Here is a 72089-nt window from a genome sequence, read left to right as displayed (position 1 = left end):
GATGCCTCCTGCTTTGGTTTTCTTTTTCAAGATTGCTTTGGCTATTCAGGGTCTTTTCTGGTTCCATACACATTTTAGGATTATTTGTTCTAGCTCTGTGAAGAATGCTGGTGTTATTTTGATAGGGATTGCATTGAATATGTAGGTTGCTTTGGGTGGTATCAACATTTTAACAATATTTGTTCTTCCTATCCAAGAGCGTGGAATCTTTTTCTTTTTCTTTCTTGTGTGTGTGTGTGTGTGTGTGGTCTTCAATTTCTTTTATAAGGTTTCTATAGTTTTAAGCGTATAGATTTTTCACCTCTTGGTTAGATTTATTCCTAGGTATTTTATGGTTTTTTTGTGCAACTGTAAATGGGATCGATTCCTTGATTTCTCTTTCTGTCACTTCATTGTTGGTGTATAGGAATGCAACCAATTCCTGTGCATTGATTTTATATCCTGCAACTTTGCTGAATTCATGAATCAATTCTAGCAGTTTTTTGGTGGAATCTTTTGGGTTTTCCATATAGAGTATCATGTCATCTGCGAAGAGTGAAAGTTTGACCTCCTCCTGGCCGATTTGGATGCCTTTTATTTCTTTGTCTTGTCTGATTGCAGAGGCTAAGACTTCCAATACTATGTTGAATGACTGTGGTGAGAGTGGACATCCCTGTCTTGTTCCTGACCTTAGGGGGAAAGCTTTTTATCTTGATGAGGTTCCAGTAGTTCACTTCTGCTTTTCTTTCCTTTGCCTTCTCCCCATCAATGGTTTTGGGGAGCAGATTTCTTGTTAGTCCACTGTGAGTGTTTTCACTCTTTATCTTTCTCTCCAGCTACTTTAGAGAGGACTGCTTTTCTTACATGATCGCAGTACAACACACTCTTCCCCTTTCCCTTTCTCTCTCTGTCTTCTCTCTGTGAAAACGCCTCCCTGCCCTCCGCCGCTTTTCTCTTCCCCAGTTCACCTCTCCCTACCATGTACCTGCTGTGTTCTGTGGCTCAGGTAATGCAGATTGTTGTGTTAATCCTTAGATCAATTTCCTAGGTGTTCAAAATGATTTGGTGCTGATCTAGCTGCGCTTCAGGGATGAGATAAACTCAGGGTCTCCATGCTGCTCCATCATCTTTAATGTACTTTTGTTTCTGATTGAGTTAAAACACAGAATATTAAATCTTGGGATAACATCAAGGTCATGAAACAAATCTCCTTTTTTTAGAGGTGAGAAAGGAAAGTCCCAATTCCACAATGATAAAATGTTTACATGTGCTTATGGTCACTCAGAATAATTTCTGGGGCTCCTTGTAGCTAAGTTATGTGTCATATGACTCCAGTCTTTGGAAGGGATGAAAACTGAAGTATATTATGATAGCTTCCAAAAACTTTCCCAAAGAGACAGCTGGAATGTCTCCTTTGCCCTCTTCTTTATTTTTTCCTATTTTACTACAGGAGCTTATATGTCACTCACTTAGGCCAAAAGAATGAAGGTTGTATCTCAGAAAGAGAGGAGAAAAGGAAACAAACTTTACCTTACTTAAACTGCTGCTATTTTTCTATAACTCACAGAGACACCTAATTCTAACTAGTATGCAACTGCATTGTCAGGAAGTAATCATAAATCTCTTCATTGTATACTCTACCATATCTACATCTGTACACAGAAGAACATGGAAATAAAGGAGATACATTATCCTCAAGCCAGTACAATCTATGCCCTGTGAATAGATTAGTGAATTGGTGACAGTAAACAAGAATGTCTACAGCTTCACAACTGAAGAGTTTTTTAATTTTATTTTTAACAATTCCTTTGAGCTATACTTTATGTCAAATCAATGCATATATTTAAAGTATACAGTTTAATAGGTCTTGACACATGTATACATAAGGGCTGGTTGTATACTTAAATCTAGAGAGAGGTGAGTGAGGCACTCATCTTGGATGCATTATTTAAGGGAGCACCAAAACACACATTTATCAAGATAAATAATATTTAAAAAATCAGTTGACAATCTATGACCTATGGGCTATCCATTTTGTAAGTAACATTGTATTGAAACCAGAACTTGGAGTACGGTGAGTTGAGTGAGATAGGGTCCTGCAACTTCAGTTGGATCTTGTCTTCATTTAAAATTTTGATGTTTGTTTTTCACATTAAAAAATAATTTGAATTTTAAGAAATGTATTATTTATCTTAATTACTGAGTGTTTGCCTTCTCTCAGACCCTCTTCTGATATCTTGCCAAGTATTAGGTGCAATCTAAGGAGAGTTTGCATTGCCTTAATAGAATGCTTACACTGGGAATCAGGTAGACCAGCTGTATCTGACTGATCTTAGAGGAAGGTCACACTGCACAATAGTGTGCTAAACATTTTCCAGGGATGACATGCTATTTATCACCAGCAGAAATTGTTTTGTGCTATGATGTGTTGTAATATGGTTTCATTCTTATGTTGATGTTTATTAGGACTCAAGCAGAAAATTTACTGGAATTTGTACAAAACCACACATAGCCAAATCGTTAGTTAGAATTGCATCCTGGAGTTTTATAAAGTGTTAATTTTAAAATATGTTTGTGTAACAAGCATAAAACCAAGCTAAGTGAAGCAGATACAATGTAATCAGGAAATATCTGATTTAAGCTGCATATATAATAGACATAAATATGTATCAAAACCACACACAGATTTTCAGGCACTTCCTGACTTAGATTCATGAAGAATCATGTTTCTGAAATTCTTGGGCTGTTACTCATTTTAAAAAGAGTGTGTGTTGGAAAATGAGGGACATTAAGTTTGAATTACTGTTTTATATTAAGTGATATATTTGCTTTAAACATAATCATCTGAGAGTTAAACATTGATTTAAAGAGCTTAGTATCATGGGCTCTTCTGTTTCTGGAATAAATAGGGGTGTATTATGCTAACTGAAATAAATCAGACTCAGAAAGAAAAATACCATATGATTTCACTCATGTGGAATCTAAAAAACAAAAGAAATGAATAAACAAACACACAAAAAGCAGAATCAGACCTATAAATAGAACAAACTGATAGTTGCCAGAGGAGAAGAGAGTGGGGGATGCAGGCAAAAATGGGCAAAGGGAATGAGAGGTACAGGCTTCCAGTTATGGAATAAATAAGTCATGAGAATAAAAGCCATAGCATAAGGAACATAGTCAATGATATTGTAATAGGGTTGAATGCTGACAGGTAGTAGTCACACTTGTGGTGAGCATATCATAATGCATGGAGAAGTTGAACTATGTTGTACACCTGAAACTAATGAACATTGTGTGTCAACTATACTCAAATAAAAAAAATTAAATATAAATAGTAAATGCTAGGTTACATATTATTATATTAAGGTTCATTTTCTTCAAAAATAAAGTTCAACAATCTTCAAAGATTGTTGAGAAGAATGTAAAGATGAGATTATTCCATTAATGTCTTATTTACTTGGAAAAATACATCAGCTTTGCTTTATAGCTATAACCTGTGTAGTGAGCTCCTTTTTCATTATTTCACTTAATTTTTTCATTAATGTTTTTTAATAAATGAAAATGGGTGGTAGAGAGGGTGAATAATCAGTTATGTCAGTTCCAGGGTTTAGTCATTGGTCTGGTCTTTTTTCTACCCTTCCCTTCTCTCTTTCCCTACCTTTCTTCCTTCCCATTTCTACCATTTGGTAGAAGAAGGCATCCAAAACCAAGGATAGAGAATAGGACAAAAGACACTGTTGTAGTCTTGACGTTGGTGTCATCTCGTTTAGTTTTCTTTTGCTATTTTTTTGGAGCAAGAATTAATCTGCCAATAATCATCACTGAATCTGTATTGGTAAGATATATGTCACATGTGATCAATACTATGCAACCTACAGAACAATGAGGGAACAAATACTATTGCACCAGCCAAAATGAATCACTGCTTACTGACAGGTGAGCTGGACTTCCTCCCTAATCCTATACATGCCCTGAGCAGAGCGATCCAAGGTTAGTGACCCAGCAGTCAGAGGGTAGAGAGATGCCTGGAACAAACAGCACAACTGCCTTGCCTATAGATATCTCTCGCCATATTGCTTTTCCTCTCTCTACTCCAGATTGGACCTTATACAGAAGGGTGGTTGTGGTGAAGCATCATCCTGGAAGCATTCTTAACTACCTCTTGGTTGGCTCATTGCTCATCGAATTGCGTTTCTGTGTATTAATTGCATCTTACTCAGGTTATTTTTATTTCTCAAAGAAGGCTCTGCCCAGGCTATCCTTATCCCTTGAAGATTGAGATGAGTACAGATGAATACTCATAATAATTTGATAGTTTCTTCAGGACTCATGGGTCTCTGTAAAGGCAATGGCCCTGGCAAGGCAAAACAATATGAATACGTCTATAAATAGGTCTTCTTTTAGGCAGAGAATATCTGAAATCTTGGAAGAGAGAGGCATAGTAACTGCCTTGTATTTATAATTCAGCCCACTGTGCTTTCACAAGTGATATCAATCTTAGCTAGTGTTTTATGATTCTAGACCTATCATCTGGTACTGGATCCAGAAAAAGAAGTAATATACATTCTCGTGTCTACTAACACTATGCTTTCTGTGCTTATCTTCCAGAACACTCATTCAGATTATACCTCCCAATATCTACCAATGAAACTGTGAACTCAAACAATAAGTGAAGTAAGTACAATAGCAGAAAAAAAAGTTAACATACAAAATCAATAGGCCATGAATATACAATAATGAGAAGATATAATGGAAAAGAAAACCATATTTACAAAAGCTGCAAAATAAAAGATTTACTACTTATGAATAAACTTAAGAAATATATGAAACCTATATGAGGAAAACTTTAAAACCCTCATGAAAAACAAAAAGTAGCCTACATCAAATGAAAAAAAATCTGTTGTTCTAATTCAATATTATAAAGATGCCCTGCATAATTATCTGCTTTAGATAATTTATAATTTATAAATGTCTGATCTCGATAAAAATGCCACCAAGTTATTTTCTACCTAGAGCTAGACACGTTAACTCTACCGTACATTTGGATAATAAAGATACAATATTTATTTATAAAATCCTGAAGCAGAAGACCAATTGCAGTTGGTTAGATTTATAGTTATTTAAATGTACTACAATTTTCCCATACTTAAAACAGTGTGATACTGACCCATTAATAAACAGAAGACTAAAGGAAACGAATATCAAAGTTAGACATACACTCACATTACATGGAAATTTAGTATATGATAAATATGGAACTTTAGACAGTGTTAAAAAACTGTTGGGACAAATGATAGTCAGTGGGAAAAAGATTAAGCTTGAAACTCTACTTCACAGTGTTTAAAAAAATGAACTGCAAATAAACCAGAAAACTAATACAGATGTACTGGAAGAAAACATGCAAATGCCTTTATATTCTGGATATAAGGAATATCTTTGTATTATGCAAAATAAGAAGCAAAGGAAGAAAAGATAGGTAAATTCATCCACCTTTAAAAAAATACCTCTGCATGCCCTCTGCAACTCCAAACAACAACAAAAAAATTCAAAAGACAAATGATAAACTGGGAAGAAATATATGCAATACATGTCATAGAAAAGGACTAATATTATTAACAATAAACTTGAGAAAATTGATGCTAAAAAGGCTAAATATAAATGCTAGAAAAAGGGACAAAATACTCAAATAGATAATTTACAGAGATACAAAAGCCTAGAATACATACAATTGAACTCCTTGAAGTAAAGGGAGGACCTAAAATATTTTTAAAGGTAAAAATGGCCACAAATATTCTGAATTTTATAAAAATTACAAAACCACATATCCAAGAAGCACAATAAAGCCCAAGAAAGGCACAACACAAAGAAAACCACACCAAAGTCCATTATACAAATTTCTGAAAATTAACGATGAGGAGAAAACATAAAAGTAACCAGGGGATGGGCTGGGAGAGGGAGTACATTACACATTGTTATAGGAAGATTATGTACTCCCCCCACCCACCACCAAATTCATATGACAAAGATATAACCCCCAATGCCTAAGAATATGACTGTATTTGGAATTAGGGCCTTTAAAGAGGTAATTAAAATTAAATGAGGTCACATAGGTGGGCCCTAATGAAATCTGACTGGTGTCTTTGTAAGAAGAGGAAACTTGGACACAGAGAGACACCAAGGGCATGCACCTAGAGGAAAGACCATACAAGGACATAGCAAGAAGTTGGCCATCTGCAAGCCAAGGAGAGAGACCTCAAAAGAAATCAACCTGCCTACACCTTGATCTTGGACTTCTAACTTCTAGAACTATGAGAAATACATTACTTTTGTTTAAGTCATCCAGTCTGTGATATTTTGTTATGGCAGCCCTAGCAAACATAATACACACATTGTGAACAGAGAAACAAAGAAAGACTCCAGAACCAGCTCTTCATATTTACAAAGTATATAAAGGCACGTCTCAAACCTGTGTTGCTATTAATAGTATAGGACATTATGAGAACATGGAAAAAGATGAAAACAAATCATTGCTGGACCTTTTGGTATAAAAGAGATTTTTTAATCTTGCAACTGTAACTTGCCAGTATTTTCCACAGTATGATCCTCAGAATATTAATTCTATAGATCCCCATTCAGCTCTTGTTCTTTGTGAATAACTATTTGGAAATCAGATGGATTGATCATGAGTGATTGTCAGGACAGGATTTGAGCTCCCTATGTTGTTTAGAGTTAATACCATCAAATGGTATGAAAACATTACTTGATTTCTATGCTATTAACTTGCTTAATATTAATCAAGACTTTATTAAAGATTTGCAACAGAATGTGAATAGTTACATTTGTTTATCATCAGACTCTGGACCCCAGTTGAGTATGTAAAATATCTTAAAGTAGTTCTTGTGCTTGAGTATATGCATATTTTGAAGTGGCACAATGAGGGAATTCTTGATCATTTTCCATTCTCTTGCAGCTGTGCTTTACTTGTTAATTAATGCAAATCCAAAATATACCTCTTAATAAAAAAAAATGCTGTCTAATGCTCAGAGAGAAGGGTGCCTATTAGTGGCTCAAAGAACAGTTTATATGTAATGGGCCAGAGATATAGTAAATGCTAAGTGGAAAAGTAAACCAGGTAATTACAGCCTTTAGAGATTGGGACTTCTTGAATCTGCATGTAGAACCTGGGTTTCAAACGTTTTAGATTGTACACAATTAACCAGGCTATATTATCCTTAAAAAATGAAATATGCTACATTACTGAAACTAATGGCATAAAGTTGGTGTCCATTGGTCAAACACAACTGCAACACAACTGTAGTCAAATGTGGGTTTATTAATGTTTGCTACAGCACAGGAGACATACCATGGGAACCATGGGGTGCTTCAGTAAGAAAGTAATAGGAAGGACTTTTTATAGTATTTGGGCTTATGGTAGGTGATTTAGGGGAGGATTCAGACAGTCAGGAAGAAGTAATTCTATGATTGGATATCTTTTTTTTTTTGTTAACTTTCTAACATTTATTTAGAGAGAGAGAGAGCGTGCGCGCATGTGTGCGTTCATGAGCAGGGGAGGGGCAGAGAGAGAGAGAGAGGGAGTGAGACAGAATCTCAAGCAGACTCCACACTGTCAGCACAGAGCTGGATTCAGGGCTGGAACCCACAAACCATGAGATCATGACCTGAGCTGAAATCAAGAGTCTGACACTTAAAGGACTGAGCCACCCTGGTGCCCCCCCATATCACTGATATGTTAATGAATTTTATCTCAAAAGCCAAAAGAATGAGGCTAAAGCTGTAATTAGTTTCACATTCAAAAAGTCACAGTCACTCATGTTAGCTGAGAAAGGGAGGGTATTTGGTCATTTTTAGGTTTTCACAGTGACCTAGTATATATCTGTGCTCAAACATGATTATAAACTGGTTTGGCTGTGTCTTGCTTTGCTGTGGTCACAGAGTGGACTTGTTGGATGTTGGTCATCTGTGGGATTATGTTCAACAGGAGAACATTGTGGCCTCATAAGTAGCAGGTCAGCTTTGGATAGCCTTTTGCCTTAGTCAGCTCAGGCTGTTGTAACAAAAACCTGTACACTGGTAGCTTATACACAAGAGATTTTTTTTCATACTTCTTATGGCTTGAAGCTTGGGATCAGAGTGTCAGTGCTCAGGTGAGGGCCCTCGTCTGAGTTATAGACTGACAATTTAGTGTATCCTTACATGGCAGAGAGAGAGCTAGCTCTCAGACCTTCTCTTATAAGGGCTTTAATCTCATTCATGAGGGCTCCACCTTTATAACCTAGTTCCCTCCCACAGGCTCTATTTCCAAATACCATTATATTGGGATTAGGATTTTGTTGTTGTTGTTGTGTTTTATTTGAGAGACAGTGCAGGCACACATGGTGAGTGCATGAGTGGAGGTAGGGGCAGAGGGGGAGAGAGAGAATCTTAAGCAGGCTCCATGCTCAGCCCAGAGCATGATGAAGGGCTGATATCACCCACAACCTTGCGATCATGACCTGAACCAAAATCAAGAGGGGATGCTTAATCAACTAAGCCACCCAGGCAACCTGGGATTAGGATTCTAACATATGAATTTTGGAGGGACACAAACATTCAGTCCTTTGTACCTTCATTCAAAGGATAGAGTAGAACAGGAGTCCAAATAGGGATAACTACTATTTCCTTCTAAGAAAAATATACTGAAGTTTGCTGTTTCTCCAGCTCAAGTTACAGGAAAATAAATGTTCTCTTTCAAAGTGGGAAAAGAGCTGCCGTGAATTCAATTTAACCAGGTTCTCAATAGAAAAGGCTGTTTTCTGTGGAATCCCTCCTCTTTTTTGTGAAACTACCTTTATAATCACTTTTTTCTACTCCTTAGACCAGGCATTGTTCACAAACCATAAGATCATTGTCTAAGGAAAATAATGGATATAATAGAGGTCTTCTGAAACATGTAAAAATACTCCATCTCATTAAGGTACTGTGGACTCAGTAATGTAATACACTAATATTCCCAAATCTTAGTAGATTATTTTTGTAGTTTATTTTTAAATCTCTAAAACTGTAAGAATGAAATCAGTTTTGTCACATACAGTGTGTTTTACAATGCCTTCTGCTCTTTGTATTAGTTTGATACAAGCTCATGAATCCATGTAGATCAAGGTTTTATTTAGTTTAAGGACCAGTTTTTTCTGTCAAAATTCCATTTTTCAGGCTATTTGAAAAGTATTCTAAATATTTTTTTTGTTTTGTTTTTAAAACCTTTAGCTAGAAATTCAAGAATAATAAAAAAATAGGGGCACGTGGGTGGCTCAGTCGGTTACAAATCCAACTTCAGCTCAGGTCATGATTTCACAGTTCGTGGGTTCAAGCCCTGCATAGGGCTCTGTGCTGACAGCTCGGAGCCTGGAGCCTGCTTCTGATTCTGTGTCTCCCTCTCTCTCTCTGCCCCTTCCCTACTCATGATGTCTGTCTGTCTGCCTGTCTCTCTCTCTCTCTCTCTCTTTCTCTCAAAAATAAATAAAAACATTAAAAAAAAAAGACTAATACAAAATGAAATGGTATTTTCCTGTATTTGGTTGAGCTGAATAGTGGACTGTTCTTTGTGACTTCAGATTACTTTTTTTAAGGGGCTCCTGGGTGGTTCAGTCAGTTAAGCATCCGATTTTGCTCAGGTCATGATCTTGTGGTTTGTGGGTTCAAGCCCTGCATCAGGCTCTGTGCTGACAGCTCAGAGCCTGGAATCTGCCTCGGATTCTGTCTTCCTCTCTCTCTGCCCTTCCCCCGCTCGTGCTCTGTCTCTCTGTCTCTCAAAAATAAATAAACATTAAAAAAAATTAAGATTATTTTTTTTAAGATTTCCTTCACCCCAACCCCTTTATTTTAACAACTTAAAAAAAAATTTAATGTTCATTTTTGAGAAAAAGAGAGAGATATGAGTGGGGGAGGGTCAGAGAGAGAGACACACAGAATCTGATGCAGGCCCCAGGCTCTGAGCTTTCAGCACACAGCCTGACAAGGGGCTGGAAGACATGGGCTCCAATTCACAGACCGTGAGATTATGACCTGAGCTGAAGTCAGACACTTAACCAACTGAGCCAACCAGGAGCCCCTATTTTAACAACTTTTAAGCAAGGTTTCATTCAAGTTGGTCAATTCCATTGTAGTACACCAGAATACCTTGTTCTTCCACTGAAAATTTGTTTAGATATCCATCTCTGATACTAGTCCTTCAATCTAAAAAACAAAATATTCTTTGCCATTATTTATAAAAGTAATATAAATGGTTTCTTAGCAATAGTCTATTTCACAACATGATTTGGAAAACTCTGACTACTCTCATGTAATCATTTCACTGTGTTAAAATTTTTCTTCTAATTATAGTTAATCTCTTTGCATGGTAGTAGGTAGAATCATTATCTGATTCATGCTAACCTAGTGGATTTACAGAGTCCAGATTCTGCAGGTACAGAAAAACAAATAATTTGTGTAAGGAAATGAATTCTTCAGGTTCCTAGAGAGTCTGAGCTTTTTCTGAAACATTTCATTTTACTTTATGTTTGGTGTAATTTTTCACTTGATTATGTAGTATTTTTCCCCCAATAGGAACACTAAATACTTAATAAAACTATTGAGTTTTAAGTTGCCCAAAGGGAGAGAGTATACCTAATATCTGCTAATTTGCTAGTGGTCTGAAAACAGAACTATTCACTCACTGGTATATCATCAAAATGAATCTTTTAAGTTTCTTATAGGTAGTTTGTGCTATTCCTATTTCTATACTTGCATTTAACAAATTCAGATGATTGTGTGTGAAATTCAGCTTTAGTGAGCTTCAAGTATTTTCCAGACTTGGGAGTAATTTTATCTCATTCTATTCATGATTAACTGTGGAAAGTTTACATTTGGATACTTTCCAGTTTTTCCTTAGAACCATAATAGAATGATATGATCTTGATCACTTGCAGCTGCAATTATAAAGACATGCTGAGCTACTAGAGTCACAGATGACACAATTTTAAAAAAATTAAGAACCCTAAAATTCATCATAATTTATAGATATAACAACAGACCCAAGGAGAGAGTAAGCCATTTCTGTTAGGTTTTAGGATAGGATTTAGAATGTGATCTAATTATCTCAGTTAAATTACGTTGTTTATTGATACAATGATCTTTATTACCTTTGACCCGTTCTCCTTGAACAGGCAAAAAACATTATCTTTAAGGATTACTTGACATAATCAAGTAATTATTAATGAAAGATACATCTATAACATTAACATTACATTTTAACAATTAAAAGGATGTATTACAGGGACATAGTTTCTCATAAGTAATATTACCAGAGGCCAAAATGATAGTGGAAACAATGATATGCCGTACACACTGTAAAGGGCTTATGTAGTAAAATATAGACCGTAGTAATGAAAAAATAAAATGTATCAGAAAATATGTATGGAATATCAGAGATAGTGAAATATTCACAACCACAAGAAAGGATATATAAAGGGTAAGTAGAAAAGATAAAGAAGGTGAACTGGCAGGAATCTACAAGTTAGTCCTTTGCTAGAGCAGAACAGACTTTATATGTGAGTGATGGGTCATTAAATTCTACTCCTGAAACCAATGCTACACTATATGTTAACTAACTTGAATTTAAACAAGAACAACAAAAAAAGATATTCTATCACTATCAGTTACTTGAAGTAGACGTCTATTAGCTGTAGGCCGGCCAGTCTCTGATTTATATTTCTGGTGTAATAGGAAGGTGGCTTCCTACTTACACCATTCAGGTAAGCCTCCTCTGTACCTGGGGCTACTTAACCTCTACCTACAGGTTCAGTTCTAACCCAACCTATTAGATGATTTGAGCACATGGGCATAAAAAATATAAAGATCCATGGATTCATAGCTTGACAATTCAGTGTCAAATGGACTATATTGCTTTATTGCTAGAACCTAGCTCATTTTGCATCCCAGTTCTGTTCAGTATATCTCTTTGCCTTGCTCTTTGTGGCTTGGCTTAGCCTTGTAACCTTTGTTCATTGATTGGTTTTGGTCTTACTGTTCATGAAATTAGCTTTTGGCTAAAAGTAACAGAAAATCCAACTGACACTATTTAAGCAGTAATGGGGATTTATTTGTTCCTGTTACTGAAAGATTCAGGATAATTTGAGTTTCAGGAATTGTGTGCTTCAGCAGCTCAAAGATATCATCAGGGACCTAGTTGCTTTGCCATCTTTTCTATCTTCCTTGTGTCAGCTTAATTCCAAGGCAAGTAATTTAGTTAGCTGCTGCAGTAGATAAATCTTGACTTCTTAGTGGCTTTACACAATAAAAATTAACTTTCTGCTCACATCATCATCTAATGTGAGTGTTTCTGGTTGAGCTGCCTTCTATATTGCCATTTGGGGACCCAGAATGCTCCGAATTTTGTGGTTCCACTTTTTTCCAAATCCTCGGGGTTCTCTACAGTCAGTCAGAAGAAAACATGGGGGAGGCATACTTACTTCTTATGACTTTTCTCAGAAGCAACACAAACACTTCAGTATATATTGCAGTGACCAGAATGTAGTCACATGGATATGTGATATCCTTAAGTTAGAGGGTGTAGAAAATGTGTCATAGCTCCAGGGAGGAATAGGAAACAGATTTTGGTGATCATATAGCATTCTCTGCTAGAATCAATTTCCCAATGGAAAGAAAAAATTGGGTGTAGTACTTCTAGGGTTCACATTCTATATACTACATCATCCCAAACTGGGAGAGTAGACTGATTTCTGGCAACCAAGTGAATGAGAATGAGAAAACTCTTTCCCCAAATCCCCAGCATGCCTCCACTTGCCTCTTACTAGCACAGATAGAGTCTTAAGTCAATTACTGAGATAGACACACTATGCTGGGAAAATGCCAGGTATTGCTTCATATTCATCAAGCAATGAAAAAAGAGATGGGACCACTTTAAGCTCCATCAATCCTATTTTAAGGAATGTGATTTTGAATTTGTTAGTATTTTCTATTATTCTTTATTTCACTTATTTCTGCCCTTGTCTTTATTTCCCACCCTCTTCTTTCCTTGAGTTCACTTTTTTGTTCTGTTTGCAACTTCTTCAGTTGAATATTTAGTGCATTAGTCTTTCTTAACTCCTGATAAAAGTATTTAAGCATGTCAGTATTCTTAAAAGTATGGCTTTAGCTGTTTCCTAAAAATACTAACTTCATGTATCTTTTTCTATAATGATAGTGTACCTATAGTAGTAGGCATACTACACCTACTTATCTATGTATCTATAATTTTTGCCTTATCAAGATTTAAATATCTTTACATTTCCTTTACAATTTTCTAGCTTTGCCAAAAACTACTAAGCAACATGTTATTTAGCTTAGAAACAAACAGGTTTTTCTTAGCTTTTCTTTTTTATTTCTAATATTACTTCATTTGGTAAAAGCAAAAAGGTCTATACAATATTGTCTCTCTGGAATTTATTTAAGCTTATTTTATGGCCTGATACATTATGTATTTTTTTTACTGCTCTATGTGTTCTAGGAAACAATCTGTATTTAATGTCTGTTGAGTAAAGCAGGGTAGACAGATCGATGACAGATACAGATGCATACGAACTCAAAATTTTTCATTATGTTCCTTAAATCTTTAATATCTATGTTTATTTTTGGCCCACCTATTCTGTCAGTTTCTGAGAAAGGTGTTCCAAAAACCAACAACCGTAATGTTGATTTATACCTGTCTTTCTGCTGTGTAGCTATTGCTTTGATATATTTAGAGTTCATATTATTACATGGGCATATGTTTATGATAGATATGTCACCTTGTTCCATTATATCTTTTACAGGAACAATACCCTTATCATATCTTTTTCTATTAAAGTTTTTTTTTGTCAGATATTGGTACTGTTTCCCTAGATTTCTTTTTAGTTATATTTACCTGGTACATATCTTTCCATCCTTTTATTTTCAACATGTTTGGGTACTTTTAATTAGATCACTTGTACAGAACATATTAGTGGATTCTGTTTCTGAATCCAATCTGAAAATCTCAATTACCATATAATGTTTTTGCTCATTATCAGGCAAAGTTTCTGATCACAGTTTCATCTGTAAGCTGTAGAGAGAAATAAATCCCAACTTTGAGGTCTGGAATGGGAAGTAGTAAAAGAGCAAAAGCCTAGACAATCTGTATGTATTTCCATCACCTCAGCAGGGAATTTTCCCTCTGTGGTTATTATTCTATCAGAATCAACGTCAGCAATGTAGAATGTTGTTGCCAATTTCCATTAGTAAAAAGCAGGCAATAATTAGGCAAAGATAACAGAGGGAGAATAAAAAGCAACATTTTATAAATATGTTTCTTAATATTTTTCTTACCACCATCATCAGTGGCTTATGCCGTTTTAGCCATTCGCCATCCAAATACAAACTAATTTAGGAATTACACTTTTACTATTGGATCTAAATATATATAAATAGACAACATAATTTAACTGAGATAATTAGATCCCATCCTAAATCCTATCTTAAAACCTAATAGAAATGGCTTACCCTCTCCTTGGGTCTGTTGTTATATCTATAAATTATGATTATAATATAAATTATAATTGTGGATTCTATAGATCTAAATTTTAGATCTCCTTCTTTCAAAAATAAACAAACGTTAAAAGGTTTTTTTTTTTTTTAAGTTGTTTCATTTTATACAATGGCATATCAGAAATATTCCACCACCCCTTTAGGTAATAATTTGGTTGATATATTGATTTCAATAAAATTTTAATTGTTTCTTCTCATCTTTACAGTATTAGCATTGAGTTATATGTCATCCATTGATGGATAGTATGATTCTATTACTTTTTTTCAAGATTTTTATAGCTTTCAATGTATTTTTCCTCAGAGATGAGTAGGATGGCTGATTACTCCTTAAAACTAAAGTGAATTTAAATAATATTTTACATCTGATAAAGTAAAAAGAGAAAATAGTCAAAGGAAGCACCCTGACTTAAGAACTTTTAAAATAGTTCTGGTATTTCTGAGACTTAACGTCATTGCTGAATGAATTAGTTAGCTGTTAGCTTTAAAAAAATATTTAATTATCCTGGGTTATTTAGAAAAGAATACCATTATGAGATTAAGAGATAGACTAAAAATGCCTTGCTGAAGCTTCTTGATTTTTAAGTCTAATACTATACATCTACTAAATTGTAGATGAAAAAGGAAATTTGATTCATGCAAAAAATTAATTGGTATCTGTAAATGAGTTTGGGTTTAAACAATGTAAGATACAAGCCAAGTGATAATTTCCATAATAATTATATATTTTTATATAAACAAACAAATTTTAAGGCTTTACTACTGAAAACTTTTAAAGATTTTAGGTATATAAAAGAGTAGCTCATATAAGACAACAACCTGAATATTTTCTATAGATGCTTGTTAGAAATCTACCATGGGAATGAGGATGAATAGTTGTTAAAGTCTTTTTATCCTTTTCTGTGTAATTAGGTTTGTGACACAAGCCACTTTTGGCAGTTTTTGGCCCTGAACCGTGAATCTATCCTCAAATTTGCAATGACCAATAATGATCAAATTGATGTGCACAAATCCAGGTTTTAGAGATGATGTATACTTCTGACATAAGAATTTATTCAAATCCTGGGAGATATTTCTAGTTGCATTTAGCTTCAAGTTGAGGTGAGGTGACCTCCCAGGAGACACCTATCCTTTGTAAAGGATGCTAGCCCAAGTCCCTCTGACTGTTTAGCCACAAAGTTCTGCATTTTATTTCCAGCATAAAAAAAGTTGTTCCCTAAGCATTTTCCAGAGTCCTTAATCTTAAAGTCAGTGTTACACAATATCTATAGTAGAATAAAAAATAAACTTTTTTTTAATGTTTATTTATTTTTGAGAGAGACAGAGACAGAATATGAGTGGGTTAGGGGCAGAGAGAGAGGGAAACACAGAATCTGAAGCAGGCTCCAGTCTCTGAGCTGTCAGCACAGAGCCCGATGCGGGGCTCGAACTCACGAGCTGTGAGATCATGACCTGAGCCCAAGTTGGTTGCTCAACCGACTGAGCCACCCAGTGCCCCTGAAAAAGAAACTTCATAAGAGAATTACTCATAGAATATGCATCCAGTGTTATGGAACAAAGGATTTTTATGGAGTTTTTGCTGGATTATTTTTGCTTTGTTTTGCTTTAATTTTCTAATGAAAACAGTTTGAATACCTAAAGAGATTACAAATATGAATTCACATATGAAATATTGCCATAATTTTAGGGATTCATGGACTCTCCTAAAACCTAAGGCTGGCCCAGGAATTCCAGGCAAGGATACTTCCTACTCAAGGAACTTTCAAATATACTGCTAATTTATCAGAGCTACACATGAATATTTTTAGTTCCCCATAATTTCCATTTGGTGAGGGTCATTAGCCTATATTCAGGTATTCTGTTTATTTCAGTAAGGATGCACTTAGGGACATTGCAATCAATCCTTTGCTCATCATCCTCTTCATAAATAGCCAGGGCAGTACTTTCTGATCTAAGGAGAAATCCAGTGTTGTGTTTCCTCTAAACAGTGGGTACTTATCTTTTGGAATCTGAGTTGTGTAATTATGATTTTCTCTGGGAGTTTTTATCAGCAGCCCACTATTATCAAATAGATAAGCCTTAACAGCATTTATTTTGTGAATTTGCTTCATTGCTGACTTCATTTTACTTTGATTCTTGTTTTTCCTTTGTTATATTTTTCTCACTGCTTCTAAATTGAGTTATAGCACTGTATATTTAAACAATATACTAGATCTTTCCTAAAAATAAAAAAAAAATCATTTTTAATTAGAAGATGCTTTTGTACATTAAAGAAATTTGTTTTTAGTATTTGCTTAATTTTGAGAGAGAGCACAAGCAGGGGAGGGGCAGAGAGGGAGGGAAACAGAATCTGAAGCAGGCTCCAACTCACTAATGGCAAGATCATGACCTGAGCTGAAGTCCGATGCTTAACCAGCTGAACCACCCAGGCACGCCAGAAGTTGCTTTTGTACAGTCAAGGAAAATAAGTCAACTGATTAATTTTTCTCACTAAATTTCAAATGTAGTACTGACGTGGTGGCAGAAAATATGTAGGCTTTAGCATCAGACAGATCTGAGTTCAAATACTGGCTCTACTGCTTTCAATAATCTTGACAGCTTTTTGCAATTTCTATGGAGCAGTGGTTTCCTAACCTTTAAATGGAGAAAATAAATATTGTTTTTCATACATCTTCCATATATCTTGTTTATATAAGATATATATTGTCAAGTTATTTTGACAACATGGGAGGAAGTTATTATTTACATCTTACAGTTGTAAATGTAAGTTGAAGCTCAGAATGAGTAATACGCTTGCCCTAAATTAATACAGCTAGTAGATAGTACATCTTGAAATCCAGGTCCAATTAACTATAAAACCACATATACTCTTTCTTTTAAAGCATACAGAATTGTGAATACTAAACATGTAAAAATACATCCAGGGTAATAGAATATGCATCAGAATTAATGAGTAAAACTGACAACTGAGAATTTTATGTCTTAAGTTCAGAGACTCTCCAGCTGTTAAGGCCACCTCCTTCCTGGTACAGTTACCACCACCATTTCTTATTGATACAAAACAAATATTAAGAGCAAAAAAACCATAGAACATTTTATAAAAATAAGCCTTTCCATCTGTCCATCTTCCTTTTGAATAGGTGACATGTTTTTTCTTCTGAAAACCAGTGTGGGAGGCCCAAAGAAAATCCATTATAAATAGTTCAGGGTACCTGTGAAATGAGCGACCTACATTTTGTTTTCTGGTTGCATATCTACTTAGCCATCAGATTTTCTGCTTCTTTGTTCTACAAATGCATGGGTGGAAACGTTAGAGATGAGGTTTTGCTGGGATTTTGAGAGAAGAAAGAAAGAAAAACAGTGTATCTCAGTGTCTGATCCCACAGGTGTCTCTAGTCTGAGAACTCACAAGAGACTAGATAATACATGGAGCCATAGTTTTTTTACAGGGGATTGTAAGAATATGGGTCAAATGTGTGTACTTTCCGGAGGAATGAAGTATGAAGCTGCTGGAAGGATGAAAGTGTGTGGCTTAATTTTGTGAGAGACTACCAATGCCCCTGTGAGTTGCATAGAAGTGAGCTTTTCACCTACAGGGTGAACAGATCAACATTAAGCCCACAGACAATAAGCAATTTGAGGAATTTGCACCGATTAAAGAGAGGACCATAGTTTCGTAATAGGCAGTCAGACAAGGAGACTGCCTTCCTACCCATTTACCCAACTCTAACTTTTATAGAAAGGCACAGAATAGAAAAAATGTGGGGCAGAGACTTGGAAACCAGAACATCACTTCCCGCCCCCACCACACACACTTCCAAACCTCCAAGCTGCTAGAGTTTAACCTCCTGGGGATGGGTTGAGTAGGAAAACCATAGTGATTGTTTAATAATAGAAAATTCTTGAAAATAAATTGTGCATGTGGATTGAGATAAAGTCATGGGAGAGGATTTCAAGATTAATGTGTTCCCTAGAGATGTTCAGTGATTAACCTGTCAACTGTGGGTGGAAGTGTACAACACAGCACACTTGAGGCGGCTGTGGAAAAATGTCATATATATATATATATATATTCATGTTCTTAATTAGCCTTGATGCTACTCTAGTGTTTAGTTAGTTCCCTGGGACATAAAAGATGATGATAAACAATATCTTCTTCTCTCCCAAACTACTGCCAATTCTCCAAGAGATTTTACAAATCAAAGTTTCAGGTGCAACTTTGTAAATTCAATATGTTCATTAAAAAATAGGTATCAATAGTCTTCAGCATTTTTACTTATATGTATGGATCAAATAAATTCTCTTCAACAAATGTATTTTGAGAGGTGCCTGGGTGGCTCAGTCCCTCGACCATCTGACTTTGGCTCAGGTCATGATCTCACAGTTTGTGGGTTCGAGATCTGCATTAGGCTATCCGCTGACAGCTTGCTTAGAGCCTGGAGCCTGCTTCAGATTCTGTGTCTCCTTGTCTTTCTCTCTGCCCCTCCCCCGTTCATGCTCTGTCTCTGTCTCTCAAAAATAAATAAATGTTAAAAAAAAAAAATTTAAAAACCAAATATATTTTAAGAGTCAAGTATGTACACATGGCCCCATTTGATAGTCTTTAGAAAGTAAAGTAGCCTTAAACTCCAGGTGAGTTCCTTGGGTTTCAAAAAGTTTTAAGATTATGGCGGGGGTGGGGGGGTGGTGAGTCTTGCTTTCTGCCACTATTACAATTAAATTCTGGCTAAATTAAGTAAGTTCAGATTTGAGATCTACCCATAAGTGTCCTAATACTTGACCACTAACAGAAGAGTACTCAATTTTTAAAGTTCTACTAAATGCCAACCAACATCCTTATAGAAATTAACTTTTAATTCTTACAACAACACAAAGGGTAGGGTTAAATGAGATGACAAATACTAAAATGAATTAGAGACTTAGAAAAGTTGATTTCTAAGAAAAGTTATTTAAGGTATAATTAGTAGTAATTGATAGCAGTAATAGTAGTAATATAGTTGTGGCAATGTGTGGCTTGTCCACAATAACAAAGGTGCTAAGCTGCTAAATGTTCAAGGTTAGATACATAGTTCCTTGTCTCTCTTCAAAGCTTTTGTTCTTTTCTCCATATCATACATCTTCTCACAGAAACTGAAATGTCTGGTTGGTTCACCTTTCCTCACATCTTCCTTAAGCTTCTGCAACCAAGTCTACCTTTCATAACTAGCCAAAACCCTATTCTTATTTAATTCCAAGTTCCAATTAGGTCTCAAAACTCCCTTTGTTATTAAAAACAGCTCATCATTCTTCACCTACAAAATGTGATCTGCAGGTCAAGGTCTTGACTTGTTAAAAATTCATCCGGAGTGGCTTGCTGATGCTAGTTAAATGTCTTGCCTCCAAGGAATATGTTCTCTATTGGCTCTCAAGCATATACAAAGGCAGAGAAGGTTTAGTAAAATATTTTTCTCCATCCCAGACTGATCTCAAAGGACCATTTTTAAAAATAATCATTAATCCTTTGGTGAACTGATGCACAGCTGAGCCAGAGAAATAAAACTTGTTAGCATTTGATGATCTAAGGGGAGCTTAAGGATAGAAAAAATATTTTTAGTCTGCAAGATTAGAAAGACCCAGTAATGTAAAAGTATTCCTATCACTGCTTCAAGCAACTTTAGGTTCTTAAATGCATCATAAATACCTTTGTTTCTAGCTTTGGAACAGATCATACAATACCAGTAAGAACAAAGTACAGTGTTAAATTTTGCCAGACATTGACAAATCATTTTGTAGATGGACCCCAAAAAATCTCATTTGTAAATGAATAATTATACACCCTACTAGACAGTTCTGGGTAAAAATAATTACGCCTAAAGAAGAGTGCCTATTCTTTAACTTGCAAATTCCAATGCTATTTTATAATTGATCACATAGATAATAGATGTAATAAATGAAAGAGTCTTCTGTGTTTGGGAATTAAAGCTTGCCTAGTGTGCTTGAAATCCTTATAGTGCAAAAGGTAGGCCTTTTATATTTGCTTACTCAAGTAGGAAAAGTCTTATTCCAGGTAATGGAATGTTTTGCTTATGATGGAATATTTTGCATTCTCTCATGTATGCACTTTTTAAATAAAGAACTTTTAAAACCTAAAGTTTATACAAGCCTAAAAGTTGTTTAGTTAATATAAATGCTTTATTCTTAGATACTATATTTAAACATAAATGTAGAAGAGGGGGTTTTGAGTAAAGTACAAAAAGAAAATTAAATAGGCCTATTAGTTGTTGTATTATAAATAACTCATATGATTATGACTAATCATAGATTAGGTTTTAGACTTATTATTTTACCTTTGGTATTTTTCTGGTGGACCACTCTTTTAAGCATAGTTTTTGTTTGTTTTCTTTTTTGGGTTTTTTTTTCTTTTTTATTTAGCTTGAGTGAAAACCAGGCACTTATGTGCATGCACGGCGTTAACTGCAGAAACTGCTTTGCTCAATTTGGACAACCTGGAGACTGGGAAACGAAAAACAGAAAAATCACTGCCCTTTTGTGAATGTTCATGTAAACTTTCGAATTTTAGATTATTATGATGAGATTAAATATTTGAGTGGTCAGAATACTAGGGAATACTAGGTCACCTCAGTCAACTGAGGTGACTGGGGACGAGAACATTCCTCAATAGAAGCCAAGAAAACAATAAAAACAAGTAGTAAAAGTGTTTTCACTGTAAAAAATAAAGCAGAGAGTTCTTTCACTGATTCATTCAATCAAATGTGCAACCAATTTTATAACCACAATCCTACCAGCTGGAAATTAGTAAGAAATGAACAAAGTAATTATGAAAATGAAGAACTATTAAAATCTTAATGGATGACATCCTAGTAAGTGAAACAGCTCCCCAGAAATATTTCAGTCTGCTCTAAATCAATAAAATTATAGTTATTTGGCAATAATTCTGATAATTTCTTATTTTATGTTATATATTTTTTTCTCTTTTAATCTCCCAATTTTCAGGGTTTTTTTCTCTAGAGACAGAGTGCAAGCTACTAGAGCAGTAATAGTGACAAACTAAGATTGAAACACAGCAAGTGAACAAAAAATATCAGTTGATGGTGCTGCTGATAGGGAATATAAAGAAAGCTCTTAGCAAAATAATGATGAACATAGGTTTTTGTTTGTTTTATTTTAGAAATTAAAGTAAAAACCATTTAACCAAGAGTTGATGACTCCACATGTACCCAAGCTGCTTTAAAATAGTCTGTGAGAAAGGGATCATTCTAAAGAAAAACTAGGCTGTGGTTAATACTATTTTCATGACTGTTTCAATGCCAAACATGTGTTATAATGCCCAGGTGGCATTTACTTGTGAAGAGCACTGTGCGGTTCGTTCATGCATCCTTTCAATTAATACTTGTTGAGAGCCTGCTATATGCCAGTCACTGCAATGCAAAGTGAGCAAAACAAAGTCCTTTTCTCATGGACTTTACAGTCCAGTGGAAGTTGACAAACTCAAAATAAATCTTAAGAAATACATAACATGTTCGAGGTGCCTGGGTGGCTCAGTCAGTTAAGTGTCTGACTCAGGTCTGATTTTGGCTCAGGTCATGATCTCACAGTTTGTGAGTTAGAGACCCACGTCTGGCTCTATGCTGATGGAGCAGAGCCTGCTTGGATTCTCTCTCCCTCTCTCTGCTCCTACCCCCACTTGTGCTCTCTCTCTCTCTCACTCCCTCTCTCTCAAAAATTAACAAAATTTAAAAATTTTTTTTAAAAAGACATACATAGCATGTCAGATAGTAGTAATAAGTGCAATCCAAAGAAAAATGAGGCGGGATAAATGATTAGAGATTGGTGGTAGTGATGGGGTGGTATTTTTTTTTTTTTTTTTTTGGGGGGTGGTATTTTATATAGTCAGGGAAGATCTCTCTGATAAGATGACATTTGAGAAGAAATCAAAGGAAATGACTAAGGGAGCCATTGGATATGTGGGTTAGGGATTGCACACAGAGGGGAAGAGAAACAAAGATCCTAAAACAGCATACTTGGCCTGTTGGAGAAACCATGAGAAGTTCAGAGGGGCTGGGGTCAAGTGAGTGAGGAGACAGTACAGAAGGTGAGATAGAGCAGTGGGGGAGGGGTGGGCAGATCCAGGAGGAATGAATGTGGGCCTTTGCAGGGACCTTAGCTTTTACTATGCATGAGACATTAAAAGGTAATCACTGGATGGTTTTGAACAGGAGAGTGAAGTCATCTACCACTTCTTAGGAGAATTGCTGTACTTACTGTGTTGAAAATAAACTACAGTTGCACAAAGATTAAAGGGAGGTGAGGAGACTTGCCTCAGGGGCGGGAGGAAGATCACTTGTTCTACAGGGTGGTTGTAGCAGTGGAGGTGATAAGTGATAAGATACTGAATAGATTTTGAAGGGTGAGCTGACAGGATTTGCTGATAGATTAAATGTGGGATGTGAGAGAAGGAATCAAAGATGAGTCTGAGATTTTTTTGCCTCCAAATTGGAAGAAAGAAGTAGTCTTTCACTAAGAAAAGGAGGATTGGGCTTTAGGGGTAGAATTGGGGATCAGAATTCAGATTTGAGCTTATCAGGTTTGAGATGCTTTTTTAATATCTAAGAGGAAATGTTGAGTACACAGTGAGGTATAGATTAGGAATTAAGCAGCAGTAATGGAGAAGACATTGTCAAATGGTTACTGGCTATTGGGAAGGCAAAAGACAAAAAAATAACTTAGAGGTTTTCTTTATGAAAAGACCTCCATGGCTTGTAAGAGAAACTTGTATCAAAAATGTAAAAGTTAACCTCCAAAAATTATGAAGGTTAAGAATCTCTAAGAAGGTAAAAAAATGAAAATCCTATGTTGTGCCCTGAAATCATTAGTTTACTAGTTTCTCTAACTCCATATATATATATAAAGTTTACATAAATGAATATAATGCTTTGTAAGTCAATGCACAAATCAAATTAAATCACCGTGTCAGAAATCATTTCCCTTTTTTTGGAACGTGTATAAGATTTTACCTGAACATTTTCACAAAGTGAAGAGAGCCAGTTTTACAAAGTAATCCAACTGAGGGCAATTGAAGGAAAATATTTTTCTTTTAAATATGAAAGAACCTAATGTTAGAACCACCACGATAGCCTGTCCAAAATTCTGTGAAGTAATATTTATAGAAGAGGGGATACCAATTTTTCCCTAAAAGAAGCATGGTAAAATAATTATGTGGATGTATCTGAGATTTCTTTGCTACTGAAAAGGAAGAGAAATTTAAGAAAGAAGTTTCAAGTTGCTGGCTCTCTGCACAAATAATCAAGTATGTCAGAAATGTCCAAGAACATGGAAATATGATCTTTTTTTAAATGAAGCATTCCTTTTGGAGATAGGGTTAGAAAATAGTTTTAAATGGATTGAGAATGAGGGTTAAATAAAGCTTTAACGTGTAGAATAAATAACATAAATTCTCTGTTAAAATTATGAGCAAGCCCATCTCCTTTTGCAACAAATGAAATCAAACATAAAAGAGACATCTCTGTTTCAATATGAATATTTTGTCTTAGTCTGTCCAGTGCAATTGCCAATACTTATTTAGCTACAAACACTGATGTAAGTAATTGTTAGTGTATCTCTCATGTATGCTTGCATATATACATTCATCTTAGGCTGTATATAATTTACCTGTAGAGAAAGATTTAGAAAGCATGTTAGCACTAACTAGGAACAAATCCTTACTATTGGGCAAAATATGTATCTCATCCTATGCACAAAGAAGCAAGCATCCCAACATGTTATATACATAATGACTCATTTTAAGCTCACTTTACATAAATATCAGTGGGTGCTTCTGGAATATAAACATAGACATCTGTTGAATCAGAAGAATAGAAATCATTTGAATAACCCAGTGACATTTTGTTGTTTCCAAAAGTCTATGAGTCCCCACTATTTACCAGGCAGGAATAAACAATATTTATATATCTAGTAGTTGAATATATTTCATAAGTTCTTTGGAGACCTACTGATATGCCCCGATTCGAGAGACCCCCGAAAACAAACCACCAGAGTCCAGAGTCAAAGCCAAGCGGCAAGGGTCGTTTATTGCAGGTTCGAACCTGGTCCTCCGCACACTCGTTGCCAGTGACGCTAGAGGCCCCGAGCAAGGATCTTAACAGCTTCTTTTATAGACAGGCACAAACAAGTTAGGGATTTTTTTTAGAGGTTACAGAGCTGTTGTTGGTTGACATTTAAATTTGAATGCTCAGCAGAACTTGATTGGTTCCCGCCTTTATGTCAGACTACAACAGGGCACGCCCTGGCTGGTTTCGGGACTGGCGGGCGGGGGGGGGGGGGGGGGGGGGGGGGGGGGGGGGAGGGGCGGTTTCTTTGCAGTTGTGAGTACACCTGGTAATTTTTCTCTTAGTCTCTCACTATAAGAAAGTGCTGTTGAAAATCTCTAAAAGTTCCAATTGTGAAAGACACATCCCCATCCTTTCCATCTTATCTTCATCAGGAGCTAATCCAAGCAAAGCTGTATAAGCAAGAATGCATTATGGTTTCCTGTAATTAGTACCTTATTCTGTCTCTATATTTGAGACATTTTTGCTAACTTGTAGCACATTCTGAATTCACTTTTCTGATCTCCTCTCTAATGGAGTAGCATCACTAGACTCATTCTAGATGGAAATGGTATTTTGTAGTTGCATCAGGTAAGGTAGAGAATCCTTTTCACGTGTAAACATTTTGGTGCATCCCCACAATGTCCTGCAATCTGCAGATTGGCAGATGATACAAGTATGATGTATGGAACATAACTAGTTGGTAAATAATACCGTTGAAAATTTTCAGGAAGACTGGACTTGGCTTCAAATTGAGGAAAATGCTTGTCTTTGCCAAATAATTTGATTGTGAAAAACAAAAAAGAAGGTGAGTGGGGGAACAGAACACAGGTATTTACTACCCCATTTTCTTCCATAATGAATCTTTTGTTGTAAGCATAATGATAAATTCAGCAAACTTTCCAATACTAAGTCACCGATCCAGCCATTTTAAGTGGTTCTGAAGTACTTGAAGAAAGGGATGATGGAATGTTAACCTGATTACAAGAAATTATTCTTCTTGGAAAAGAAAAAGAAATTATTCTTCTGGGTCGACATCATTAAAAAGCATACTTGAAAGAAACATATCTCGGCTTCAATGACATCATGCAAGACAAAGGAAGAAACTTCTTTTAACATTTTCAAAAGGCTTCTCTCCTTGCAACCACAGATGGCTTGTATGAGGATAAAGAAATTATTCTCTGCATGTTATATGCTATCATCACAGGTCAACAACACAGTCTGTTTTCATTCTTTTCTTTTGCTTACTTTACCTCGGTAGTCTTTTAATCCTCCTAATTTTGAAAATCAAAACAAAATAACCCATGGACTTGTTTTGTTTTCCAATGAGTATCAGGAATGAAGAACTCTCCTGCTGACTGAAGCAAAAGTGAAGGGCATGGAGAGGTATAGTGTTCGGTGGTTTCAGTGGCCAGAAGAAGCTTGGAGGAAGGTGGGGAAATGGAGCATCTGGCAGGGAGAGCTGAGTGGCCCAGAAGGACAACAGACATGCAGGGATACTCAGATGTGAAATAATCCCCCCAGTCCTGAGAAAACAATCAGTCTCTTTGAAGTTAAAACTATCACTCTTGGCACTGTTTGAAAACCTGGACTTATCCTCTACCAATTGTCATCTGGCTTTTTAATGTTACAGAACAGAGCAGAGTTGTCCTTATATCTGATCTTTGCCCTTTTCACCTCTGTTTTTCCTCAGTTCCTATTCGCAAGCTGAGCTCTCACACAGATGCTTTCCTTTCCCTTCCACTTTTAATTTGAAATCTATGAATAATGCAGAGTTAAAAAATTTTTTTAATATTTATTTCCTTTTCAGAGAGAGAGACAGAGAGACAGAGCGTGAGCAGGGGAAGGGCAGAGAGAAAGGGAAACAGAATCCGAAGCAGGCTCCAGACTCTGAGCCATCATCACAGAGCCTGATGTGGGGCTTGAACTCACAAACCACGAGATCATGACCTGAGCCGAAGTCAGACGCTTAACCAACGGAACCACTCAGGCGCCCCAATAGTGTATATTTTAAGGTATATAATTTACATCTTTCTCAGAAAGCAACTGAAGCAAAAGAAGTAGTGTCAATGGTTCCCATATGAACTATCACCTTGTAACGAGCCATAACAAATTTTTGGAAAAATATGGTAAAGCCAGTTTCTCCAGGGTGCATTTTTATCAACTATATCACCTGCATGGAAGACATACTTAAGGGTTACCTTGGTTTTACAGCAATTTCTGTTTGCTGAATAAAACATCCACTTCTTCCACTTTTTTTGAATGAAATCATGATTTTCATTGTGCTTGTACCAAGTGTTCTTATTTCCCTACTGCTGAATACAATAATATAAATATGAATAAAGAGAAAACATGATCCAAGGTTAACCTTTCATGTTTCCTTACCATAAACAAAAGTAAATGACATTAAACCCACACTAAATATGCAGATTTACCCAGAGCACTATCTGTTGAACACTTAGGATATTTCAGGTACTGTGCCAAGTGCTTTAAATGGGCTATCTTATTTAATCCTCACATTGTCCACAAGAGAGAGATGTCCTTGCCTCCATTTCACAGGTGGGGAGACTGACACCCAGCAAAGTTAAAGAACTTGTCAAAAGTTAACCACTGGAAAGTAGTGGAACGGAGATTTGAATAAAGGTCTATTTCAGAATGTTTGCTCTCAACAGCTGCGTTTAATTATTTTCAATAAAGTAGTTGAGGAAATTCTAAATGTCACAAAATCCTACTAAGTTGTATAAAATGAAACAGTCAGAAGGAACAATCTTATCTGCCTGGCTTGATCTCTAGCTTCTACTTTAAAAAGGATTTTTTCATTCATTTTGATATTTTACTGAATCTAAAACTACTCGAGATTAGTAGTAATCTAATAATGGAGATTTACTTATATATAATCCTGTGTTGACCTTATATTATTCTTAGATTGGTAAAAATTCTCGATTTTTATTTACTATTCTAATCCTGACTTTGTTAGTCATCTCCATCCCAGATTGAAGACCATTAATTTGCCTTAATCTCAGAAGATGATCCCTACCTATCCATTCCTGAATATTTAAAAAATATATTTTATTTTTTAAATGTAACATATTTGAACAGATTTCAAATATATTTAAATAGCAAAAATGTATTTTTATCCTTTACGTTTTCCACAATTCAATTACACAAGAAATCCCTGATATACAAATTGATTTTGTTCTAAAAAGTTAATTTGTAGGTCAGTTAGACACTTGGAACAAGTAATTAATCCTTATAAACAAAGTTAAAAACAGAGTTTAGGTTCCCAGGCCAGTCATAAAACTTTAAAAATCCATAATGAAAGCTGAAGTACAGTACTTGTAATATTACCATAAGTTCCCAATCTTCAAAACAAGTCATTAGTGATTCAGAAAAGCTAACGTGGAGGAGAAAGATTCAATTTAACACAAATATTTAATAGAAACTCTCTATTTAAAATAATAAATAAAACATAAGAAAGCACCCTCTAAGAATATTTCAGGGTTTTTTTTTTGTTGTGAAACGCTGATTAATATGAAACCCTGATTAGTATGATAAAATGGTTGAGTAAATAAATGTAGACCTCTGCTTCTGATATAACACCTCTGAGACAGATGGATCAGAGAGGAGCACAGAATTGAGAAATGAATTTAGTGAGAAGACTGTCCCCTATTCTCACCTCCTGGCAACCTATAACCAGTATAATATGCATGCTCAGTTCCACAGATGCTTTATATATCCTAATGATCTCCACAGTGGAGTGTGCACTTCCCGGGAAGTATGCGAAGCAATCCATTGAGGTAAAAGAAGAAATTCTCATTATGTTTTATGTGCATGTATATTTGGATATAAGGTAGAAAGGAATTAAGCTCTCTTGATATTTCATACTCAGTTAAACCTGGAATCCTCATGTGGTTCAGATACTTTTCTGCCATGTTTAGTGTTTGAGGGTACTGAGGGAACAGTGGGAGTTAACAGAGGTGGTGTTTTTCTTCTCCTTGTTTTTGTTTTTTTTTTTAAAGTAACTCTTTGTGGAGATAATGTAAAGTACACAAATCATAAGCATACAGATTGGTGAATTTTTACAGAGTGAACACACGCAGATTGATAATGAAATATCACCGGCAGGTCAGAAACCTCTTCAGGTGCCTTCTCATTCATCTTTCCCCCCCTTTAAAACACTAATTCCGACTTTGATTACCATAGCTTAGTTTTGCCTGCTTTTGAATTTTAGACACATGGAATCATGTAGTCCATACTTCTTTGTGTCTAATTTCTTTTGCTCAACATTATGTTTGTGAGATTTCTTCCAAGTTATTCAAAAGACTTTGTTCACTTTAGTGACTGTGTATTACTCCATTGTATAAATATGTCATTTGTTTTCATGTATTGCAATTTATTAATTTATTGTAATGCTAATGGAAATTTATAATATTTCAGTTTTGGGTTTTTTAGAATGATGCTATTCTAAACACTTTTGTAAGTATCTTTTGGTGAATATATGTGCACATTTCTGGTAAGTGTATATCAAGAGATGGGATTGCTGGTTTATAGGACATGTTCTTTTGTTTTCCAAAGTGATCGTTGCAACTTTCACTCCTGCCTGCAGATCATGAGTTGCTTCATATTCTCAACAAAATCATTGTTATTTTCTTTTATTTTAGCCATTTTGATGGATATTCAGCAATATATAACTGTGATTTTAAATTGTATTTCTTTGATTACAAATGAAATTGATAATTTCTTCATATATGTGTTGACCATTTGGGAACCATTTTTTTTTAAACATCTTTTAGGTCTTTTTCCCATTTAGATTATCTTTTTTTCTCACTTTTTAATCATTCCTTATTTATTCTTGATATGAGGTCTTTGTCAGTCCTTTTTCAGATAAATATATTATAAATACCTTCTCCCACTCTGTGACTTGCCTTTTTCACTTTCTTACTGGAATCTTTTGATAAACAAGTTCTTAATATTAGTGAAGTCCAATTTATCAGTTTTTTCTTTTATGGTTAGTGCTTTTTGTGCAAATCTGTTTAATAAATTTTTGCCTATTTTCATGATGGTGAAGATACTCTCATGTTATCATCTAAAATATTTATGGTTTTATTTTCAGATTTATATCTACTTGAAATTAATTTTATATATGGTCATACTTTGTCTTTTTTCATGGGTCTATCTGGTAGACCCAGCATCATTGATTGAAAAGATCATTCATGTTCCCAAGGGATTTTCTTTTTTGTGGATTTGCTTTCACCATTTTGATACAGATTACAGTTTACATGTTCCCAATAAAAAGAATTTATGGATTCATTTTTTAAAGAGTAGGATAGTGCAATATTTCATCCTAAGATGTAGATGATCAGGAAGATCTTTGGTATTTATAGAAGTTTACTATTTCATGTCAAAGGACTTAAAGACGAGCCAAATCGACTTATTTTACAAAAAAAGATGAGTTGCAAATTTCTTTTACTTTCTCTCTTTTTCTTTCTTTCTTTCTTTCTCTCTTTCTTTCTTTCTTTCTTTCTTCTCTCTCTCTCTCTCTCTCTCTCTTTGTGTGTGTGTGTGAGAGAGAGAGAGAGAGAGAGAGAATCACTGACTAGCAGTGGTATACTCTAAGAAATTACTTTCAATTACAAACAATAAAAACTTAAAATTTCCCTTCAAAATTAAGATGAATTTAAACAGAGCAGACTAAGCAAATGCTCTTCAAGCAAAAGTACAGAGATAGCAAATGGATATGCATATTAAGAAATACTTAACATTATATAATTTTTGCTATTAAAAATGTCACAGATTTTAAAAATGTAAAAAAACTTGGCAAGAGAATTTTCTAAGCTGTTTAAAAATCTTATAAATGAAGAATTTTAGTTAATTTTGAACAGATTTATTACAAATACAAGAAATATGATGTCTATTCATTAATTCAAGGATAACTGATTAACATTAGGAAATATAAAACTTGCTACCTGAATTTCAGCAAAAGCCTTTGCATAATGGATGGATTGGAGCAAAAAATAAGTATAATTATTTAGCAAGTTCAGCCAGAACTTATATATCTTTGTGAGATATCTTTATTATCTATTAAAGGCAAGTTTCAAAATAAACTAAACTCAACCAGATCTTCTAATCTTTAAAGGACAAAATGTGAAATCAAGTTTTAAAAAATAAAGTGGCATTCAATCACATTGTTCTAAAAATGTCTTCAATATAGTTTCTTAATGAAAATGTGTTAGTTATCTATTGATATACAGCAAATTACCACAATTTTAATGGCTTCAAACAACACTCATGTGTTAGCATTCAGTTGTGTAGGTCAGAAGTCCAGTACAGTGTGGCTGAGTTCTTCACTCAGAGTATCACAAGGCAGATATCAAGATGTTGTCAGAATTGAGTTCTCACCTGGAGACTGAGGAAAAATTGCTTCCAATTTCATTTTCTTGGAGGTGGGGGTTATTGGATGGAGGTCCTCATCTTCTTGTTTTCTGTCAGTTGGGGGCTGTTCTCACTCCAGAGGCAGCCTTCATTCCTTGTTATGTGGCCTCATCCATCTAGAAGTTGATGATACAAAAAATTCTTCTCATGCTTTGATTCTGACTTCCTCTTTCACCAGCCCTCAGCTTTTAAAGGAATCATATGATTATATCAGGTCCATGCAAATAATCTGCCTATTATCTGTCAGCTGATTTTGGGTCTTAATTACATTTGCAAAATCCCTTCCCAGCAATATTTCAATTAGTGTTTGTTTGAATGCAATAACTGGAAGCCACTGGTACCTACACCAGGGGCTAAGAATTTAGGGGGCTTAGAATTCTGCCTACCACAGGGACAAAAATGTTACATGAATATCTTGATTATTACAGAATAGTGATTTTGCTGTATGTAAGACAAGAAATAAATTTTATGGGAAAAACATAACATCACTTATAAATTATTAACATTTCATTTATTACTCAAACATTGCTGTCTCATCAATAGAACAAAAGTGAGAAATAATAATTGATTTAGTTATCTTTGATTTTTTGCCAACTTTCAGTAACATAAAAGCAAGAATTTTATTGGTGCCTAGGTGGCTCAGTCAGTTAAGCATCCAACTTTGGCTCAGGTCATGATCTCGCGGTTCACGAGTTTGAGCTTCTTGTCAGGCTCTGTGCTGACAGCTTAGAGCCTGGAACCTGCTTCAGATTCTGTCTCCCCCTCTCTGCCCCTCCCCCACTCATGCTCTGTCTCTCTCTCTCTCTTTCTCTCTCAAAAATAACTAAACATTAAAAAAAAACAAGGATTTTACACATATTTTAATTTTTTAATTAAGAAGATATATTTATCTAAAGGGAAATATTTGTATTAATAGTTTATTATTTTAATGTATAACTTTTACATGTTTAAATATATTGTATATGAGATGGCCTTATATACACCGTATATGGTATATAAGGATGAGCCTACTCTTTTCCCAGTTAATAAGTCTTTTGTTGTTGTTGTTGTTGTTAGGCTTAAGTGATTCAGGTGCTTACTAATATTTGCATGTGTGGGACTGTCATAGAGGACCAAGACAATTTGTTCATCAGTATTCCTTGATTCCCCTAGCTACTCACAGGGTCTTTGGGCCTGCCAAATCACAGATAAGGTATATAAGGAACAATCCTATAGCAACTCCTATTCACTGTCTTCTGTTATACCACTGAACATCCCTATTCTGGACTGCAGAATAAATAAAATGCTCCTGAAGCAAACTAGTTTTCCAACTGATTTGATTTCCCACCCTTATGTTTAACAATCCCAGTGCTCCCATGGTTTAGATGATATGTACAAGGTCTTTGTAAAAGGATAATTTAGTTAAAATAATTTCTACACTTATTGTACTGATCATTTTAGCCTTCTGAGAAGATTTCCTATGATGAAAAAGAAAAGTTTCTTTTTTTTAATTTTTTTTTTTTGATGTTTATTTTTGAGAGAGAGACAGAATGCGAGTGGGTTGGGGCAGAGGGAGAGGGAGGCACAGAATCTGAAGCAGGCTGCAGACTCCGAGCTTTCAGCACAGAACCTGACGCGGGGCTCGAACTCACAAGCTGTGAGATCATGACCTGAGCCAAAGTTGGACGTTCAACCGACTGAGCCACCCAGCCGCCCCAAGAAAAGTTTCTTTTGCCCACTAACGTTCTATTGGTACGTTAGTGATATGAATATATAAGGCAGTGAGAGGTAATTTGAGGCAGCGTTTCTGCCACAAATTTGCCTGAGGTAGCTTCCCTAAGCTAATTTTTTCCTCCCCAATAATCTGTCAGCAGGAACAACAATTGGGATTTTTATGGACGGGTTCCTTATATGTTCTTGACCACATATAAGGAACTCATTCATACAACATCAAATCTTAACTTCTCAGTATTCAAGGTGAGTGCAACATGACATTTATTCAATGATAGTCCTAGGATCTTTATGTGAGACACTGAAGTTGTGGTTTTGGGCCAACCAGACTTCTGAAAATAATTAATGTAACATAAGATGACTAATGAGGAAACACACTTGGAGGCCGAGGACTAGATCAGGGACACGTGGTTACTGGAAAGTTCAATAGCTTGGCCGCTGCCTTCAAGACATACTGATAATTCAAATTAGTGATTCTCAGATGGCATTGTTTTCCAATCTTGTTGGAAAACCTGGTTGCTGAGTACTCTAGGCACAAATAATCCACAGCTAAACCTCTGATGTATTTCTTTTTTTCAGCAGCTCCCTAGAATCTTGCAAAATCTTGGTTGTGTTTTATTTACTCTAGGACTCCAACTAGAGTTAGAGCTCAAACTAGAATCTGTATATCCACTGTTCATTACATTAGTGATAATGCCTCAACTCGGTTAACAGAGTTCTCATCTTCAAATAGAGTATTTCTTACTTGGTTGTACTAAGTTTTCCTATTTAACTAAATCACATCTCTGAATGAAGGTAATTTCTAATCTTGATTGCATATTCAAAATGTAATTACCTGGGGAAGAGGAAGGAAATAATACAAACAAAGACCTTATATTTGTCCTAATGATGACATGGTGAGAAGCTGGGAGCTATTTAAATTTGATACCCATTGTGAATTCACAGAAGAGGACTGAAGGTTAGTACAAGGATCTCTAATTCATGGAACTATTTGATGCTTCCGTGAGCAAGTATAGATATCTATGCACTCCTGTTCCCTAGAAGGTGATGGGGATGTACTTTTGTTATAACTGTGTTTTATTTCCCAAATTGGACATTATCATTCCCAAAGACTCTGTGAATCCAAGAAAAATATACCACATAAGCATGTACAACATATGTAAAGAATAAACAAGTGGATTTCCTTTTCTCAGGAGCACGGTCATAACCTGGCTATACATGAGGACTGAATGAACTCAGAAGGCATTTAAACTTTATTGTGTCTTAAGTCCAAGAAAGAAAATGAGGAAAAAATGTGTTTATATTACTAAACTGTTTTCCATTTTAGCTAAACAGAATACTGGGATATGCCATTCCCAAATGTTGCAATAATGGCTTACATTTTAATGTGTACCTGGACAATGTAAAAGAAAAGGAAAAAAAGGAAAATCATACTATACACTAGCACTATTCAATAGAATTTCCTGAGATGTTGGAAATGTTCTAAATCTGCACTGTTAAATATGGTAGCCCCTGGTCAAATGCAGCTGTTGAGAATTTGAAATATGGCTCATGTGACTAAGAAACATTTTAATTTTATTTAATCATAATTAATTTAAATTTATATTCAAATAGCCATATATGGTTAGTGGCTGCCATATTAGACAGTAAGTACAGCAATAGACACAAAAATAACAGGTTCAGTTCCAAACAGAGACATACTCAAAGATACCAAGAATTTCAAACTCTTATTCTATTTTCTAATTCCTGGGAGAGAACTAATCCTTGTGTTGCAATTTTAGTACGGTCCTTCAATTTATTCTAGTTAATGATTAATAATACCTAGACTGCACTTCTCTAATAGATTGTAAAAGCTCCCAGAGAGAAATAATATGATCTCAAAATGTAACTCTAATGTACTGTAACCTACCTTAGACATTTAAATATTTATTACAACAATTTGCTTAGGAAGAGCACAATGAATGCCTTTAACAGATAAGGATAATTTAGACCAGCAAAATATCTAAATGTGCATATTATAAAAATAGGGCAATGATTTAGAGCACAGCCTGAATATTCTTTATGAAGTCCTTGTGTGTGTGTGTGTGTGTGTGTGTGTACATGCATGTGTGTGGTTAACTGTGTAAATCTCAAGCAGTAGACACTTTCCAGAGTACCCCAGATTGTTGTCTTTTGTCTAGTTTTTGGTAAAGCTTTATGACTGTAAAGTGGCCACTAAAAAAAGGGGGAGAGCTTTACAGCAACCTCAGACTTCTGAAGTAATCTTGAACAAATCAGTAAAACACTTAAGTGAAGTTAATAAAATAAAGTGTGGTCATAAAGTCTATTTATTATAGTTCAGATTATAACATGTAACCTCATCTATAAGGGTCATCTTTATATAGTATAGTTGTCAGTAAAAAGGGTATATTTCATGTATTTCCTGAGTTAAAACAAGCAGCAATTGCTTCTCCACATAGCCTTTTGTTCCTTACCACTCTCAGCACTGCCTAGGGCCACCACTCACTTTCCTATAATTGCCCCCAGAACACTATTGCCACTATCCTCCTTTTGTCATACTGCAGTTGTCATATAGGGAAAGTCCCACTTATCTTTACTGCCCTCCCATAATTTCTCATAACTCTACCAAGAACAACAGGTTACAGATTCACTGAAGGTTTTATGATAACCAGAGGGAATTGTAATCTGGAATAATGATATGGGGATGGACAAGAAAGCTAAGACCGGATGCTGATGTTCAAGATAAAGCTTTATAACCTCTAAAAGATCCTGCATGGGGTGACTATCTTGTTAGTCTTATTTCCATCTCAAGTACAGTTCTCATCTCATCCTCTCAGAGAGTGGCTCTTTTAAACCTTCACCCCTAAACTCAGGACTTGTCTCATATATAAAGTCTGTTTTCTTCCCAAAATAGGGAACCCCCATGTTGTAATCTCCCACAAGGTCACATCTTTCCCCCAAATCCAAGATACTCAGAATAGTCCAGGATGGGTTTTTTAGGCCAAATCAGAGTCTCTCTGGCCTAGCTGACCATCCTTGGGGTGTATCCAGTTCTTTCATTGGGTTTTCTTCTCCCACTAGTTTCTCAGGTGAAAACGAATAAAGCAGATCTCTGTATTTGACAATATTTTTATGATAATTCTATGGCTTGGTTTTCTGAAATCTTGTAATCCTCAAGTCCATTCAAATTTACAGCAGGAAAGTAGAAAAAAGCCATGGGCTAACAAAGAAATAAAAAGTCTGATAGTAATAACGGGTGCCAGGTCATAAGAGAAAATGACATAGGAGCAATTAGAACAACATAGATTTCTGGCAGAAATTTTGGTAAAAAGGCAAGATATGCCTTACACATAGTATTAAGTCAAGGAAGGGGTAGGAGGAGAAGAAATGGTTCCATACTGTAGCCCACAAGTGTTGTAAAATGATTGTCCCAAGTTATCAAGTAAAGGCTCAATACATTTAATATATTGTCTTTATTAAGGCAAGGAAGGATATAATAAACTTTATGAGGATATACGCACACACATATACACACACACACATATTCTTACCTATTACCTAAATTATGCATAATTTGGTTGTTTCTTTTTTTAATGTACATTTAAGTTGATTTTAATATTTTATATAGTTTTTAACTTTTAATTTTGAAATAATAGATTAATCAAATTTACAAAGCTTCCATAAATTTTAGCATCTTACACAACCATAGTATAATAATCATAATTAGGAAATTAAATCAATATAATACCAACAACCCATCAAGAAATTTCACTCAAATGTTTTCAAATTGAATTTGAATTTGGATTTGGATTAGTGGAATTCCACAAATGCACTTTTAACTGATTCATACATAAATCTGAAATCACTCACTGTATTTAGTTGTCATGTATAAATTTGGTTTCTAAATTAATTTATGTGATTACTTCACAATATTATCCTAGTAACTTCTGAACTCAAAGCGTTTTTTTCTTCTGTGGCTCATGCCGACATTTAATTGTGGTGTATAACAAATGACAGTAAGATTCACTTGTTTTTCTTGAAATATGTTTATTAAGTTACTATTTAGTAATTACTAAACATTTACTTAAATAATAAAATTACTAAATTACTATTGGTAATTTGTACATTTTTGCTAGTTTAATATATTTCTATCAAGTTGGTTTTACTTTAATTCTGTAGTGGAGTCCTCCAGTTCTGAACTTCAGTGGCATAACAAACCTGTCCTATTGCCTGTCATTCTCTCAGCATGCTGTAAATTAGACACATAATTGAAATGAAAATCAGCTATTGGCTGTAAAGTATTCTGGTGTGTCAAGAAGCAGACTATTAGCTATCTTAATCTTGTCATTAATTACCTGACGTGGAAATTATTTAGCTTTCCCGTACCGCAGTCTCTTCAACTGAAAGAATACGAAATTTTTCTCCCTTAATTTCAATGCTGATGTGAAAATGTATGTGAAAGAACTGTATTTGAAACTGACAAAAAACAGATCATTAAAAAAATTATTTTCAATGATCACAGGATAGTTCTTACCTAAAGAAAAAATAAGTCTTCTCCATGCTTATCCTATCCAATTTTTTCTCATAATAGAAATAGGTCAAAATGGCTTCAGAATCCCAATTGGTGACTTGGAACTTATTCTTTTATTGCAAAATTGGAGCAACTGATATGGCAGTAGATTATCTAGATTGTCTAATCCACATGAACTTCTAATGGAAAAGAATTGCCCACATTCACTAGACAGTGAATTTTCCCTGATGCTTTCTTTTTTGTATGTGCTTAAAGTGAGGCACAGTAATACTCTTGAAGGACAGGAAATTATTATTTGATGATAATTATGTCACTTATATAATAATAAATTCAACAATTTTTTTTGAGAGCCACATATTTCTAAATGCTGTGAGGGTTACTATTATGAATGAAGAAAGACATATTGATGTAAAACTTACAATCGAAAAATGTAAAATGGCAAAATGGGATGAGTTATTAATTCTACTTGAGAGTATTAAAGAAGACTTTACATTTGAAGCAATAAGAGATCTGAGTCTTGAAGACTGAGTTGGATTTTTAAAGAACAATGAATAGAGGGTTTCTACTTACACATAACAGAAGTATATAGAACTACATAGAATATAGATTATGTATTCTAGTTGCATACATATGTAATACTGTATATATTCTAATACTGTATAGAATATGTATAATATATTCTATATATTTATTCTGGTTATACATGTTTGTATTTATATGTATATACATATGTATATATATATATATGTGAAATAAATAGCATGTTTGTGGACTCATAAGAGGTTCAGTGGGCTTGGAAATTCAGCAGACTTATGAAGAAAAGTTGTGGGAGACAGAATGGAAAGATGGACTGAAGGAGAAGATGAATTTGTAGAAGTATTCTTCTGAATGCCATATTTATTTTGGACTTTATTTTATGAGAACTATGGTCACCTCTTGATTGTGAGAGCAAGATTTGTGTGTGCAAAGCAGTTTATATTTTAGGAATGCAGTCAGTTCCTGACTGGGTGAGGTTAGAGAGAAGTACAATCATCTGTGAGGAGATAGAGACTAAACTGATTGCTCCTGGATAATAGGGTAAGGTGAAGATATGATTAAAGGTGTTACAGGAAAATGATCAGTAGAACTTGTTGGCATATTGTACATAAGGTAAAAGAGAAAAAATAATCAAAGATGGCTCTGATGCCTGATAGATTAGATAGCTGAGGTAAATGGCGATGTCATTTAGTGGTATGAAAAATCCAGAGGGAAGAACACATTGGCAAGTGTTTTTGTGCTGTGTTCAAGTATATCTATCTAACATGAGGTTTGACTTTTTAAAAGTGAAGTTGTTCTGGGTGTTGGTAAAAGTTCATGTTGTGTCTCTGTGTTTGGGTTTCTGGAGAATGGTAGTGATACACGTTTTCAGAAAAAAATTTCAGGGTGTCAAATGCATCATAAATACTGAGTTCATGAATTTATTTATAAGATGATAGCAGGAGATAGGCTGGAAATTTTTCCTAGGCAATGATTTTTGAAATTTCTACCTTTGAGTCATATCCTCTAAGTTCATATTTCTCAAAGCTTGGCCACTAGGGCAGCAAACACTGGCAATGTGGAACTTATTCAAGATACAACATCTTAGACCCCACCCATTACTATTAAGTCAGAAATGCTGGGCATCTGGAGGCCAGAATCTGTTTTAAGAATCCCACCACGTGATTTTGATTCACACTAAAGGATTTGAACCTTGGTTTCACACTGAAATGTTCTGATGCCTTGGACCACCTTTAGTGATTCTGATATAGTCAGATGTAAGGCCTGGGTAAAGGGCTGGAGATTTTGAAAGTCTCTCAGGTGATTCTACTGTGCAGCTTGGGCTAAAATCTATATTTCTAAAGAGTAACAATAAAGAAATACCAAGAGGAATGTTTCTCAGACTTTAAAAGTGCAAACCAATCATCTTCAAAATGCAGAATCTAATACAGTGGGTCTGAGTGCAGCCTGTAAGTACATTTCTAGTCAGCTTTTCTGTGAGCTTGACCACAGACCACACTCAAAGAGCAAAGCACCAGAGCACAGTCATCAGGCATGTATGATACCTCTCATACAGATATGAAAAAACAAGGGATTAGTAGCTGGGGATGATTTGTCTGGCCTGGGAATTGGTTGCTCAAGAAAAGAGATTGAAGGTGAGAGTAGGAACCAATCAAATTTATACACATACTTAATTTTTAAATTATTTTTAGATCAAGTTGTCCAAAAGCACAAGCGCTTCTTTAAAAGACTAATCCTTTAAATTAAAATATTGGACAAAGCTAACCTGAAGGGGTCAAAGTTAAATTTTTGCAGGTAGGCTCCAAGAGACTCATTGGATTATCTTGGATTATCTTATTCCTAATTTTTTCTTTTTTCTTTTCTTTTCTTTTCTTTTCTTTTCTTTTCTTTTCTTCTCTTTTCCTTTTTTTTCTTTTCTTTTCTTTTAGAGAGAAAGAGAGCATGAGTGGGAGAGGGGCAAAGGAAGAGGGAGAGAGAGAATCTCAAGCAGGCTCCACACCTAGTGCAGAACCCAACGTGGGGCTCCATCTAATGACCATGAGATCATGACCTGAACTAAAATCAAGAGTCAAACACTTAACAGACTGAGCCACCTTTGTGCCCCTGGATTTTCTTATTTCTGCCATGTTTTTCTGGAGAGGACAAGAGTATAATTTTCTGATATAACTTTGACAGTCCTATTAACTATTATTCTGGAAGGATTAACCTACATGGGCTCATATCAATCCAGTCACATGTCAATGGGAAAGTAATTTCCATTTGTGTGTCCTATTAGTAAAAGTCAACCTCTAATTTTGGAATTTTAAAACCATGGGGGAAAAAGATCCTGAAAGGGAATTATGTAGTCTTCCTTTTGTTGTTTTTGCCATTTTTCAAATAAATGTGCCTTTATGGATTTAATGAAAATTCAGTTTAAAATGTGATTGAAGAAACCAACTTAGCTGCCCCCTTTTACTAATGACAGTAGTCAAATCATTACTTGTCTAACTGGGCTCAGCAATGTCCTAATTAGCAAAGGGTTGATCTGAGCCTGAGGTGACAGCTTACCCTTTGGCTCTTGAATTCTAGCTGCTTCTTCATTAATCAAAAGTAAAAATAATCACAAAAGTTAGAATGATTAAATAAGACCTCTGCCTTTCCGTTGAATCTTTAGGCTTCTGGTGTTAGACAAAATGGACATTTTTTTCTTGTAAACTGCATTCTAGACTTTTTAATTGATTAGTGAATGAGTGAAATTATCTTGGGTGGGAAAAGTATGAGAGATTTAATAACAGTAGTTAGTCAATATTAAAGGGAAATGGGTCAGAATGGAGTTAGATACCATACATTCCTACTATGAATTAACCCCCATTTTCCCGAGGGGACGATTCAAAAGGAGTTTTTTTAATTATGTATATAAAATGATTAAATATCAACTTTTAATATTTAATTTGTTAAATAAGTTATGAAGTATAGTCAAAATCACAAGTTATATAATTACATTTTAATATAGAAATACACTTTTTCACATTTCTTGAAAATAGTTCAGTCAGGCTTTCCATGTGCATCTTCTAAAACAGTCTTATCGTCATTAGAGTTCCTTGTTGAATCCTCTAATGCATTTGTCGAGAGCACATTATTTTATTGGTCCACATTTTTTTTTTTTTTAGCTAAGACCCCTTTTGGATCTGTATATGATGTTCTCACTGGAAAATTTATCCTAAAAGTATACAATCAAAAAATATGAGTACATTTGGTTTTTATATTGTCCTATGTGTATATGCATTCATGATTTCTCCAACACAACCATTTTCTGCTTTGCTTTTTAAGTAAATTTTAAAAGGTTTATTTACAATCAAATCCTTGCAGTTGTGAAGTCATACACACTAGAATAATGAAGAAATCTGTAGTATCAAAATTTTTTCTTTCTTTCTCACCAACTAATTAATCACTGCATACTAGTACTAACCTGTGTGGTTTCAGACTAATGTGTCTTTTTCCTAAATGGTACTTGGTTAGTCAGAATTTAGGGAACTGAGAGAGGACCAGCAATAAGTAGACTTTGTGAGACTTGGATATAAAGTAACTATATGCTGTTGTCTGAGGGTTAATATTTTAGGAGGAAAAAAAAAACCCTTTGTCTTATATTTGAACATACCCAGAAATAATGATGTTTAGTTCATAGAAATTGTTTTAAAGCAAATTCATACTAATAATCATATCTTCTGAATTCTACATTCAATTTTATTTTTATTTGTATCTGAAACTGATTATGATTAATAAAATATTATACAACTTAGTAAAGTTTCCAAAGGTGTTCATGTATTATATAAAAAGTGAAATACACACTATATACTTTCTTTTACGAGATTGAGGTCTCTGTGGAATATATTTCTCCTTTTGCTAAAAGATCTTTTTCCTGGGAGAAACAAATTACTTGGGTTGGTATCTGGAAGCAAAATTCAGTACTAATTTAATCTCAGGGATTTTCCCTTTAAACTTGTGACTTCTACATTTGATCCCACTTAAAAAAGTTGTGCTTACCTGTATATTAGCCAACTTTTGTGAGTGTCAGCAACAAAATTGCGCCACTTTCCACAATGCACATTTTTTTATTGTTGTGGGTATAATTTGAAGGTTGTTCTCTGCTGGGTTCTACTGGGTTCGGCCCAGGTCCATGAGTCCTCTCGTTCCTGGATCCCTTCTGAATGAGGAGCCACCATCTGTGACATGATGTTCTCATGGCAAAGAACAGCTTCTCAGGTGGGACAGAGCCAATCCAGGCAAAACATTTAAAACTTCTACTTGGGAGTACTTGGGTGGCTGTGGCTTAGTTGGTTGAGCTCAGACTCTTAATCTCAGCTCAAGTCTTGATCTCAGGGTCCTGAGTTCAAACCCTGCATTGGGTTCTACTTAAAAAATGAAACAAAACAAACAAAAACAGTAAAAAAATAAAATAAAACTTTTACTTGAACAAATGTATATCACATCCCCTCACACTCCATAGACCAAAGCAAGTCATGTTACTAAACCAATGTCAGTGTGGCAAGAGGATATATTCCCTGCCAATGGGGAAGCATGACAAAGTTGGGGAGGGGACAAATAATTCTGAGCAAATAATGCAATCTACTACTGATAATCACTTTGGTGACTGTCTTGTAATTTGTAACACTTACTTAATCATCATTAGAACTAGAATCAATGTCAGCAAGTGTGAAGGACACATATTGCTTTTAGTTACCTACAATGGCCATGAAATTAGATGAAGATCAATCAAGTGAAAGTTGAGAGAAGTTATTCACTATGTTTTCTAATGGACTTTCAGTTTCTAATGATGCTAATAATAATTTCCATTATGCTTTTTAAACTTCTCAGAATAATTTTCATTTTTAAGTCCTATTTGAGAGTTTTTTCCTCTCTGTACCATTCCTGTCAGTGCAGCATCCAAGTCTGGTTCTGTTCCAACTCTTCCAGAGATTCTAGGAGATATTTAATTTCCTTTAGTATTTCTGCTAAACTAGCTAGACTAAACTCTTTTCTATATATATCCTATGAAGTGGATATGTATCCTCAAGAAGTTAATATATAAGAAAGTACCTAGCGTATGGTATGCATTTAAAACAGTCACATTCCTTCTCAGTCCTATTTCATTTTGAAAATGTTGAAATATTTGTTAATTTAAAACATTACTCTATTGATTTTTTTTTTGTCCTGATACTCTCAAATTCTTAAGAACTGCTTACCCTAATTTTTCACATTGTTTCTGAAAGCCTGGGGGTGGTAATAAACATAAGATGAAAAAGCAGTTTTTCCAGCATTTTCTGAAGATGCTTCCAAATCAATCATCTGTCCCAGACTATCAGAAGAAATGCAGATTTAAAACAAGCTGCTCCACTGTCCCCATAAGTTTGCTTTTATTTTTTTTAAATTTTTTCCCATAAGTATACTTTTATATATGGCATCCATGTTTCATGTTTTGGTTCACAAAAACACGTTATCCTTGGAGCTGTTGGGTTAGGAACATGTGGAGATTCAAGAAGTGTCATACTAGGAGGGGGCATGGAAGATCTGAGCCCTTTTGCTCTACAATGCCCTATGTATCTCTTTCATGTGGCTGTTCTTGAGTTATATCCTTTTATAATAAACTGGTAATCTAGTTTTAGGTCCTGCTACCAGGTGGTGTGTCTTTTTAGGAAACTTGACAAAAGAATTATAAGAATTTTGAAAGCACAGTTCATGATGATTACACATTTGTCATCAAGACAGACTTTGAAAATTTAGGGCTCATGCATCTCATTAGATCACCTTTTCATGAAGCATATATGCATGGATTTTTCATGGATGTAAGACTGTCACAGGTAAAGTTGATGGTAAAGCCATTTGCTTATGAAGAATATAGGAAAGATAAGATCTGACAGAAGATAGACCATGTGCACAGAGTCCACTTAAGGAAATTGCCAAAAGTTAACAAAGAGCTGGCACTTAATAATTGAGGGAGAGGAAGAGAAGGAAAATCTACATGGAAAAAAAATTAAGAGCCTTTCTAATATTCTCATCAATGACTGGCTTAAAATTGTTTGAGAACACTGACTTCAAAGCAGACACAAAGAGTAAAGAATTAAAGCTTTTGAATCCAGTTGTTTAAAAAATTAGTGAAGGAAGAAGACTCTTAGAGCAATAAATATTTTATGAAAAAGAAGAGGAGGAATAACTGAAAGAAAAACTGAGTGAGGCAGAAAGTTCTAAGATCTCAGATGATAAAAAAAAAAACGGGTTGAAAAGGTCAGGAAACAACAGATTTCTCCACCAGGAGGAGAAAGCAGCAGGAAGGACTTAGGGAGAACCAGCAGACAGTCCTCAAGCCCCAGTTTTATGATGTCAAAACAGGAGAACTCAGAAGCTTCAAAGATTCTGTCACAAAGCAAAAGCTGATGAATAAAACCCTTGAAGATCACTTGAAATTTGAGGCAAAAAATGGGACATTGAGTGTATCAGAAGCTAGGGCTGGCAGCAAACAATTGACATTCATGTTAAAAAGTTCTGAACAGTGGATGGAATCAACAGGAGGCTGAGAAGGTGCACCAAGAGAGGGAAACATTTTGTCGTTCAGCAGTCACCTGAAGTCAAGACACAGAAGAGGACTGCTGTTTCGCTGAATTTGGAAACAATCCTAATTCTGATTTGGAAGAAGCACTTCTACTCCAAATTGGTTATCATTAGAGTACCTTAAACCCAGACAGGGGAATGCACATTTTGAAAATTTTATGTAAATACCTTTTTTTTTTTTTTTTTGAGAGAGAGAGAGAGATAAAGTGCAAGTGAGCAAGGGGCAGACAGAGAGAAAGAGAGAGAGAGAAGCTGGGCTCACCTAGGGCTCATGTGTTTACAGGAAACAGGGCTGGAACTCACCCAAAGCAGGGCACTGACTCACCCAATATGGGACTCAAACTCACCAATTGTGAGATCATGACCTGAGCCTAAGTCAGATGCTTAGTGACTGAGCCACCCAGGCACCCTATGTAAATTCTTGATACATCTACACAGGTAAAGATTTGATAACTTGTCCCTGCAGGGGTAGGACTTTGAAACTAGGCCTCCACCAATTGGTCAATACATGGCCCCAGGGTGCTTTTCATACATTGTTGCTTCTCATTAACATTGTCCTTTTACCCCTGATTTTAATCAGGTAAACCAGGTTGTTTTAATATTGTGAAATGTGTACCATAAAACAAAAGGTTATCCTGTGCTAAAAATGAAGATTGATCTTCTTCTGGGAACTTTTTTTGCTTATAATACCTGCTGCCATTTATGATTAAAGCATTCAGAAATACCATTCCTGTCTTATATAGTATATATATTGCTATGTTTGTGCTTATAAATATATGTTGATAGATTTGTTACTTGTGTGTGTTAGGGATTTTTTACAATGTATATGTTATACCAAGAGAATATAATTTAATGGCAATAACTGGAAGCAAGAAGTGGAAACTACTAGTTATTCTTCTAATTTTTCAAAAGATTAAATACGGATTTTTATCTGTTTCTTAAGTTTAATTAAAGACAACTGGCTGGAGAAGACATTACAAAAAAACCTTCATTTGAACAACAATACACTACCGTTAAATATCACTGCTTCAGTTGATTTAACTTCAAAATCTATCACCCTGTTAATTATCTGGATAGATTTGGCATTTGGCTTATCTGGTTGACATTATTTATGTCATTCCTGAAGCTGAATGTTTAAGAGGGCCATGGACACAAATACAGAAGAATTATTATGCAGCCAGGATATCTGTCCTCCCTGTGAGAGCCTCCAGACTAAGTGGGTTGTGTTAATTCAATGACCCAGGTTGGCTATGTGGAAGGGAAAGGAAGTAGGGAGAAATGACAGGATAATGGGATCTATAGGGACTCTGGTCCTCAGGTATTCTCTTTAGCGTGCAAATAATAGTCATTTATTTTTACAATTAAAAACTTGGGCACCTGGGTGGCTTAGTCAGTTGAGCATCCGACTCTTGATTTCAGCTCAGGTCATGAACTCTCAGTTTGTGAGATTGAGCACCTCATTGGGCTCTGCAAGACAGTGTGGAGCCTGCTTAGGTTTCTCTCTCCCTCTCTGCCCCTCCCCACAAGCACATGCTGTCTCTAAAAAAACTAAATAAATAAAAATTAAAAACCCTCATTTTATATAAAATATTACATATTTTGGAAAATGTATTTTTAATTAAAAAAGAAAGATCACTAGAGAAAACCCTGTTAGCGTTTTTGGCTACATATTTTGAGACTTTTTTCTTTTCTTTTTTTCAATGTTTATTTTTGAGAGAGACAGACAGAGACAGAGTGCAAGTGGGGGAGGGGCAGAGAGAAGGAGACACAGAATCTGAAGCAGGCTCCAGGCTCTGAGCTGTCAGCACAGAGCCTGATGCAGGGCTCGAACTCATGGACTGCGAGATCATGACCTGAGCTGAAGTCAGACGCTTAACCGAATGAGCCATGCAGGCACCTCGACACTTTTTTCTATTTATACATATTTTCTTTATATGATTTCATAAATTACATATTAGTTATTATTTTGCTTTGTTATCTAAGACTCTAAATATATTTCCCAGTCTATAATATATTCTATTTTATCATTTGGATGATTGCACACAGTATTGTACCATATGAAGATTACACAGCTCTTTAAACCAGCTTGTTTGTTTTTCTCTTCTGTTTCATTTTTCAGGCATAAATGCTTTTGAGACAAGCATGTTTATAGATCTACCTTGGGCAAATGCATTATTATTCCTTAGGATAAATTTCTAAAAATGTAAATCCTAGATCAAAGAACATATCTTTTAAAATTGAAAAGTTTTAAGAACATGTTATGGAATTTTTCTCTAGAAAATTTGTATCAATTTACATTCCTTTCAGTAGTGTTCATGAGGGGATCTGTTTTCTCCCTCTTTCACTGATAATGGATATTATCATTCTTTGTAATCTTGACCAACATGACAGCAGTTAATAATGGGCTGAATTTTTTTTTTTAAGAAACATTTCAATACCCTTATTTACATTTACATTACATTTCTGGCAAGAGTCTGTGGAAGAAGAACTTAAAATTTCAGGGGCCCTTTCTACCCATTCAGTGGCCTGAGCAGTGGGAGTTGCAGACCAGTCGTTGGTGACAGGTTGAGTGCTTCAGTCTTCAGTAGGGAACTACTCCACAGGCACAAAAGGAACCTGTACACCTTCAGACTAGTCAGAGACTTTAGGTTGAATTAGCAGTAAATTTCGGGAGCTGGAGCAATCCATTCACCCTTAAATTCCTTCTTGGTTACAGCCTGTTCAATCTCCACCTGCTTTTCCTTTTCACTCTCTTTAGGATCTTTATAAGTAGAGAACAGGCATGACCTCCTGTGGATATTCAAGGAAGATGGTGTCACATGTGCTCAGAGCTCCCTGGGCCAGCATTTACCATATCAGGCCTGCAGAATGAGCTCCCTTGTTGTTGCATGGCATGGCAGTGTCTTCATAGTGCAGAGCAAAGTCTGTGTTACCGAGAGCAATGGTAGGCAGATTAACACAACATACCCCTGTGAGAGGCTGCTGGTGGGCCCCAGGATCAGTAACCACTAGAAGTCGCAGCTCCCAAAAGGCTGCCTGAATGTGGCTGGGAAAGGTTCCATGAGTGGAGTGGCCAGCAATAGAAGTGGCTCCAGGGGCAAAGAGCAAACTTTAGTGCATCTCATCAGCCAGTATTCCTGGAGAATATGCCACGAATATCAGCTGAGCTTTCAATGATACAAGCTGCCAACAGAATCTTCTCCTAGGTTCTTTTCAGGTTTATGATATAGATGCTATCTCTTTTCCTTTATAGATGTACTATTCCATTTGGGAAGTCAAGTCTGGTGCTATCTTAGTGGGTTCCTTCTGCAACGGATTTGAGGACATCTTCCTTTTTTGTTTGTGGGACATCAAACTTATGAAACTTTCCCTTTAATTTATGAGAGGAACCCGAAACACCATATGGACCCCTCTCTGGGTAGTATAGAAAGGTAATGAGCTTTATTTTATTTTATTTTATTATTTTATTTTTTAATATTTTTTAATATTTTATTTTATTTTTAATATTTTATTTCATTTTTATTTTATTTTTTAATGTTTCATTTCATTTCATTATTCCATTTCATTTTATGACAGAGAATGCATGCATCTGCAGGCAAGTGAGTGAGGCAAGAGGGCAGAGGGAGATGGAGAATGAGAATCCCAAGTAGGTCCACACCCAGCAGCACAGACCCCAATGCAAGACTTGGGGCTCAATCTTATGACCGTGAGATCATGACCTGAGCCAAAATCGAGTTGGATGGTTAATAGACTGAGCCTCCCAGGGGCCCCATGAGTTGTATTTTAATTTACATTTTCATAATTATCAACTTACAATTTCTTTTCTGTACATTGTCTATTTATACTTCTTCATTTGCGAATGACCATTTCTGACATTTTCCTGTTTTTCTTTGGAGACTTTGTCTTTTGCTTCTAAGTTACAAGCCTCCTTTTTGAAGTACCCAGCTTAAAAAGTAATCACTCAAACATGCTGTAAATAAACTTTCTCACTTTGGGGATTTCTTTCTAAACTTGTTTAGATTAAACAAACAAACTTGTTTAATTGACAAGATTTTTATTTATGTATTTTATAATTTTTGGTCAGAAGTTTACTGTTGAAAATAGATTTTCAGAAAAACTAATCTTGCAAGGGTAGGCAGGCTTGTTTAGAGAGGGAAAGCTCAATTAGAACATTAATTCATAATAAAAAAATTAAATAAGGGTCTGCAGTCAGAAACAAGAGATGAAAAGAAATCATCATGAATAAATGTCAGAAGCCTCTTTAAGGGAAACATGATGAGCATTGCTTGAATGTAGGATCTGAAGAGATATAAGAGTCACAGATGATTACAAAGTTTGAGATTGAGAAAATGTTCCAGTGCTAAAAATATAAACATGGGCATGCTGTACCTCTGAGTCTCAAAGTTTGTTTTGTTTGGTTTTAAATAAATTGACTTTAAGGTAACAACATCTACCGAGTGAACACTGAAGAGTTCTTAGAATTTTTTTTTCCTTCTACATCTTTGATAAGCGTTTTGAAATAACTTACACAATTATTTTGTTCTGTTTAATTATTTAACCAGTATCTGTGTTGTCAGCTAGTAGCCACTAGGTAAAGAGGATTTTCTCAGTCTTCCAACTTCCTACTATGGTTGTGCTAATCCTCCTATTCCATGTTGGTCAGGATCATAGGTGAGTGGTTGCAATTATCTGCTATGACATGAGACCCCAGTAGCCAATCTACTTCTGTCCCTGCCCCTATGTTTCAGAGTCACCCACTACTATATCTAAACTAAAGTTTAGTACATATGTGGCATCTTGGGAAATGACAGATGGTTTGGCTCATCAGGGGCCTGGAAAGAGAAGTATTAAAAGATCTTGAGGGAGGTTGAAGGAGGTCTGGGATAGAGACATGTTGATAGACATATGAGGATGGGCATGAACTGTGGAGAACAAAAAGTACCACTGATGTGTTGCTGTCTCTGGGTATATGAATGTGACACCCTATTTATTGAAGGTTGTCATAGGAATCCCATAGAGAGGTTTCTCTGGATTTCTCTAACAATACCTTATCCACAATTCCAAAAATATAAACATCTCTGAAATTCAAGTTACTTTTCGTTTTGGCAAATTTATTTGACAACAGAAATTTACTTGAACTGACATAAGAACATTTATAGTTTTAATTATGTATTTAGTTGATATATAATTGATCTGTAACATTATTTTTAGGTGAACAATGTAATTATTTAATACTTGTATATATTATGAAGTGATCATCACAATAACTGTAGGTAACATCATCACCACACATGAGAACATTTGGAATCTACTCTCTTAGCAACTTTTCAATATAAAATATAGTATTATTAACACAGTCCCCATGCTGCACATTATATCCAAAGACATATTTATTTTATAGCTGGAAGTTTGTACTTTTTGGTTCCCTTCATCCATTTCACCTCTCCTACCCTCCACTTCTGGCACCCACCGAACTATTTTCTGTATCTATGAGTAGAGGTTTTTGTTTGTGTATGTGTTTTTTTTTTGTTTGTTTTTAGATTCCACATATATTTGGGATTATATGTTATATGCCTTTCTCTGTCTGACTTACTTAACTTAGCATAATTCCCTCAAGGTCCATCCATGCTGTTGCAAATGGCAGCATCTCATTCATTTTTTTTTTTTTTTGGCTGAATATTTTAGTATGTGTGTGTGTATCACATTTTCCTGATCCATTCATTCATCAGTGGACACTTAGGTTGCTTCCATGTCTTGGCTATTGGAAATAGTAGTGCAGTGAATATGGGAGTGCATATATCTTTTTGAGATAGTGCTTCCATTTCCTTCAGATAAATATCCAGAAGTGGAATTGCTGGACCATTTGGTAGTTCTATTTTCAAGTTTTTGAGAAATTTCCATACTGTTTTCTGTTATAATTGCACCAATTTACATTCCCAGCAACAGTGCACAGGGTTCCCTTTTCTCTACATCATTGCCAATACTTGTTATTTCTTGTCTTTTTGGTAATAGCCATTCTAACAGCTTTTTTTTTCTCATCCTATTTTGAGGTGATACCTCCTTGTGGTTTGATTTTCACTTCTCTGATGATCAGTGATGGTGAGCACCTTTTTATGTATCTGTTGGCCATCTGTATGTCTTCTTTGGAAAAATGTCTATTCAGATGTTCCGCCCATTTTTATTTTTTTATTTTTTAAATATTTATTTATTTAAGTAATCTCTACACCCAATGTGGGGATCAAACTCATGACCCAGAGGTCAAGTGTTGCATGCTCTTCCAACTGAGCCAGCCAGGCACCCCTCTTTTCCCCATTTTTAAGTCAAATTATTTGTTTTTGCTATGGAATTGTATGAGTTCTTTATATATTTTGAATATTAACTCCTTGTCAGTTATATAATTTGCTAGTATTTTCTCCCATTCAATAAGTTGCCTTTTCATTTTGCTGATGATTTCCTTTGTCATGCAAAGGATTTTTAGTTCAATGTAGTCCCACTTTTTAACTTTTGTTTTTGCTGCCTTTGCTTTTAGTGTCAGATCATAAATATCATTGAGAAGCTTCCTGCCTGTGTTTTCTTCTAGGATTTTTATGTTTTCAGGTCTTAAGTTCATGTCTTTAATCCATTTTGAGTTCATTTTTGTGTATGGTATAAGATAGTGATCCAATTTCACTCCTTTGCTGTCAGGTTTTCCCAATACTATTAATGAAGGAACTGCCCTTCCCCATTGTATAGTCTTGGCTCCTTTATCATAAATCAGTTGACCATGTATGTATGGGTTTAATTCTAGGCTCTCTATTCTGTTTCAGTTTTAACTATTATTAATAAAGCCAAAAATTAAAGATCCCACATGATACATGATTTTCCACCACAGTAAGGATTAGATTGGTGAGAGGAGCACCAACATTACTAAGAATTTAGGTGATGGATTTCTTCTGCAGACTGGGGCAGGAGAGGGTGCTATAGGACTGAACTCACTAGAAATAATAAAAATGAATATCCCCAAAAGAATAGAGGCCAGTGGCATTGGTTAGCTGTCAGAAGCCTGGTACACGTAACTGATTATAATGACCCTCATGTCATCTGCCACTGTTGTACCAGTGCCTCTTCCTCTGTTCATACCTATGGTTGCAACAGAGATCCCTCATAGCTAGTGATGGAAAGGTTTGGGTTCTTGAATGGGTCTGCTTGGTATGTAGATACAAGACAGAAATAGATGACAACCACACTGTATCTTCATTGAGGGTAAGATAGTGGTGACAGAAGATCATCTCATTGAGCAGAGGTTCAGATAGTGTCCTGGTCATCTGCTTTAGGTAGATAGAAAGGTGGCCCAAGCTTAGTATATGTATGTAATAATGGGAAATGGGAAATGGCTTGGCTGATCAGGGGCCTGGAAAGAGAAATGAAATGAAAGATCAGTTTCAAAGAGTTCTGGGTAGAGGCACATAGATGGACATGTAAAAATGGTTGTATACTGTGGAATCCTTTATATCACACCATAATGGGCAACAGAAATCTAACACTATGGAAGAGTTAATAAACACCCTGATTAAAAAAACTGAATTGGCTAGTAATCAACCATCTCAGTGTTGACAAAATGGATACATAAAAGAAGTATCCATGGGGATGACAGAAATACAGGTTATGCATGGGCCAATAGTATGGGCTGCTACTTGCCAAAGACATAGAATGTCCAACCTGTCAGCAGGAGAGACCATAGCTGAGCTCTCTATATGGCACCAACTAGCTACTTGGTGGTCAACTGAATACATTGGACCCCACCTTGGAAGAGATAATACTTCACTTTGATAAGAATAGATACAGATTATGGTTATGTAGTTGTGTTTCCTATGGATGGAACCCTAGCCAGCACCTCTGTCCCAGGGTCTATAAAACCTATGATCCATCACTACAAAACAAGATATAATATTGGGTCAAATCAAAGGACCCATTTTATAGAACAGGGGGTTTGCAGCTGGTCCATAACGTATGGTCCACTACTCATATAGCCTATCATGCCATTTGGAAGGTGCTGGCCAGATAGAGCAGTTGAATAACCTGCTGAAGGCAAAGTTAAAGTGCTAGCTTCCAGAAGATGCTTTACAATGACACTGTTTTCTTCAAGACATGGGTCCCTTTAATTCAAATACCTTTATATGATGCTGTGTCCCCAGTAAGAAGAATATTTGGGTCCATGAACCAAAGTGTAGACGCAGGATTAGCTCCACTTATTATCACTCTCAGTGAATCCCTTGGCAAATTTGTGCTTCTCATCCCTATCATTCTGCATGATCTTCTCTCATTCCATACAAATTTTAGGATTATTTGTTCTAGCTCTGTGAAGAATGCTGGTGTTATTTTGATAGGGATTGCATTGAATATGTAGATTGCTTTGGTAGTATCGAATATGTAGATTGCTTTGAAGATATTTGTTCTTCCTATCAAGGAGCATGGAATCTTTTTCCATTTTTTTGTTTTGTGTGTGTGTGTCTTCTTCAGTTTCTTTCATAAGCTTTCTATACTTTTCAGTGTATAGATTTTTCACCTCTTTGGTTAGATTTATTCCTAGGTATTTTATGGGGTTTGGTGCAATTATAAATGGGATTGATTCCTTGATTTCTTTTTCTGTTGCTTCATTGTCTGTGTGATCTCTCTCAAAGTGAGAACATTTCCACCAAGACACACAGCAAGAGCCCTATTAAACTATATGCTAATGAGGGGTGCCTGGGTGGCTCAGTCGGTTGAGCGTCGGACTTCAGCTCAGGTCATGATCTCGAGGTCTGTGAGTTCGAGCCCCACATCAGGCTCTGTGCTGACAGCTCAGAGCCTGGAGCCTGCTTCTGATTCTGTGCCTCCCTCTCTCCCTGCTCCTCCCCTGCTCACACACTCTCTCTCAAAAATAAATAAAGATTAATTTAAAAAAAATAAAGAAAAAAAAATAAACTATATGCTAATGATTGCCACCTAGATATTCCATGTTTACCTTGCAAGTGACCAGAATGCAAATGGTAGTATATTAGTAAGAGAAATTAAGACTTTTCATCAATAGCAGTAATACAAAGAAGGCAGGGAACAATATTTTTAATACTCAAATAATCATTGGGTACCCTTGGTGCCCCTTGACAAGTTTTGGTGGTTAGTGGAAGAATTCAAAAACCTTTTCCTGAGAAGGACTTGGTGATCTGGGGTTCAGAAATCTTGGCAATGGTGGTCTGGGCCATAGCACTGGAATGAAGGATTTATTCTCTCAGTTCCTAGGGGGTTTCCAGAAAAAAAGGCCTCCAAATGTCAGCCCTCTTTGGTCTCAAGAAAACAGCAACACCCAAAATTATCCTTTTTTTCCATCAGCAGCCTATAATCAATGATTGATCAACACAGGGGTCATGCAGACTCATCCTCCCTACTCCAAGTTGAGACAACTCTAGAGGACTGTATCAAATCAAGAACCTCCTATATGGTTGCCTAAAGCCTGCGTTGGAACTGAATTAACATTCCCCTCTGCCCAGTCCTGCCTCCTTCTCTTCTCTAGGTTTTGGTCCCAAGAGCATAGCCTAGTGTATATCCTTCCCTGGACCTCTGTCTCAAAGTCTGATTCTTACAGAAACAAGCCTGAGACAACATATTTACTTAAGGGGCACTATCTCAGATATTGCTGAAAATGTCATGTACTATATGATATAAATACCATATTTCTTTTTTTAGATCTAGAAAGTTGTGAATTATAAAGCACAGTTGGCTCCAAAATTTTTAGATAAGGGATCCGGGACCTGTGTTTAGCAAATATAATGGTTCTAATAAGGAATGGGGGCTACAAGGATGAGACTATGAATCTTTTATGTTTGTCTGTGACCAACACTTCCACCTTTTGGGTCTTTTTTCCTTGAAAAAATATCAGTTTTCCTCTATCACTGCTTGACTCAAGTATCTTTCTGTAAGCCTTGCTCTCCAGGAAGGTTCACATTTCCTTCTCATAATATCAAAACATTGATATTTAGAAGCCTTAATATTCATCTTTATATTTTGTTACATTATATCTTTCCCAGTATGAATATATATTTCCCAAGGAATAACCTTTCTTAAATTTTCTAGATTAAAAATAAAAATTAGCAAATTATCCTCCACGAACAGTTCAGGATTATTATGTGCAGTTTTTTCTTTGATATGTTATAGAAATTTCTTGATGAGAGTGGAAAGTAATCACTAGAATGATCCCAACTAATACTTAGAATTATACATTTTATCCACATTTGTCATAAAGATTTCTCCCAGGTAAACATGATGGTTTTTGAAGTGTTCTCTTGCATTATGGCTCCATCAAGTGGCAAAATTGACATGAAGCTTTCAGTTTTATTTACATACTAGAGTTTCTATGAAGGCTGTATTTATAACTTAACTAAGTATCTCTTTGTTTCCAGGCACAGACAGACACTTTTGACTTTGAAACTCCAATGATTTTGTTTATGAACAGAGATGGATTATTCTTAAATTTTTGGTATAGAAACTAAAGAATCACATTTTCCCTACTATTTACAATTTGATTCTTTGAATATCTTTCAATTACTGTTTGCTACTGGAAACGGGTATTGTGAGGCCTCAGGTCCGCACTGACTTTTTGCCAAAGACATCAGTTTCTTACCATATGGGTCTCTCCGTGAGGCTGCTCCCAACATGCATCTTGCTTCTCTCTTTGAGCAGTGGATCTAAGAGAGGGGAAAGAGTAAGGGAAAAAGAGCAAAAGGGAAGTCACAGGCTTTCTGTGACCTAATCTCAGAAGTGAAATTCTATCACTTTTTTTTTGCATTATAAATGAGTCACTAAGTCCAGCCCACATTGAAGGGGAGAGGGTTGCACTGTGGCCTAAACACCAGGAGGCAAGGATCACTGGTGGCCATCTTAGAGGCTGCTTTCCTGAAATAAATGTACAACATATAAAATGCTCATACTTTATAAAAGTTTAAATATATTATCATTCACTTGCAGAAATTAGTAATTTCATTATTTTTTTTCTCTTAACAAGTTCTTTTTTATTGAAATATAGTTGACAAATAAACTTGTGTGGATTTAAGGTGTACAGTGTGTTTTTTCTTCAATATATGAAGTTTATTGTCAAACTGGTTTCCATACAACACCCAGTGCTCATCCCAACAGGTGCCCTCCTCAATACCCATCAGCCACCCTCCCTGCCCTCCCACCCCCCGTCAACCCTCAGTTTGTTCTCAGTTTTTAAGAGTCTCTTATGCTCTGGCTCTCTCCCACTCTAACCTCTTTTTTTTTTTTTTCCCTTCCCCTCCCCCATGGGTTTCTGTCAAGTTTCTCAGGATCCACATAAGAGTGAAACCATATGATATCTGTCTTTCTCTGTATGGCTTATTTCACTTAGCATAACACTCTCCAGTAATTTTATTATTAATAATAAGGTTTCCTATGCTTCAGGTATCATTCTAAATGTTACTCACATATTTACTCATTAATTGTTACAACCCTATATGGTAGGTACTATCGTTATTACCATCTACCAGATAAGAAAACTGAGGCACCGAAAAATTAAGTAATTTGGCAAGATTTGAAATTAGGCCATCTGTCTCCAAAGGAGAATATGAAGTTGAACACAATTTTTATTTGTTATAAACAGAAAGTGTAAACTGAAGATTGGAACACCATTGAAAATAGAAATACAAAATACAGAATTTTAGGAATAATTCCCAGGTTTCCACTATTCCAGTTGATACATTTTTGTAATATAAATATCATGACCAACTGCTGTTTTGCCTGCAATAGCCCTGATTTAGGCTGATCTCCTGATATAATTGTTAATAATGATTCTTCACCCTCAAAGTGTACAGGTTTGGGTGATAAATCATTAACCCTAAGTATAAGGCTATCAATATGTGTCAACACATCTGAATAATATGATATATTTCATTATTAGACAAAATTTAGCCATCCCACCATACCTCCAAGTGATTCTGACATGGTCCTAAGGGCTAATAATTACTGTTTAAGATGGTCAAAACTGTAAGAAAATTAATGGCAAAATAGTATCTCAGTATAGTTTGTCTCAATTAGTGAGCAGCACCAATCATTTAGCTAGTTCGCACACACAGAGTCAGAAAATCAAATATACTGAAAAAAATTATAACAATACCAAGCTGTTTTAGAACTTATCCATCACTTTCATCACTTTGTCCTTTACAAATGCAATGTAAAATATGGATCTTGTAAATTGATTAATTCTATCACTAAAAATATCCCAACTAGATAGATTATGCTCCAAAATTTAAAAAAAAAAAAAAAAAAGGAAAAAAGGCTGCCTATGTTTATTAAACTAAGGCCGGTGAATGCCTATATCATCAATAAAACACATTCATTTTTATAATTGATAAGAAATAACTAGGTTTAATATTGTTGAAACATACACTACAAAGTAAATGTATAGAAAAGAAAATGTAAATTTCCAGATAATGCTGGAACAAGGAGAAAGGTTGTGCTTTGGTCTTTAGCCAGAAGAGGGCATTGCATGACTGCCATATTATGGCGTATTACTATACATTTTTAAAAATTAGAAAGACTAGATGGTGGGGGGGGTGGGGTAGTGATGAATCATAGCATCCAAACACTATTCACTGAAATCATTTAATGCAAATGAATTTTCAAATGATACTACATAAAGTATTCAGCTTTCTTTTGAGAATTTAATAAGCCTTATATCAATATACACATAGGTGCTATGCTTTATTACAGTCAAGGGTTTAAGATGGAGGAAGACAGTTCATTGTTAAAACTTAAAGGAAACTATGAGCCCCCTATTCTAAGTTCTTCATTCTACCATTGATACAACTGAAGTTCAGAGAAGTTCTGTGGCATGTCTGAGCTCTCTCAGGTCTGGTACTGTCATCTGAGACTGAGGTCTCTTCTAACTACCCTTCTCAGACTGGCCCCTCTATAGTCTTCAGCTCACCATCACATCAGGGCATTGCCCTGAACACTGACATAGGGACTTACTGATTCAGGTCAGAACCTGAGGCAGTGGGAAGCACCAGAAGGACCAATTCATTCCTAAATATAGATGTTAATACAGTTTGAATGTAAATATTTTTATCATGCTTATACTTAAGAAATGTTTTTAATAAAACACAATTTCCCCTTTTCAAAATGAAATCAAAATGCTCCCCAGTGAAAGGGGGACCCCACAAGAGAAGAGAGAAAAACCTTGCTGGCCCAGGTAATGCTAGTCTCTGGTCACAAAATGGTAGCATTACAGAACTAGAAAATTAGCAATCAGATTATCTCTCTTATTTATAAATAATTTATACATAAAGAATCTCAGGCACCTGGAGGTTAAACATTGGCTCAAGGACTCAAACCTGGCAAGTGCCTGAGTAATGGATCACTTAAGGTCTGTGGAAGGCAAAATTCTATGATGACCATCTTCCCTGGTGTTGTTCCCATGACTGAATTATCTTAGAAGACAAAAGAAGTCTTGCAGTGCAGTTAATGTTACTAATCTGTTGACCTTAAAATAGAGATTATCCAGGTGGGTTTCACTTAATAACATGAACCCTTTGAAGGCAGATAATTCTCTCCTGCTGTGGTCAGAAGAGGCTATCAGAGATGTTCAAAGCATGAGAGGGGTTGGACATGAGGAACAAATGATCTCTATTGCTGAGTTGGAGGAGCTAGGTGGTGTGAGAAGTAGAAACTGAGAGCAGCCCCTAGCTGACAGCAGGCAAGGAAATGAAGACCTGTAACGTGAGTAACTGAATTCTGCCAACAATGTGAATGAATTTGGAAGCAGATTCTTCCTGAGAGCATCCAGATAAGAGCACAGCCTTGGCTGGCACCTTGATTTCAGCCTTGTGAGACCCTAAGTAGGAAATCAGGTGGAGTCCATGTGGAATTTTACCTGTAACTATGAGATAATAAATGAATCTTCTTAAAAGCTGTTAAATTTGAGTAATTTGGTCTATAGCAACAGAAAACTAATACTAGGTCTAATCTGAAAGCAGAAAGCATTTGAGATTTTATAAAGAGGAAATTTCAACATAAGCATTTCATTACCCAAATGATAGAAGAGCAAAGACACTACATGGAAGACAAGACACTACATGGAAGTAGTGGACACATGGACACTACATGGAAGAGCAAAGACACTACATGGAAGACAACTCTGAGTAAGAGCTGCAGGAAGCTACTTCCCCCCCACACACACACACCCTCCCAATCAGAGGGACAATGGGAAGTGAGTTACCAGAGTCCAGGAGTCAAGTCACACAGCAGAAGGTGGACTACAGCAGCCTGTCCAGGGTGCGCTGAGCCATTACATGAGCTGTGGTAGCTTCTAGACACTTAGCCTGAGGCATGGAAAGGTGTGTGTCTTCCTTCTTGTCACCTTCCCATCCTCCACTGGGCAGACCCCTCTAGACACTGGGTGACAGAGGAGCCTGCAGAGTCAGCCAGCCTTCCGCCCCACAGAGCAGAGCAAGGAAATTACAAGAAGTGGATCTTAAGGCAAATAGGCCCAAGACAGGCACAGATGGCATCAAAATCTTCAAGAAGACAAGGCAGTTGGAGTTCAGGCACTGTGCCAAATGATTTATTTATGTTATCTGTCTTAGTTCATAGTTGGCATTAATATCTTTTTCTTGTTTTGTATTCCTTGTTTACTGACTAGGAAATCGAGGTCCAGGGTGGTTAAAAAAATGTTCCTCAAATTATTTTGCCTTAAATAATAGACGTGTTTTTTTTTAATTCTTTTATTGTTTATTTATTTTTGAGAGACAGAGAATGAGCAGAGGGAGAGGGAGACACAGAACCCAAAACAGGCATCAGGTTCTGAGCTGTCAGCACAGAGCCCAATGCAGGGCTCGAACCCACAAACCACAAGTTCATGACCTGAGCCAAAGTCAGATGCTTAACCAACTGTGCCACCCAGGCACCTCATGATATACCTGGTTTTAAATGCAGATTTATATAACAATCACTAGCTAACTTATAGGAGTAACTATGAAGCCCTACAGATGCTTCCTATGCTTTTCTATGTACAACAAATCTGTCTAGTATCTTCAAGGAGATTGATGTCCTGAAACCAAAGATGGACTCACCGGATGGCAAATAGATTGAGTAAGCAGGAGTTTATCATCCACTGTTTCTAAGAGAGTCACCAAAAGAGGGTTACTCTTAATTGCCAGATCAAGGATGCGCTTTCATCATTTCAATAGGCAATAGTCATTGTGATGTGAAAGACTACAGCTAAACAAGGCCAGATAGGATACAGAGAATGGCTTTTCATACTGCAACACAATGTGGAATAGTTATTTTAGCATCAATACATAAGAACATATTCATACAGGATTTAATCTTGCCAGGGTAAAAAGTATTAATACCTTTTATATATAGACGCTGAGGATAGATCACCATCAGACTTTCCCCACCTCCCCAGCTCCACTACAGGATGTAATTGTTTCCCTCGGTGCTATCCTAACTTCCACTGACACACATGCACATGCACACACACTTTAGACCCTATCCAATAACAGAACTAGACAGAAACACAAAACACAAACCAAGTAAAAAATCTACTGGGAAGAAGCAAAGGTTAAATGAGTGAGGAGTTGTGGGAGAGAGTCTGTGATGAAAGTGACTGCTAACAGGCAATGAGTGGTCATATGAGATACTCCAAGCATTTAAAACTAAAGAGGGACAGGGCGCCTGGGTGGCTCAGTCAGTTGGGCATCCGACTTCAGCTCAGGTCATGATCTCATGGTTCATGAGTTCGAGCCCCCTGTTGGGCTCTGTGCTGACAGCTCAGAGCCTGGAGCCTGCTTTGGATTCTGTGTCTCCCTCTTTCTCTGCCCCTCTCCCGCTCACGCTCTGTCTCTCAAAAATAAATAAATGTTTAAAAAAAATCAAATTAAAGAGGGTTGATGGAGGGAGGTAGGTAGGGGGATGGGTTAGATGGGGGATGGGCACTAAGGAGGGCACTTACTGTAATGAGCACTGGGTATTGTATGTAAGTGATAAATCACTGAATTCTCCTAAAACTAATATTGCACAGCATGTTAACTAAAATATAAATAATAAAAATAAACTAAAACTATATATATTTTGAATATAATTTAATAGAATAGAAAAACCTCTTCTACATTTTTACCACTTTGTGGAAACTAATACAAAGTAAAGACCTATGTATATGTCTCTATTTTCCTGGCTGATTTGATTCCTGCAATTATGGATTTCAGTTCTCTTCTTTCCTTAGTAGAAGCAAAAATGCTAGAATGACATTAGCAGGGAAGCAGATGATACTATCAAGATAGTTGAACATGGCATATGTGTAAATCTAAATTTATACCTAAATCAAAGTATCCATTATTCTGAAAGAAAGAATGTTTCATTATATTGTTTAAACTGTTAACAGAATGTGCCAATGAGGAAAAATGGACTTAGCACAAATTATAATTTAGTTTACAAAATCCCTTCAAGTAAAGTACACAGTATGGATAGTAACAATTGAGATAAATTCTTTAACCAGAGAAACAGAAGTATGCTATACTGGAAATTTACCTTGGTTTTCTTCCAAAACCTCCCATAGGACATGTCACCTGTACAGAGTTTTTGGAAGTACAAGTTGTTTGGCAAGGATTCTTAAAAATTCTTGCAAGATAAATTGCTTTTGTTAAAAATAAAAGGCATATCCACGAGTGATATGGCGGAGAGATAAATAAGCCAGACCAGATGTGGTTAGAAGGCCACCATTTTATGCCTTAGGAAGATCACTTGAAACCACCAGTCATAAATTAGTTTGAAAATTCTGTGTTCTTTGTTATCCTACGTACTAAAATCCAAAGTGTTTTTGAGTTTTTAAGGAGAGGCAAAAGTCTGGGGATAATAATTTTGAACCATGAAAAATGTATCAGGCAAATGTTTTAAGTATGAATATTGAAAAATAAAACAAGTTTATAGGGAAGGAAAAATAATTTTCCCTCCCTTCTGAGTTCTTGGCTGAGACCCCTGTAATAAAAGACAGACTGACAAGAGAAAAAACAAACAGAAGCTTATTAACATGTCTACTTCATGTATACATGGGAGATGCCCAGGGAAAATGAGTAATTCAAACTCATGGTGGCTTAGTAATCAGGCTTAAATACCATCTTCATAGGGAAAGGAAAAGGGGCCTCTTAAGGGAGAATAAATGAACTTTAGAAAGATGAATGGCCCCTTAGAAGAATCAATGGGAGGTATGATGGTTTGTGACGAAGTTTGGGGGATGTGTTGACTTCTAGTTCCCTCTCCTTGATAAGGGTCAGTATTCTCTGGTTGATGGAATAGCCAAGGAAGAAATTTATGAAAATTACATTTCTTTTGGAGAATCTGAAGATCTGTCTTTAGGCAGATAAGGGAAAATAATATACAAAAGTGGCATATTTTGAGGTGGCATGTCCTGATCTTCTATAACCATATGCTGAGGTGACATAGTCTGCTACCCTTAGAATTTTATGGAATTCCCAAGACATTTCTCTTAGAGTTGTCTATGAGTTCAAAGTCAAGGGTGTGTCAATCTTGGTGCATGCTTTGTAACCAGTTTTCAAGTACGTTTTTGGAAGAGTAGAATGAAGTAAGGACACAAATGCCAAGTTTTTAATCACTCATTCTGGTAGAGGGCCTAAAGATTTTAAGTTAAGTAAGGGGTTTATAAAAAATGTTTACAATGCAGAAGGGACCACAGAACTTAACCAGAAAATGAGTATAGTTGAAAGGACTATTGCCAGGATCTTTAAATAAAAATTGGGGGAAAAATTAACTTGAATGCCTTCTTAAATTTCTCACATAATGCAATTAACTTTGGTGGAAGAGAAGCTGAGAACACAGCAAATTTTTGAAGCCAAATAGGTGGCTCAGCACCAAGCTTGTGCCTTAGTATGTGGTGAAAAACTGTTAGAGACAAGTCCATGGGACTTGAGACCCTTCAAGCTCCACCTTTGGGTAGAGAGGTAAGGCATCAAGACAAAAGACTACCTTTAAGTTCCAGGCAACCTAGCACAGGTATCACTTCCAGGATTATACTAGAGAGATTCTTCTTGATGGCTTGATGAAATAAACAGCCATTTTGGAAAAGCCCAAATGTGAGGAAAACTGTGAGCAGCCTCTAGAACTGTGGGAGATGGCTGACAGTCAGCAAGAAGCTAGGGACCTGAATCCTACAACCACAAGGAAATGAATTCTAACAACCTGAGTGAGTGTTACTGGTTGAATTGTCCTCTCAAAAGGATATGTTGAAGTCCTAATCCCCAGTACTTCAGAATATGATGTAATTTGGAAATGGAGTAATTGCAGTTGTAATTAGTTAAGGTAAGGTTATACTGGAGTATAGTAGACATAATTCATTATGTCTGATTACAAGGTAAGAAGAAAAACACACAGGGAGAAGGTAGTCATGTGAGGACACAGAAATTGGAGTGATGGATCTACAAATCAAGGAAGGCCAAAGATTGCCAGCAAACATCAGTAGGTAGAACAGGCAAGGAAGTATTTCTTTTTACAGGTTTCAGAGGGAGGATGGTTCTGCTGACACCCTGATTTCAGACTTTTAGCATCCAGAATGATGAGATAGTTTCTGTTGTTTTAAGCCACCTAATTTCTATATTTTGTTATGGAGGCTTTAGGAAATGAATATAGTGAGCTTGGAAACAGATTCTTCCTCAGTAAAGCCTCTAAATGTAGATGCAAACTAGATGCCTTGACTGGAGCCCCATGAAACTCTAAGTAGAGGATCCAGCTGAGATGTGCCCAGACTCTTGGCCACAGAAACTGTGAGATGATAAATGTGTGTTGTTTGAAGCTCCTAAGTTTGTGGTAAGTTTTAACACAGCAGTTCTGAACCTATGTCTTCATCAGCTGGGAACATAGCACCACATAATGGCCATCTTTTAAAATTTATATGCCTCATTCTGAAGATTACACTCTATTAAAATATGTTATCTCCAAACCATTGCCTCCACTATACCTTCAAGAGTTTGGTAACTTCTAGAGGGTGTGGCTTATGGTAAAATCAGTGGGACCCATCGTTCACCTTTGTTGTAAGGTGGGCCTCAGCAATGTTTTATAGGCTCTGTTGGTGGATAAGATTTTGAGAGCCCTTGAAAAATAGTGCTTGTTGAAAAACTAAGCAGGGGAAGCAAATCCATATGCAGAATAAGTGTGAAATTTGGTCAGTATGAATCTTTGCCTCTTCAGAATAGAAGGAGTTTGATTTATAATCAAATTGCTAGCAACTGACTGGTTGGTCTTCTTGAGATATGATACAATTACAAGGGACCAGCGTTGATCTCTATTTCTGGTGGATCAGACATTCAGCAGTGGTGGTGCAAGGATCAGCTTTCATGAGAGGAAGCCAATACTGTTGGGCCCATGAATGGCATCCATCCCTACCTGCGTATCTGTTCATGAGCTATTAAAAGAAATGGGGTGGTCAGGAACAAAAGCTGACTGACATGAACTGGCCAAGTCATCTTATCTACTTTTCTATTCCACCTTGGCCACCAGTATATCTGCTCAGTTTTTCTTATTTTTGTTTTTATTGTTTAACCTGGGTTCCTAGAGGTTGATCCTGTGTCTTCATACCTTAATGATCAGACAATGATTGCAGAGACTTCCATCCTGTGCCAATTTATCTGTGTGAGTTGGTGGACATACCCAAAATTGAAGTCAGTTTAAAGTCCATTTTTAAAGTTAAAGGATAGTTTACATACAATGTTATATTAATTTCAGGTGTACAACATAGTGTTTGGACAATTCTATACATTACTCAGTGCTCACCATGGTAAGTGTAGTCACCACACAATATTATTAAAATATTATTGACTATATACCCCATGCTATACTTTTCATCTCCATGAGTTATTTATTTCATGACTGTAAACTTGTACCTCTTAATCACTTTCACTTGCTTCAGCAATCCTCCCACCTGTCTCACCCCTGGAAACCACTCATTAGTTCTCTCTATATAAGAACCTGTTTGGGGGCGCCTAGGTTGCTTAGTCAGTTGGGCGTCCAACTTTGGCTCAAGTCATGATCTTACAGTTCATGAGTTTGAGCCCCGCATTGGGCTCTGTGCTGACAGCTCAGAGCCTGGAGTCTACTTCGGATTCAGTGTTTCCTTCTCTCTCTGCCCCTTCTCCACTCATGCTCTCTCTCTCTCGTTCTCTCTCTCTGTCTCTCTCTCTCTCACACAAATAAATAAACATTAACATTTTTTTGAAAAAAAAGAAACTGTTCTATTAGATTCCACATATAAAAGAAATAATATAATATTTATTGTTCTCTGATTTATTTCAATTAGCCTGATACACTTTAGGTCCATGCAAATTGTTGCAAATGGCATGATTTAATTCTTTTTTATGGCTGAATAATATTCCATTGCATATATACACAACATCTTCTTCATTCATCTATTGATGGATATTTGGGTTACTTCCATGTCTTGGCTATTGTAAATAATGCTGCAGTAAACATAGGAGTGTATATATCTTTTCAAATTGGTGTTTTTATTTTCTTTGTTAAATACCAGTAGTGGAATTACCAGATCATATGATATTTCTTTTTAATTTTTTGAGGAACTTCCAAAGTGTTTTCCACAGTAGTTGTACCAATTTACATTCCTACCAACAGTGCACAAGGATTCCCTTTTCTCCATATCCTTGCCAAAACTTATTATTTCTTGTGTTTTTTATTTTAGCCATTCCACAGCTATCAAGTGATATCTCATTATGGTTTTGATTTGCATTCCCCTGATGACTAGTGAGATTGAGCATCTTTTCATGTGCCTGTCAATCATCTGTATGTCTCCTTTGGAAAAATGCCTATTTAGTTCCCCTGCCTATTTTTTTTTTTTAATTTTTTTTTTAACGTTTATTTATTTTTGAGACAGGGAAAGACAGCATGAACAGGGGAGGGTCAGAGAGAGAGGGAGACACAGAATCTGAAACAGGCTCCAGGCTCTGAGCTGTCAGCACAGAGCCTGACGCGGGGCTCGAACTCACGGACCGCGAGATCATGACCTGAGCCGAAGTCGGACGCCTAACCGACTGAGCCACCCAGGCGCCCCACCCCTGCCCATTTTTAATCAGATTGTGAATTTTTTTCTGTTGAGTTATATAAGTTCTTTATATATTTTAGATATTAACTCCTTATCAGATATATCATTTGCAAATATCTTCTCTCATTCAGTATGCTGCCTTTTCATTTTGTTGTTGGTCTCTTTTGTTATGCAAAGCTTTTTATTTTGGTGTAGTTCCAATGGTCTATTTTTGCTTCTGTTTCCCTTGCCCAAGAAAACATATTCATAAATATATTGCTAAGCCCATGTCTAAGATTACTGTCTGTGTTTTATTTTAGGAGTTTTATAATTTCAGGTCTCACATTTAGGTGTTTAATCCATTTTGAGTTTATTTTTGTGTATGATGTAAGAAAGTGGTCCAGTTTCATTGTTTTGCATATAGCTGTTTTGTGTTCTCAATACCATTTATTGAAGACTGCCTTTTTCCCATTGTATATTCTTTCCTCCCTTGCCATAGATTAATTGACCATCTAGATCTGGGTTTATTTCTGGGCTCTGTATCCTGTTGCATTGATGTGTCTATTTTTGTGCCAGTACCACACTGTTTTGATTACTACAGCTGTGTTGTATATCTTGAAATCTGTGATTGTGATACTTCCAACTTTGTTCCTTTTTCTCAAGATTGTTTTGGCTATTTGGAGTCTTTTGTGATTCCATACAAACTTTAGGATTCCTTGTTCTAGTTCTGTGAAAATGCTGTTGATATTTTGATAGGATCACATTAAATCTGTAGACTGCTTTGGGTGGTATGGACATTTTAATAATATTAATTCTTCTGATCCCTGAGCATGATATATCTTTCCATTTGTTTGTGTCATCTTCAATTTCTCTCATCAGTGTCTTACAGTTTTCAGAGTACAGTGCTGACAAGGTAGATGGAGAATGTTAGCACTGGCTCCTACAAGCATCCAGCTATATAGTCTGGGGGCACTCTTGCGAAAATGGCACTCCCAAGCAGTTTTATTCCCAGAGAAATCCCCTGTAGATCCCTGCCCCTGCAGCACACATTCTTGGTCACTGAAGCCCCATCATGTATAACTCAGGCACTTTTTAAACTGCTGCTTCTATGCTGTGTCTTCTGCCTAGTTATTGAGCTTGCTGGTTCTTAAAGGTCTGGGACTTAGTTTTCTATCATCCTCCATCATTCTTGGAGTTAAGCCTCACTGATTTTCAAAGCCAGATGTCATGAGGACTTGTCTTCTCAGTGTGGGTCCCCAGGGCTGGGGGTGTGTCATATGGGGTTTAATCCCCTCACTCCTCCGTACTCATTTGTGTTTAGTCACACTGGAGATTTGGTTCCTGACTGGACCTTTGGCCCTCCTACCCTTGATTTTGCCATCTCTCTATGACCAGCTGTGGAAAATCTCTTCTGTTGGTTTTCAGGGAATTTTTAGTTAGTTGCATGGGTGTAGATATTGCCTCATTGTGTCCATTGGACAAGGTGAGCTCAAGATCCTTCTATTCTACCAACTTCTGCAGATTCCTATATTCTATAAACTTTTCAGACTTTTAGAGTTGCCTTTCCCACTTTAATTGAGCAGCAACTTTTTTAGAAACTCATTATTATTGAAAATTTCAAAAGCACTCACAGAAACAGCTGTCCTCTATAATATACTCACTCATTTGTTTATGCAATATTTAGTTAAATCACATAATTACAATGATAATTACAATGATGTAATGCGTCTTGGGAAAAATGCAACTGATTTTTGGTATGCATATAATTCAATTGATAAAAGCTATAGAGCACAGCATAGCAGAGATTAGCTTCCTAGCCAAATGCATTTAACAAGTCAGCATATTTTGTATTGTCCATTAATGAATAGATTAAGTTATTTGAAGGTTAAGAGAGCATCTCTTCCCTTTAAAGAGTACCCTTCCCTTCACCGTCTTGAAAAATGAGGATCATGCTCCGGATAGACTTTTTTTTTTTTTTAATGTTTATTTTTAAGAGAGAGATAGAGAGACTGAGAGGCGGAGTGAGAGCGGGGGAGGGGCAGAGGAAGAGAGGGAGACACAGAATCAGAAGCAGGCTGCAGGCTCTGTACTGACAGACAGAGGTAGGGCTCAAACTCCTGAACCATGAGGTCATGACCTGAGCCAAAGTCAGAGGCTCAACCAACTGAGCCACCCAGGCGCCCCTCTGAATTGACTTTTATATCTGTAGTTACTATGTATAGTAAAGCAATAGCACCTTCTCAATGGAGAACTCCACTCCACCAGGGTCTTCCCAACCTCATTTTGTCTTATACTTATAATTTTCAAACCATTTAATTAATTAATTAATTATTTAAATGTTTAGTGCTGAAACTTTTTTTTATTCAAAACTTCATAAGCAATCATAAAAGATTAAAAAGAAAATTCTGATTAAAGTAGGGTCTTTAAGTCTCATTTATTTTGATACTCATTTGTCAGAGCAAGTGGCTGCTGGGGTAGTTGTAAGGAATTTATTTCTAACACCACTACTCTGAATGATAGTCTTCTTTTATAATTCAAGTCATATTATGTTGTTGCCTATAGAATATTTGCTTTTTTATAGATTCAAATCTCTTACACCAAATTTGTTTTATTTTGTTTTGTTTTGTTTTGTCTTTAATAAGCTGCGAAGGAGGTGGGGTTGTTAGAAATCCCCTTTGAGTGATTTCTGACTACCTTAACTTCTAACCTGAGAATAAAAATAACCAGAGGAAAGCAACCAGTGTTTTTCTGTGTGAACTTGGTATTGCTGTCCACAGCAGCTTTCCTTCTAAATTAAGTTCTCTCTCTTAACTCTGACCTTGAAAGCTCAGTCTAAATGTCATAAAAAATAGTGGCATCAAGAGCTGTAATCTGTGCACTGTGTTGGATCTTCAATGTCCTTTAGGTCTAAGACTGAGAGTATTGTGTGGCTTCGCACTCAGCTGGCCACAATTCTGACTATAGCGTAATTGGATTATTGTACCATATAATGAAGATAACAAGGAAGGGATATCTGTGAATTGCTGTTATAGATTTGTTGACAGAACTAGCATTTGAGAAAAGCTTCTGGCCTTAGAATCACAGAATTTTCAAGGTACAAGAGCTTGAAAATCATTGACTCCCTAAGAGGTAGTAAGTGATGTGCTGGCACAGCTAGTAAATGGCACAAACCGTGATTGCCTTAGGTCTTATTTTAGTACTCTTTCCTCCATGCAGATGGCCCTTAACCTTTTGTTGTTGCTGTTCTTCTTCTTGGACTCCCTTGTAAATATAAGGAAAATAACAAACCTGAAAAAATATACATGTACAAACATACGCCAGAGTTTGCATAAATCACTTGGCTGAGAATCTCAGTTAACTTGTCTATGGATCCAGTTTGAGAATGAAAAAAGACTTCCTTTCTTCAAAGTGCTAGTGAAAGAGAAGAATATTTTAAATTCAGCCTATTTTTAGTGAGACATATGATGGTAAGATTTCAAGGACACCTTATTTTTCTTCATTAGAGAAAAGTAATATGTATTCTTGGTGACCAAAATCTCATGTGGCCCCAAGGATAAGGGAAGCAGTGCTGCAAACAAAGTAAGCAATACAGGAATAAGATTAATGGAGTTAGTTAATTTTATTGTGGCCAAGCTTAACATTGACCTAGGTATATTATCTTAAAATTGTAACAACCAAGATACTCTAAGAAAAGGAAGAAAGAAAGAAAGAAAGAAAGAAAGAAAGAAAGAAAGAAAGAAAGAAAAGAAAAGAAAAAAAATAAGCAAGCAGGCAGAGAAATGGAAAAAATACAACACAACTTCTCAACAGAGGAGTTTTAAAAAGTAGTTTCAAAGCAATTGAACCCAGAACCTATCTTTGCAAACTAAATTTGACAGTCTTTTAATAAACTGATTATGACTATGAAGGAAGTTGTCAAATCAGAAAGTACAGGAAGTCTGGCAAAAGATGGCCAGGCAATAGTAAGTGGTAATCATATTATATTAGGAAGAAAAAAGGAAAAATCATGGAAAATATAAAGAAAAATTAAAAAGTAAACAAATATTTAAAACCGTAATTCAAGAAAACTTTGCTTAATTAAAAGAAAATTTGTATCTGTAAGTTGAAGAGGCACACCATGTACCCAGGAATATTCACCCAAAGTTCTTAACACTGAAATATATTATAGTAAAATCATTGGACTCTAGTTAGAGGAAAAAAAAATAGACAATTGGGTTAAAATAATGTAACTTATAAAGGAAAATAAGTCAGGTTGGCATTATACTTCTCCCCATCAACATTCAATGTCAGCATACAGTGAAGTAACATCTACAGGATATTTAAGAGAGTATGAATCAAGGATTTTATATCCAGCCAATTTATTTGTTACATATAAGCACTGCATACAGTTTTAAATAGGAGAGAGCTCTGCGATTTTTATTCATAGGAGACTTTCCTGAAAAAACTGGAGGACAGGTTCTTTCTTTCAACACTTTAAATATTTCACTTTTGCATGGTTTCTGAAGATATATTTGATGTAATTCTTAACCTTGCTCCTCTGTCAGTATTTTTTTTTTCTTCTGGCTTCTTTCAAGATTTTTGTTGTTTTGCATTTTCTGCAGTTGTGAATATGATATTCCTACCTAGGTGAAGATTTTTTGATATTTATATTGCTTAGTACTTGCTAAGTTTCCTGGATCTGTGTTTTGGTGTCTATCAAATGTGGAAAATTTTCACTCATTATTGTTTTCAACATTTATTCTGTTCCTTTGAATCATACTTGCATCCCAGGTATAAATCCCAAATGATCCATTTTGGCTTCTGAATTTGGTTTGTTAGTATTTTATTAAAAATTTTTTCATCTTTATTTATCAAGAATATTGGCCTGTAGTTTTCTTTTTTAGTACTGTTCTTTTCCGGTTTTGGTACCAGGATAATGCTGGCTTTGTAAAATGAGTTTGGGAGTATTCCTTCCCCTTTGATTATTTGGACAAGTTTGAGAAGGATTGGTACTAATTCTTTAAATGTTTGGAAAAAATCACCAGTAAAGCCATATGGTCCTGGGCTTTTCTTGGTTGGGAAATTTTTTATTACTGATTTAATCTCCTTACTAGTAATTGGTCTATTTAGATTTTCTCTTTCTTCCTGATGCAGTCTTGGTAAGTTGTATGTTTCTGAGAATTTTCCCATTTCTTCTAAGTTGTCTAACATGCTAGTGCATAGTTGTTCTTGTAGTATCTTATGACCTTTGAATTTAGGTGGTAGCCATTGTAACATAATTTTGTTGATTTGAGTCCTCTCTCTTTTTTTCCTTGATTAGTTTAGCTAACAGTTTGTCAATTTAGTTTAGCTTTTTAAAGAACCAATTCTTAGTTTGGCTAATCTTTTCTATTGTTTCCCTCTTCTCTATTTCATTCATTTCTGCTCTAATTTTTATTATTTCCTTTTATCTGCTAACTTTGGGTTCAGTTTATTGTCCTTTTTAAATTCCTTTTAATTCCTTTAATTCTTGTTTCTTAATGTAAGTATTTATTGCTATGAATTTATCTCTTAAAATAGATTTTGCAGCATTCCACAAGTTCTGATATGTTTTATTTCCATTTTCATTTGTCTTAAACTTTTTTAATTTCATTTTTAATTTCTTCTTTGATCCATTGGTTATTCAGGAAAAGTGTTGTTTAATTTCTATGTTCATTAATTTTCCAGTTTTCTTCATAATTGACTTCTAGTTTTATGCCATTGTGGTTCAAGAAGATATTTGGTATGATAACAGTCTTCTTGAATTTTCTAAGATTTGTTTTATGGCCTAACATATGGCCTATCCTAGAAAATGTTCCATGTGCATTTACGAAGAATATCCATTCTACTGTTACTGAATACACCGTTCAGTATATGTCTGTTAGGTCCATTTGGTCTATAGTGTTGTTCAAGTCTACTGTCTTCTTATTGATTCCCTGTCTGAATGATTTATCCACTTTGAGAGATAATCTTCAAGTATTATTGTGTTACTGTTTATTTCTCCTTTTAGCTTTGTTAGTTTTTGCTTTTATATAGTTAGGTGCCTCAATTTTGAGTGCATAAATATTTACAATTGTTCTATATTCTTGATACATTGACCCTTTTACCATTATATGATGACTTTCTTTATCTTTTCTTACCATTTTAAAAGTCTATTTTGTGTGATGTAAGCATAGCTACCTTTGCCTTTTTTGGTTACTATTTGATTGAAATGTCTTTTTCCATTCAGCCATACTCTGTTTTTAATTAGATAATTTAATCAATTTACATATAAAGTAATTATTGATGGGTAAGAAGATGGGTAGTAGATGGGGCTATGAATTTGCTTCCTTTCCTGACAGGGAAGCAGGATAAGACTCAGGACCTGTACAGCTCATTGCTTGGAGACCTCGATCAGTCCAGAATGTGCACTGAATGCTTCAGTCAGGTGAGCATTTTTTGTTCTTCAGACCCAATAACCATTGGCTGTATTCTCTGTTTGAGTGCCACATCAGGCTGTTGAATGGGCTAAGCTGCTTTCTGTGTTCCATGGTTAGGTGCTTTTATC

The 72089-nt window shown here is 35.8% G+C and overlaps 1 pseudogene; it reads left to right on the top strand.

Annotated features, from left to right (window-relative positions):
* The first annotated feature begins 41641 nt into the window (after positions 1 to 41641).
* On the top strand, positions 41642 to 44525 carry LOC102951789 (annotated as a pseudogene).
* The last annotated feature ends 27564 nt before the right edge of the window (positions 44526 to 72089 follow it).

This window comes from Panthera tigris, chromosome B1, assembly GCF_018350195.1.
Source record: "Panthera tigris isolate Pti1 chromosome B1, P.tigris_Pti1_mat1.1, whole genome shotgun sequence".
NCBI lineage: Eukaryota > Metazoa > Chordata > Mammalia > Carnivora > Felidae > Panthera > Panthera tigris.
This window is presented reverse-complemented; position numbering and strand designations above follow the sequence as displayed.